Here is a 72,089-nt window from a genome sequence, read left to right on the forward strand (position 1 = left end):
ATTAATATACATTACACAGCCTTGATAACCACCCTTGGCTATTATTTTAATTTTACAAAAGACTGAGATGGTCATATAATTCATTGTCCACACTAGAGCCCTTTTGGAGTGCTAAGGCAGCTTTTATTAATTACTCAAGGACAAATGGTATATCCTAGGAAAACTAGCATGAATAGTCAACCTAGATGGGGAAGCAGGGTACAGTATTAGCTAACTTGGCCAAGATCACAAAGCTAATACATGGATGTATGATCTAAGATTTAAAGCCAGGTCTGTTGGTCTCAAAAGCCCATGCTTGGAACGGGTTTCTTGTATTCCTTCTAGAATTCTCCCTTGATAGTGTGCTTATGATTCCAACCATTCTAAGTTGGAAGCATTGGTCTCAAAATTTGTTGGCAGTATGGCTCTCCATGAAGGAAAAAGTCAGCCTATCTCTGTTCTTAGACAGGCTCTTCTAAGGAGGCAGAACAGATACAAAGGTTGACTACATACCCACCAGTTTTGGCAGAGGTCAGACACCAGCTTAGACTCCCTAGCTATACTTGGTTTATTTTCTCTGCAATGCTCTGGTTTATGAAGTTGCTTTCTCTGTTAGGGAATATATCATTGGAATATGTTTACAGACACATAAGAGAACCAGAAATGAAAACATTGTGCTACACTGTTTCCAGCTCCATTTCGATCTCTGGACAAATGGAACTCTGTCTACAATATAAGTGAGTGGGTTTTCTCTGTTCCTCCATCCATGTTTTTCTATTTGTCTGATTCTGGGATGACCTCTTTCTTAGAAATGCTTACATTGTACCCTTTAAGCAATAGAGGTAATGATGGCTGTAGAAAATCAGAACACAAGCAGGAGAAAGATGTGGAAGTTTTGCTTTATGAATGGTTTATTGAATGGTTACTATGTCCCAGATGCTGCTTTAATGGCTTTGTATCTATTAACTCATTTAATCCTAACAGTAAGACTATGAGATAGGTAGCACAATTTTCCTCATTTTACAGATGATGAAAACAGCTCAGAGAGGTTGGGTAACTTGTTTACAGTCACACAGCTCATTAGTGCCAGAGCCTGGTCTCAAACCTAGGTCTGTCTAACTATAAAGCACTCATCTTACGTTAAATAAAAAAGACTCACCTGTATTACCAAGGGCATTACTTGGAAATTATTTGTATTGTGCATTTCCTCATTGTCCTATTACATCTGTTGTCCTGAGATGCCCTGAAAAATATATGTTTAGCAAATTGAATGAAATAGGTGATCTTTGGTTTGTGTTTCCTGTAATAGGAGAAGTTCCTTAGTGGATGTTTGTGGAACTATTCTGGGCATTGATAAGCCCCTTTCTGTTCTGCTGGTTAAGGAGAATCTGGCTAGTTTCTCAGTAGAGCTGGCAATCTAATTTAAGATAGAAGATGAGCTCCCTTTCTTTCTGTGTCTACCCAGTTAAGTCCATATTTGACAGTTTTCAAGGTTGATAGCAGTGCCATCTTTCTCATTTATGTGCGTCTAGTCAAAAGGCAGATCATCTAACTTGTATGATTCAAGATGTTTGTGTGGGACTCATTCAACTATTACCAAGTGGCACAGAAACATGTGGGCTCACATTCGTTTTAAAATTTCTCCTGACTTGCCTCTCATGCTGCAGGGGATGGACGCCCAGGTGAAGCCAAACACCCGAGCAGCCTCTCTTTTCCTGTTTCAGAATAGTGCCTTATGGGACCCTCTGAAGTGTGAAGGAGTTGGGAAGAATGTCAGAAACTGGGGTTACTGTTTACATTGGACATATTTCAGAACTGCCTATGACTTTAACACGAGTGGTTTCATATCAAGTTTTATATTCTAATTGGTATTAAAAAAAATAAGCCTTTCCCTAAGGCTGAAAGTGCCAAGATCTTATCAGTTCTTTGTGTTAATTGTTGATAATGAGCGTAAGGCACACAATGGCAGACACAGACCACAATCATAGATTGTCCCCAGATAGAAAAGGGCTGGGTCTTCATTAGACTGTAAAATAGAAGATTAGATCTGCCGACAAGCAGCAGCTAGCAGGGCGTTTCCAAATTATGCTCTTAAACAGCACAAGGTGGGTCTCCAAAATATTGCCAAGTACCCCTCTGGAAAATAAATGAAATAATTTTCCTCATGTTCGATCTTTGTAGCAACCCAAGGGCGGGGGGTAAAGTAAAATTGAAATTGCATTTGTAGGCCTGGAAAAAATAAGGGAATGATTTTTCTCTCTCATAAAACCAACTTCTAAACCTGGAATTACATTTCTCCTAGACTGATATTTTACTTTATCTTTGATTATTATAAATTATTCTTTTTTCTTTCTTTCCTTTTTTTAAAGTCCTGGTTGAGAAAGTAGTTTGGCAAGCTGTTCCACTGGAGCTTAAATGGCGTTATTTATTGAAAAATACTCAAAAGGAAAAATTCAAAAGTGCCTCCCATGACAGTCAGCTGAGCCCCCCAAGATCACTGAATGTGACTGTGCAGAATTATGGGCAGAGGCAAGCCATCACCTCTGGCTTAAGATTCAACTTTCCATGTCTCTTAGTGCCAAATACATTTGCTTACTCAGATTTTTGCTTGAATCATATTCCTTTTTATGTTTTTTTGCTTTTTGGGTAATCCCAATGTGTGAGGTGGTTGGGAGCTTCAAGAGGAAGGGCCTGAGAAAGGCCACACATGGGGTGGTGTGTGTTGGGGGAAAGTGGCTGGGTCTTTAAGCCTTTCGGGTATGGAGAGAGAATCTTTTCACAGTGGAGATCTCAGGGGTTGACATTTTCACTGTATGAATACATGGGTATGTTTTCATTGATAAAGGAGAATCATTTCAGCAATGGAAAATTACTTTTAGAGTCAGTTAGGGTCCTGACTTGATGTGCTCTTATAAATACAGCAACTCCCCCCTAAAGGCTAGAGGAGTGATGGTTAATATGCATGTTTTTCTTGTTTTTCTGACGACTTCTCCTGCCATAATTTTCTGAAGCATTGTAGCTTAAACTAGAACTCTGGAGCAGGAAGTTCGGGGATTCATTTTATTATTCATACTGACAATACCAAGGAATTCATGGTAACAAGACTAATAAATAGATTACTAACAATAATAAAACAATCACTAACATTTAGGACTTTCTTTACAAAGTCCTTTCTTTACGAAGTCCCAAATTTTTCTTTAAAAATGCTTTACAAAGCATTTTCTCATTCATTCACTCATTTGAGATAATGACCATTCTTATCACAGTGCTGCTGACCCAAGAGAGGACTTTCAGTGCAGTTCAAAGAGGGGGTTTTCCCCAGCTCCTGGGGGTGGCGGTGAAGCAAGTCTCCAAGGGCATCAGCCTGGCCACCCCTGAGAGCAGCAGGGAAGACAGAGGAATCGAAGGGAGATAGCACTGCAGGAAGGAGCTTTGTGTCTCCCCCGTGTATATATTTTTAACTGAACTCTTGGGACATGGGAAGGTAGTTGTATGATCAAATGCTCTTTGAATGCTGTATTGTGTGTGAAACATAAAGCTGCTCCATAAAAGGTTTAAATTATGAAATGTCAAGTTTTTGGCATGTATCATATTTGTCAAATGAGGTTGTGTGAGTGGAGCTTTCCAGCAGGGCTTCTTCCCCTTGTCTAGCACTGGAAAAAAGGTTCCTAGACGGAAGCCCAAGCCGTCTGAAGCCAGACTGTGCTCAGTTTCCAAAGCTGTGGGAAACCATCCCAAAAAGAAACATTTGAAAAGAGAACTTACTGAATCCTAGAGAACATTCCAGGACATAGGGGAAGGGCTTACACTTTTGGACTGAGGAAGAGGGAGAGTGAATGATGATTAGTTGCAGCAAGTCCGGGTGGGGGACAAAACAGTCAAAACATTTATATGTCCGATAGATACAGCATCCGTTGATTAATTGCATTCTTCTTTCTACGCCCCGCCCCCATGCTGCTTGTTGAGTAAATGCATCTCCCAGGCAAAGCTTTGGTGGGGAATTAGGGAGAAGAATAATTCATTGTAGAGTTCCAAACTGAAAATAAAATCAGATAGTGATTTGGGGGACAAGCACCTGCTATCTGGCTTGTGTTTAATGAAGATAGGATTATAGTAAAGTGAGAAAAATCACAGACAGCCTGAAAAAACAGAGACTGAAGCCTGTGTTTCTTCATCTGCTATGAAAAAAATAAAATTCCAGTTACTCCTGGTTGAGTGGCTCTTGGAGTTGCATGGAGTAGAGATGAGTTCCCTGGGTTAACTCCACACCCAACTCAGCTATTCCAAATCCAAGAGTATTTGTCACTTTGTCCTCTACTCTCCACTGTAATGAAGAGGAAAGGAAGAAAAGAAGGCAACCACCAGTCTCGAGGTGACAAGCAAAGAAGAAAGTTATAATGAAAGCATCTCCTTTCTGTTTGCAGTTATTCGGTATGTTTGTTTATTGCTTGAACAATTATCAACAAGGACTAGTTGATTAGCCATAAGTATGGGACCATATTACATTTCTTGGACATTTAATAGCGAATGAGGTAGGGTCCAATCTAATAGAAGAGAGACAACATACTCAGTCAAAAACTAGGCATGGGGACAGATAAACACAAAAACCACAACAAAGGATACAGAGAAAGGTAGATGAAGGTTAGTGCTGGTGGGTTGGAACAAGGTCAACAATAATGAAGCAATGCTCCCTAGCAGACGAGCAACTTGAGATAAGTTTGAAAAGGAGTGGAGTAATTTGGCAAATACAAGGTCTCGTGCACAATCTAAAAATCGATTCCATATTCTCGTAGCCTTTTACGGGGTGTTCGCACTCAAAGTGGTCTGATGTATTTACTTTCAGGCGAAATTCAATTTAAAAGCAGGAATAATTGAAAACATCATTTTGAATGACGTGATTCTAAAAACGGAATTTTTAAAAAACATTGACAATCTTCCTGAGCTCTCATCATCCTCACCTCCTTTACTGTAAAAGTAACTTCTGAGGACTAAAATTTCTTTTGTTATCTGAGCCACTTTATAATTCATTTGACAATTATGCATATGCGCTGAACTAAGCCATGATTACCTTAAACTCTTAAGCCAATAAGCCATTCAGTGGAAACCGCCTGGCTCTGCCTTGTAAGTCATCCAATGGGCTTGTAGCAAGGTGGGGGCACACCCATCGAGAAACTGACCTGTGATGTGCTTACTGAACTTAGGCCCAGCCATTCAAGGCATGAGGGGACACATAAGAACTGCTGCCTTGCTCTAGTCCCAGGAAGGATTTTTGTTGCCCAAACCACTCTATTATTAGTGAGGAAAAAAACCCTGGGTGATGTTTTGTCTCAGTGGATCTTGGACATAAATTAAGTAGCTGCCTGCATTAAAAATTTTTCCCTCCTATTTCCTGACAAGCTTTGGGAAACTCTGGAAGTTCTAACCTAAATTCCCTTTTTTTCTAGAAAGATGAGAGCTGGTGTGCTCATGAATCTTGCAGTTATCCTCTTGCTTATGCTGGAAATGTTGGATTCAATCACAACCCCTTCTTCTTAGGTTCACCTTGGCGGGGTGGGTTCTGCTTGGACTCTTTCCTTGCTGGTTCTTAAATTCATCCTCCTTTCATCTGAGCTGACATTTGTCTTTTCTTATCTAGATTCTCATATTACCTTCAAGGTGGATTCTTTCCTCTTTATAATCCATTATCCACACTGCCCAAGTTTAAAATGCCTATCCGTTTAAAAGCCAAAAAGATTCCTTATCACCCTCAGAATAATTATCGAAGTCTTTAGCAAAGCAGGTAGTAAGATCCTTCATGTGTACCCTTTTCCTAACTCTCAGCTCTATAGTTTTCTCTCTTACAAAGCCAGATGGCACTGATGTGCTTGTCCCTGAAAGGGCAATGTTCTTAAGCTTCAGTGTCTTTAATCCAACTGTTTCCCATAAAATGCCTTTTCTTTGGTTCCCTTCCCATCTCATGTTTAATTACCCTTAATTGTCCCCTGCTAATCAACTCAGGTCTGCCTTCCTCTGGGATGCCCCCTGCACATGCCCATGACAAGCGGGTGCCCCTCCCTATGCCTTCCTTCTGTTAACGCAATGTTCTGTCTACCTTCCACTATGACATGTTCACACTGTAATGGTTCATCTCTTATCTGTGTCTTCTTAGGCACTGTAACTGGCTTACAAAGAGAACCTGGGTCTTGTTTGCTTCCTTACCCACAGTGCCCACCTAGCACTTGGCATAGCAAATGTATATGACAGGGATGAGTAGATCATTTGCAGGGCGAGGCTCTGTCAGTTCCCATGCAAGAGGGAGTTTCCCAATGTTTACACTTTCAGCTGGGTGAACCCAAGCTTCCTCTGGCGTTTGCTTTGGAGATGGGTCACAGGAGCAGTGACACACATAATCCCACCCTGGTTTGAAAGCCTGGAGCCAGTTTATGGTCCTACCTGTAGATGCTAATGACTTTCGAATTCCCATAGACCTCAAATATGTTCACTGAATATCACCAATTACTTGATGAGTGCTTTATAATTTTCAAAATAGCACCTTTCACAAGTGCATCCTCGTTTCAAACCTATGAAAAACAACTGAGCAGTTACGTTGATAATTTGTATTTTTAGAGATGTCAGTGGAGGCTCAGAAGAGTTATTTAACTTGCTTGAGGTCACACAGTTGGTAAATGTGGACATATAGCCACTCAGCTGTGGTTATGCATTTTTTTTCTGCCACTGTGTAATAAATTGTCACTAATTTAGCAGCTTAAAATGATATATGTTTATTTTCTCACCGTTTTTGTGGGTCAGGAGTCCATGTGGGTTTACCAGAGTCCTCTGCTCACAGTGTCACAAGGCTGAAATCAGTGTGTCATCTGGGGTTTGTTCCCTCTGAATCTCAGGGTCCAAATTCATTCATGTTGTTGACAGAATTCATTTCCAGACAATGTACTTCTTCCAGCGGGAGAATCTCTGTTGTCTTGTAATGGACACTTACCCAGTGTAATCTAATCATAGCAGTGACTATTCCCTCATATTCACAGGTCCTGCCAACACTCAAGGAAATGGATTATACAGGACATACCCACTGGGGGAACCTCGGGAGCCACCTTTGGACTCTGCCTATTCCATCATTACCTTAACACACTGAGGTTCCAAAGAACTGCCAGTATCGTGGTCATAGGATATGCCACTAAAAGGCTGTCATCTGCTCTGTGGTGTCAGTTTGGGTCATTTATGCTGAAAGAGGAATCCTATTGTGCATACTGTGGGCACTTCTTAAATTTTGGGTGAGCTGGAATTCATGACCTGTGAAATGGAGGTTGGCGGAGACCATTCTAAATCTTCTGTGTCTAAGAACAAACACGTCCACTGATGTTCCAGAGAGTTCCTAAAAACTGATGTCCAGGAACATCTGGGCTTTGGAGCCTTATCATCTCAGTTTACTTTGTGCCAACGTTAGTTGAGGACACACGGGCAGTCATAGCAAGGCCTGTGCCCGGAATGGAGACCATTGCTAGGTGATCAAGTAAGTGTGTTGGTCCCAAACTGGATCATGTCATCCAATAAGTGAGTGGGGTCCAGAGTCCTCTAGCATCTAACCTTCTAGTTCTTTGGTCCTGTGTTCTGGCTGGGAGCTCGCTGGGCCTGTACCCATTTGCCTCTGGACAATTTGTGCCTTTGCTTTTGAGTGTAAAAAGTATCTTATTGCTCGCTTCTCCAAAGTCACTTTTTAAGAGTTGTATTCTCTCAGTGTATGTTGCTGTTTTGTTCTGGCCTGGTGAGGGGGTGAAAGGAAAGAGCAGTAATGCTAGATCTTTGGGTGCTCACCTTGCTCTAGGCCTGCAGACCCCGAAATATGGAATAGAGAGCCGCTTCTCTTTGCAGTTCTACTAAACGCGTCTTTGCTTACAAAAAGCCAGAGCAGCTATTGTTTAATTTCTCTCATTAGGAAACTCACCAAATGTTTGGCCCTCACTTCTCTACTCCTTTGAGCCAGCTGGAAAACACTGCAAGTTGTAAGGAAACATTAACCCACGGAATTAGTCACACACACAAATCTGAGTACCAAGTCTCTCTTGACCCAGTTCTCCCTCTATTTGCTCCCTTTATGCTACCTTAATCAGGTTTTATTTACTTTCTTAGAGAAATGGAGTCTTTGGAGTACTTGCCTTTGAGACTTTCTTCTAAGTTTATACCTGCTAGGTCATGCCAACAGACACTGATACCATCATGCTGCACACATGAGCACTCAGTATCTGCAGGGTACTGTGTTCACCATCTCAGGCCTCGTAGTATGATGTAAATCACGTCGTGCCACTCTGGAAATCGGGTTGAGATACTTCTGACTTAGTATGTGCTATCTACCTGGGCAGTATCTATTAGGAAATGGCTTATGGAGAAAATCAGTAGTGATTGTAAATAAGATAAATAGAGAAAATCAATAGTGATTGTAAATAAGATAAATAGCCAACATTTATTGACTACTAACCACGCTAGTTGATCTGTCCAGCAGCAGTTTTCACCCATTACTTCATTTAAATCTCATACTCTCTATAAAGTAGGGACTATTGTTTCCCCAATATTATGCAAAAGTTGCTCTTTTTATTCCCTCCTGGAATGATCTTTCCCTATATGCTTTAGCACTTGAAAAGCTAAATAAATTTTTGGTCTGATCTCTGTAAAAATATTCTTATCTATTCATTATAAAAGGTCTTTGAAGGTTTTATTAGCTACAGTGTACACTATGAGCTGCAGAATCAGTCCTTGGCTGGTTGGAAGATCCTAATTAGTCCACTTCTAATCTCTATGTCCATCAGTTTGGTCCTTTCCAAACCTGTATAATGTCCAAAGGTGTTTTCATAACCACAGCTGTGGGGAGCTGGGAGGGATTCAGAATCTCTGGTCCAGCCTCTCTCTGAAGATCCTTCCAGAACTGTCCGAATAGCTGGTCGTCTGACCTCCACTGAAGTGAGAGTGTGGTAGTTAGTCTGTTTCTTTAGAAAGTCCTTCCTTGTCTTAATCTGAAGTTTCCTCTTCTGTATAGACATCGTAAATGTCATTATAATTCTTGGCCTGCACTTCTAATTTTCTATTATTACATTTTCTAAGGATAGACACCATTCCACCTGATCCTCACTATGCTAGCCAAGCAGTTTCAATTGCCTCAGTCCATCCTTACCACTAAGTAAACATCTCAAAGCTCAAGTTCCTCTGATGGCATGTCAGCGACAGCAACGTTCCTATGACGGAGGTCACGGTGCATCCACAAGCCTTCTTAAAAAATTTACAACAGAGGTTTTTTTATTAGTTCAATTTGGCCTTTTACATTAAGTTAGTGGGGTTTTTTTTAAAGCTAAGGGTGGAAACAAAGGTTGGAGTGTGTGTAGGGTGATGCGATCTGAGGGTGGTGGTGTGTGGTAGGGGATGGGGGAAGGGAGTATTGGTGTCCGGGAGGTGCAGCATCTGAATTGAAGTTTATGTATCTGTTCTGTGGCAAGGAATAAGCCCAAGGAATCCAGAACTTCTAACAGAACACGTGGCTGTTTCCCAGTCAGAGGGATTGACTCAGCAAATGAGGCCAGTGGGAGGCACCAATAGCCCCCCAGCTTCTAGCCCTTCCACAAGGCAGCCCTCACAGCTGGATCTGTGTTGTGCAATGATTTGGTGGATTCAGGGAGAAGAAAAGTGGTGAATTCCACCAGGAGTTTCCCGAAAGCCACATTCAGGCGTATGTAATAGCTGGGAGTGCCATACAGTCACTTTTAGAGTATTTGCGTTCAGTTTGCAAGCACTGGGTTGTCAACATATATTCCTTATTATTCTTGCCAACCCATCCTAACTGATGACGAACTCATATTTCACAAGCAGACAACGGAAGTGCAAATGTGTGTGTATGTGTGTGCGTGGGGGGGGGTGGAGTAGAGGATGAAGGGGCGAGGTGCACGCAAAATGATGGGAAATTATAAGGGCCCACCAAAAATCCAGAAAGAAGTTTAGTGGGAAGAAGAATGAGTTAGGAAATAGACCTGGAATTTAGGCCCAACTTTTCTATTGATCAGCTGAGAGATCTTTGGAAAACTGCTTTACCTCTCTGAGTCATAATTTCTTCATCTGGAAAATGTGAGGGCTGAATTGGAAGTCTGTAAGTTTCTTCTGGTTCTGACACATTAGGGGTATGTTTTATTCTGAATGGGCCACTGTGTTTGGGAAGTTAAGATAATTCCCTACTCCTCCCCCTTCTGCTAAGCCAAGGCATGGATAATAGAGCCTGAATCGAGGAATATGACGACTTCTCAACACTGGCAGACCTTCCCTGCTTCTCATTTCCCTTATTTTTTGTTATTTACTCTCCCTCCTCATTTTCCCTTCTACCTGCTTTGTTTTTTATATCTTCACTGTCCCAGACCAACTGATTTCTTAGCACTTCTTGTGCGATTGAGGTTATTGGGATAAAATTCATTAGAAAATTTGTAAATCTCTACATTTTGCCTTAACCGAAGTTTGTTTTATTTCTAATTGAGGCTGCTTCCCTTTCTGTGGGTATTCACAGAGGTATAAGTCATGGCGAAGCCCTTTGGCCTTACCTTTTTGAATGTGAAATTATTATATTAGGAGAAAAAAAAAAATAAAGCGCATCCAAGAGTAGCAGGGCTTCCAAAAGTGAAATCATCATCTCACCAAACAAAGCCAGTTGGGTGTGTTTGTATTCATAGCGCTTGTATCTGTTAGTTTCTTCAGTTCATGTGTGGGTGAAAGCTACACAGGCTTTTTACGACAGTTATTTATATATATTTTAAAATCCATCAAAATTTCACTGAACTAATAAACCCAAGGCAGACATATTGTAGATTTGTGAGGTAATGAGTAACACTCTGAAAACACTATCCTGTTTTACAGGCAGCCCATTGTGGTCAAAAGCTGTCCAGTGCTCATGTGTGAGGCTAGTGTTTTAGGGGGACCAAACCTTGCTTTGAGGAAGAACAGGCCAGCCCATTGGATGATTAATGTTCAGTCCCAGGAAGGAGAGAATTCCAGCTCCAAAGCATCATTTCATTATGTGATGGATTAAAAAAAAGGGAGGGTGGGGAGAAGATTCTTTTGTCTGATAAAACAATTGCCCTGCACATACCAGGATATGAAACCCTCAAGGAATCTCAGGAGTTAAATAAAGAAAATTATGGACCCCAGAGTATTAGTAATTCTATTTACTAGGCAAAAAGTATATGGTTCTTACTCATCTTTTAAGGTCCAATATATTCATATGAAAATCTTTAAGTGTAGCAAAGAGAAGACCCTGTAACATTCGCTAGTTGCCGGCTGTAGAACCTTAGAACCTGGGGGGAGATTTGCCTGGTACTACATCGTAATGCAATGACTTCAGAACTTCTTCGGATACTTTTACTATATTGTTATGTGTTTTTAGTTAATTGTTTAATATGCATGGATATTGCCCTTTTGGTAAGACTGCAAATTACTTGAGGGTAAATATATTTTATTCTTCTCATGTCTTCGTCTGTAGGTGGCTGTTCCCGGGCACTGACGGGTTTGATGCCAAGACGTTGGGTGCTGACGGGGTGAGCTTTCCAGACCTCTGAAGGTATGTGCAGATGAGGGCCAATAGCTATTCTGAAGACAATGGAAATTTCCTCAGAGTAAAGATCAGGGTAAATACGGAAGATGACTGGTTAGCCAGAGATGGGTAAGATTCCTCAAGGGAGGAACAACCTAAGACAGGCACAGTCACAGGGGGGCCATCAGGTGAGAAATTGGGGATCAACAGAGGTGAGGCTTAGAACCTCACCCCCCCTGTTCTGAGAGAAATCTTCTGCATCTGTGGATGTTTTATTGCCCATGTCTAGCTTGGATTAACACATAGTCTACAGGCACACACCTGATCATCTACATTTCCTCTCTTACAGCACTGAACTATGTTTTCTACCTTTATCTCGTATCTACCTACCACTTCAGCATTTTATTAAAAATAATAATAATAAAGAGAGAAATGTGGTATCCACATATAAATCAAGTATAAAAACCAAATGAGTATTCATATTTGAACTGTTTATAGTTCATAATGCATGAGCAAAACTGAAAGTTTCTGTGATGACTGCCCTTGTACTGCTCACCATGTAACTTATTCACTATGTAAGAATTTGTTCTCCATGTAAGAACTTGTTCGTTATGCTTCAGAAGATTGGAGACTGATGAAAATTGGGCTTGGGGTGGATTAATGATTGTGCATTGAGCATTGACCCCCCCCTATACAGAATTTTATTGTTGTTAACAACCATTTGATCAATAAATATGAGAGATGCCCTCACAACAACAACAACAACAACAACAACAAAAAAGTACACACTTCCAATTGTAAAATAAATAAGTAACCGGGATGTAATGTATAGCATAAGGAATATAGTCAAGATATTGTAACAACTTGGTATGGTGATAGCTGGTACCTAGAATTATCATGTATATAAATGTCGAATCACTGTGTTGTACACCTGAAACTAATGTAATGTAATACTGTTGTCAACTACCCTTCAATAAAAAATAATTATCCAGGAAAAAAAAAAAAAAAGGTCAGGGTAAATAATGACTTCCCCATAAGGCACCTGTATTCTAGTGGGCATTGGATATTTAAACAAAATAAAAACACAAGAGAAAAGAAGTGAGAAAAAAAGGAAAGAAGGGAGGAAGGAAGAAAGAAAAAGAAAGAAGGGAAAGAAGGGCTTTAATGACTAAAGAAGGCAACGCCTTAGGCTATTTCTACTCTTGTGCTTTCCTGAGAACCAGGGAGCATGTTTTCTTTTTAAAAAATATCTATCCCACTTCACTGCCTCGTGTCCCTACCATTTTCTAGTTGTGTACCTCCCACAGAAAATGATAAACAAATCTTGGAATTGAAAGTAGCAATTTCGCCTCCGTCCAGGAGGGGAGGAGCCTCTTGGGAAGTAGCAAGGGGTCCCCCTGAAGCCCACCGCTGCTGAGGACCTTGTCTGCCAGCACCTTGAATAGCATTTGAAATGCAACAATCTAAATACAGAACAGACACCAGGAACTCTTTTTTTTTTTTTTCTTTCTGAGAATAACAAGTATTTGGAACAGAATTCTAGGCCCAATTGTAATCAGCACAGCAGCAGTTAGACGTTGTACAAGGAAAAAGGAGCATATTGGAAAGGAATGGCCTCCATGGACCCCACTGACCTTCTCCTGTTCCCTGTGTTTCTTACATTCATGTGAGTAATGAGTGAATTTGAGACCACTATCCACCAGGGCACAGATCTTCCTGCTTTTTATGTTCTTCATGTGCTACTGCCATATGGTAGAGTAATTCTCTGAACATTTTAGCCCTGGCATGTTAACAGGCCATTCTGAGTGGGAAGGGAATGCTAGGCTTATGAAACAGCCATTAAAAGGGTCTTGCACTGTGCTTAAATACCACACACTCTTCCTACACTGATATAAGATATAATGGGATTATCTTGGTGCTTCTACTTTAAGAGCAAAGCTGGCCTAATCATTGAAGCCTGGTGCAGGGCTCTGCACATGTGTGCAGCACAGAACAGAGACCGTGCTCATTGCTAGTTTGAGGTGTAAGCTGTTCTCTGTAATTTCTCACCCAGTAAAGAGTAGAGCTGCCTAGATGTTCTTTCTAGGTAAGCTGGGTGGGACCCACAGGCTTCTGTGATTTAACAGCCCCAGAGCAAAGAGGTCAGTTTTCTAGAATGCCAGAGCCCCTGCAAAAGCCAATTTACACCTAGGGCAGAATCAGATGAGATGGAAATAATCAGCCTGTCTTATCACTGCAACCAAACTGCTTAGCTTCACGGTCAGAAATGATCATCTCTAGCATCTGAAGCCTCTTCCAGTGGGTTAGATTTATTGATATTTTCAGTCCTATTACTGTCTCAAAATGGCAGGGCACTGATCTTTTCAATAGCTCTGCAGATAATAAAAAATAGTGGAGGTGATATTTTGGCACACTGGTCAATTACCCCATGACATAGTTTTGCCCTGGTAGTTTTTATGCCATCATGTGAATGAAGGAAGGCCACTGGGGGTAGATATAATTTCTATCATTCAGGAAGTTGGTTTTGCCACTCTATTATCTAAATGCATTTAATTATTAAGGAGTTTTTTTTGTCTCATGACTTTGGCTAAGGTTTAGTGCAGAACAATCGAGCTAGAGTCAGATTCCATCCTCCTGAAACTTAGTGTCTCAGTATTTTTATGCTATTTTACAGAGGGATTAACCTCTCCACAGTTGGAATTTGCCTACTCTGCATAAAATAATCCTTTCAGGTTTTTTTTTTCATAATTTACTGAATTCTATCCCTGGATAGCTATGTGCTGACAATCCATGCTACTTGTGTTTTAAAAGGAGAGAGATCAGAATGGTTAAATGACTTGTCCAAAGTCATTGAATAAATCTACCTTGAGAAGATAAGAGAAACCAGGCTTTCCAAGTTTTCACTTTTGTCTAATGCTGAAATGATTGAATTTAGCAGGAAGAAGTGGGACCAGACAGAATGGCTACTGAGGAGATGCCAGCAGGGTAGCAGGCTGTGCTTCAGAACCAGAAAGTAGTAATACAGCTTAGTAGCAGGATCCCTCTAGGCTTTATACAAAAGCATAACCCAGAATTGTTCTCAGAAGCACTAGAAATCTAAAGTCAGAGGGCAAAGCTATGTTGGGAACTTGAACTCATCAGAGACAGGAGATAGAGATCGGCCACAGGTTGGCTCAGATTTCACCCACTGCTGTTCTTGCTGATGTCGTTAGTTTGTATCAACTCAGCCAATCTCACGGTGACCCAGACCGGGGCACTTTGAGAGTATTCCCAAAAGTCTTTGACCAAACCCTCTGGGGATTGACTTCCTCTGTGCTTCTGCATGCAGGTAGTCCTGGCTCACATAGGTCATTATAAAGCAGCCACAAAGGGAGAAGCTGCCCGAACCTGAAGGTTTTAATTGCACTTGGGTTGAGGAGGCTATTTTTTTGCTCCCAACATCTTGGCAGCACCAAGTATAGGAGGGCCAACAGCATCACTCTCATGTTCTTTCCAACTTCCCTGTCACAGGGGCCTCATTTTGTTGGAAGCTCCTTTACTTTGGCAAATGAATATGTGGGTGGCCTGAGAGATCATTTTGCATTCTTTACTTAGGTGAAATAGGTAAGTGCTATGTTGTGATATTATATTTAATAGTAACTGATGAATCTGATGTCTCTCTCTCACTCCCTGATTTCCTCTGACTTAAATATTTCCCATTCTCCTTAAATGAAGTGTAGGGTTCAGTTTATGGTCTTAAATCTGGTTCTCAAGGGAGGCAGATTTCTCTTTTCCATTTAATTCTTCCTGATCAGTGTTGGAACTGACATCCAATTAAAATTGCCTCTGCATTCATTTGAGGTGACTCGGTAAGTGATAGTGACCTGGGTTCAGCCGTGCAGGAAGGGAGGGGTCTGAAAGATATTTCAGACTGCTAAGGATAACAAGTCAAGCCAAGAAGATAATATTTTGTGTTTGTATTTATTTGTGTTCTCTTTACAGTAAACACAAGGTTTCTGGATGGGAGACAGACTGATCTATTCACTTATTAATATGCTAAAGGTAGCCATCACCTGCACATTCGGGTTGGTCTAGAGCCCAGGGGAGGAACCCTGAAATTCTGAATCTTGAAGCCCGTATAGGAGACATTGCATAGCTGTCTCCTTTCCTCCTGAGAGGACAGAAACCTTTGCTTTCTAACGTAACCTGAGTTCTCTGAGGAGAAAAGGGGCGGGTCCCTAGGTGTTACAACCCTGTGAAATGTGAACAAGTGCTTCCGGGGGAGATAAATCTGTAAATCTCTCCTGGGTGATTTATGTTTTTCTTTCAAGCCCTGTTTGCCATTTGCTCATCCCTTAACCCAGATGACTCAGAAAGCCCTCAACATGCAGTTACTTGAAAGTATGCACCTTGTTTTCTGACACTAGGAAGCTCAGCTAAGGAGTCAACTAATCAACAAATAGATTTAAAGAGGCAAGTGGAAATTCACAAGTCAGAGTCCCAGGAAATAAGATTAGGGGGCTCTGAGGCCAGGGGAAAGGCAAAAATTTCTTTCTGGCCTGTTGGGTGTGGATGGCCCTAGGCCAGGGGGATACTAGCAAGTTGGTGGCCTGTTGAGAAACACTGTCCCAGACTAGGCAGATAAGGAGAAAGTGAGATTACCTGGTAACAAGTTCCAGGCATGCAGAGGTAGCACAGTGTAATTCGTAGAAAGGCGATGGGATTAACCATTAAAAAAGAAGAGAAAGGGAAATGGGACTTATTATAATAGCTACATGGTAGGCACTGCATTCTACACATGTCCTCCTGTTTAATCACACGCTTACCATCCTGTTTTGCTGGTGGGAAAACTGAGGCCTTTAGTGATGAGCAACCTTCAAAAGATACAGTGAAAGAAGATGGTAGAGATAATATTCAGAACCAAGCCCGGCTGAATCCAAGCTCCCTGACTGTCACGTCATGTTCTTCCTCTTTGGGTCTGAGCCTGTGCTCTGTCGGGTGCTGTCTGTGTTGCCTGATACAAATCACATAATGTATTTGAGCTTTAGTTTTCTCATCTGTAAAATAGAAATAAGTCAAAATTATAAATTGGTTGGCTGCTTACAAATTAGGCAATGTATTTGCAAATGTTTTGTAATGTAATATGTAACACACATTCTAGTTGTTTTTTCATTGTTAATGTAATCCAGCAAAATATTGTCATGATTTTCACTTTTTGGATCTTACATTGTTCCTATTTTTCACCATTATATTTACTGCTCCACTGAGCATCTTGATTCGTACTGCTGTTTTCCTCCTTCTATTTATTTATTTTCTCACATGTGGACAAACTGAGATCCAGAGAGGGTAAGTGACTGGCTGAGATCCCACAGTAGCTTGGTGTTCCCACGTACTAAAACTATCCTGACCGTGAGTAGAGAAAATGAAAGTTCCTACGGTCAGTATTCTCACCTGACCCTGCGCTCACTGCACACATGTGGGCAATATGTTATTATTGACTCTATATAAAGAGCTCCGCCCAGTGCTCTGGGTGACATGGTGGCATGGCTGCAAGGCTGCAGGAGAGCAGAGGCTGGAGGGGTGGCAGCACTGAGGACAGAGAGGCCCGGAGGCAGAGGCCGGCTTGCTGCGTGCAGACTTGCTCTGAGGTGGGCAGAATTCTAGCGATCAACCTGCCACCGTGGGAATAAAGTTGGGTATAACCCTTTCACCCCAAGAACATTCCATTGTCATTTTTTGGTCTCACCGAATCAAGAGTGAACTTGTCCGGGGCTGAAACCCACTGGCAAGCACCATGGGATCAGACAGTTGTTCTTTTTAGGAGTAGAGCCTGAAAGAGGTTCCTCGATAAAATTCCATCTGTGAGCCTGTGGCTTCACTTCAGCTATTGCTCTGCAATTCTGAAGTCTGGGCAAATGGGTAAGATCAACTGTGCTTCAAAAATGGGGTAGATAGGTATTTAGAATCATTTTGGACTAAAGAAGGGAGACATTTCCTAAGGGGACTCCATCCGAATCAGGGGAAGGGAGATGCTGATCTTTGTCTTGCTGTCTTACTAGCCTTGGCGGTGGAGAAAAAAAATCAATTCTTAAGTGATGCAGTTGAATGGACCAGAAAGTCCCAAGGGAGATGGGAGTGGAGTGCGCAAGAAAGTGCTTTTCATAAATTAAAAAAGATAGAAAGAATATTTCATCCCATGGTGGGTTTTCCATTGAGCCCACTCCATAATTTGTTTCAGCTCACTTTTCTGGCACCCATTCTACTCTTCCTCCCCATCTCCAGGGGCCAGAAGGGATTACAGTTTCCAAAAATCACGTGCACTCTCCTTAGAGTCATCCCGAGAACCTAGCAAGAAAAAAAAAATCTGGAGTGGTTTTCTAACCGGCTTTAAAAGGCGATGAAAATTCTCTGAACACTCAACTTCTCTTCAGCTGTGCTCTGAACTTAGGAACCTGGGACATAGTCTTTCCTTGTTTGTAAAATCAGAGTTGGCAGGAGCGGATAGCAAGGGATGATGGTCTACTGCGCACCTTCTACGTGTAAAAACCCATGAGACAAAGGTTCGATCCTTTCACTGGGTGTGTGCATGTGCTTTAGGCTTTTAATATTTTTAATTCTCTTCTTAATTATAGTGTCATATATTATCGCCTAAGCTCCATATTCCAGCTAATTGTGAAAAAAGAAGAACCGTGCAGATCTATTTCTGATTTTGTCATGAAGCATTTAACAATGGCTGGAAATACAGTGGTGTTGATGGTAATAAAATCCACATTCCTTACCATGCCTCGTGGTGATCTGGGCTCTGCTCATGTCTCTGCTGTCACCTCCCATCACCGCCCTTCTTACCTGCTCTCACCTGCCTCTGGCCTCTCTGCCTGTTCTCACCCCCTCTGCTCTTCCCACTTTAGGGCTTTGCAATTCTCTCTCCATGTTTTTATTTTGCTAATTAAGAAGGTCATTGTTCATAGAGTCATCTCTAGAGCGCCTTCCCAGTTTTATTAACTGGGAAGGTCAACCTAACCCAGCTATTCTCTGTCCCATTACTCTGATCTATTTTCTTTCTAGGATTGGCCATGATGTGACCCTTATTTTATGCAACTGTTTACATGTTTATTATCTCTTTCTTCTACCAGAATATAAGCTCCATGAGAGTGGGGTCCCTTTCTCTGTTTATTTGCTGCTATGCCTATAGTACCTGCAACAGTGCCTGGCACACTGTAGGTACACAATAAATATGTGTTGAATAAATAAATAAAAAAGTGAGGAGGCGAAAAAAGATCAGGAGAGGTTGACGGAGAAACAATGTCCGGGCTATTTTCAGTGACATTATTTTAATGTATTGCACTGATGGAATGGTTCTCATTAGCCTAATTGACTGCTTTCTTTTTCTCTTGGTTGCTAAGATAGTTAAATTAATTCCATCCTTGCTTTTATTTGTACTGGTAGACTGAATCGACGCAGGATAAGGAGTGTTTCATTTTCCCTGGAAGCTCTAGACTGCTTTCTTTATAAATGTTGGTTTGCTTGTTTTACAGGTTTATTTTTATTAGATTTTATGTTTTTAAGTATACTCCTCAATCTATTCTGGATCTGTTTGTGCTGGCATCCAAAGTCAACATGTGTATGGGTCTGGACACACATGTTTGGGAAAAGTTGCTAAGGGGACGAAACTGTTCCCGTTTAACAGGCAGAATGTATGCAGAACCAGAGGAGGAGGAGAAGGTGAGCTCAAGAGGTGGCTGAAGGCAAGGTGACCTTCCCTGAGCCCTTTCCCCGTGACCCCCACATCTTCGGTAGAGGCTACTCTGCTCATGGAAGTTTTTGTGGAAATGGAGAAAGAAGCTAAATGTCTATCTCTGTTTCATTATTATGTGAAAGAGGCACCACGACATGCCTAGAGGAAGAGATGACTAGATGCATGAATCCCTGGGAATCTGCAAAGCTCTTCTGGATGCACTGGGATTTCCACAGGGCATCGAATGAGAGTCTCAAACCATTTATCTGCCGAGTAAGGGCCCTGAGTTACCCATCCACATAAGTGGAGGTCAACACTAAACAACCAAAGGAGGCGAAATCATTTGCTATTACCTCGAAGGCTCCGAGTACTGTACATGTACCTTCACAATCTCGGGAATGAGTTAAGAGGTGGCTGCTGAGGCTCTGTCAGGTTCAGTATGAGCACATGGGTATATTCTGTCCTAGCATGACTGAATACAAGCTAGGAGGAGGCACATGTCTGGTCTCACTAGCTTTCTGCTCTTATGCATTCTAACCCTGGGAAGTGTGTCTGTTCTTCACTCCTTTCCTGGAAAATTCAGGTCCGTTCTCTAGTATGGTGTGGTGGGCTGGGGTCCCTAACCCCAGCTGCAGGATCCAGCTCAGTTTCCTGTCTGTTTGGACGGTGAGCAGCCACCCCTTTTGTGAACACTTCCTACTTGACTGCTTTGGTTTTTGCTATCAAGTCACTTGGATCTTGTTACAGAGGGAATGGTGTCCCCCAGATTCGTATGTTGAAGCCTGGATCCCCAGTGTGACTGGAAATGGAGGTAGGAACTTCGTAGAGGGAATTGAGTTAAACGAGGTTGTAAGGGTGGAGCCCCAATCTGATAGAAATGGTGTTCTTTTAAGAAGACAGGACTCTGTAGCGCGCTTTCTGCAGCTCATGCATCAGAGAAAGGCCGTGCGAGGACATGGCCAGAAGGCGGCCGTCTACAAGGCTGCAAGAGAGCTCTCACCAGGAGCCAAGCCTGCCAGCACTTTGATCTGGGACTCTGGTTACCGGAACTGTGAGAAAATTAATTTCAGTTGTTTAAGGTGCTCAGTTTGAGGTATTTAGTTACGGCTTCCTGAGTTGAGTGATACAGGCCTTTCTTTACTAGTAGAGTCCTTTATTTTACTTGTTTTTCTCCAACACAGGCACCATTTCCTGATCCCACTTTTGGGTTTGTTCCTCCTCTTCCACTGTCCTTTCCCATTGGATAGCTCGCCTGACCCCAGTGTTGCCTCCTAGATTTTCACTGTTCCCCATGGTCCACAGACTTAAAGTGCACTTGGACGTGAAGTGCTTCTCACAGTAAGTATCTAGTGATGGGGAAGTCTGGGTTCTAATCAGGCACTGCCACATGATGCAACCCTGAATAAAGGAACACAAGAGGGGGAAGAATCTAAAAGTCATCGATCTAATCTAACCTGCTTAACACTTATTTCATCCCGTTCTAACCTAATTAGTCCAATTTAATGGGTAAGGAAACTGAGGCTCAGAGAAGGTTAAGGTCGCATGGTTAATTAGTGGCAGCGCTACGATTCAAACTCAGATGTGCCTTACTCACTGTCTCTGCGTTGTCTTCGGACCACCCTGCCTTTTCATTTAATCCCAAGCCACAGGACCTCTCTAGGTCTTACTTTCCCATCTTGAAAATGAGGAGGGTGGGACTAGAGGACATGCATATTCCCTTCTAATTCTAAAACTTGTAAATTTGAGATGTCAGCTCCTAACCTGTGATTGATCATTTCCTAATCACCACAGATCTTCTCCATGTTCAAGAGGAGAACCGGAAGCAAAACCACCCTGTGATTTAAAATTAGTGGAAGGACTGGGGGACCTGGGGTCAGGGGTGAGGCTTGGGACTTATTCGTGGTTGCGGCCGAGGTGTCCAGCAGGAGGCCGCTCTGTCCCGCTGTGTTTCTCACTCCACTGCAGTACCTGCCTCCCGACGCCCGTGAGGCCTGATACCCAACCGTGACTCCTGCACATGCCAGCTTCACGGCCTCTTAATAATCACAGCTCTGTGACCGGGCTTTGCTCGCAGGAACTTCTGCTTTGCTTATCTCTACATCTTAGGCGAATGCATGCGTCCAAACGTAGACTCTCACCCATATGTATAACCTTCATTGCTAAGGAGTCTGGGAGATTAGATTCCAGCTTACTGGCCACTGAAATACATAGAAGGAAGGTTGAACGGAGGCTGAGCAAACAAAACCATGGTATCTGACCCACACCCTTGACTTCTAGATGTCGCTTGACTTTCTATTGGTCCACCTGTGGCAGCCCATCTCGGACATCCAGGTCTGCTGTCGGACTCCTGCCCTGTTCCTATCCGATTTCCTATAAGGTTACATTAGCAAAGATGATGTTCTTTTCCCTGAAGGAGTAATGCATTCTCTGAGAGACGAATAGAACATTTAGGTATTTGGAAACATGTAGTAACTTTCTTTTGTCACCAAATAGCAGAAAACATATTTGGAATGTGACCATTCATAAGTATGCTTAGTCACTATTATAGCTGTATAAATATATTAGCTATATTAAACCTATAAAATATATATACATGTATTTGCTATGTTAAAATTTGTAAAAATCTGTGTTTTCCCTCTGGCGTGACTTGAGAGATAAAAGAGTTCTAAGGAAGCCTTTTACTTAGGAGGAGAGTTTGCAGGTAACTTTCCTTCTTGGGTCAAGAAATATGCTGTTCTGATGTGGGCATGTGGGATATGTTACAGCGCACAATTGCTCAGTCCTCCCTGGAAAAAGAAAAAAAAAAAAGTGCTGATTCTGCAATCGAGTGTGGCCTGAAAGAGCTTGTCCGTGTGGAAGACACAAGCCTAGTCTTTAACCACTTTTCCCTTTGCACAGCTTTATTCTCCAGTAGGCCGCAAGTAGAGCATGTTAATTCAAACTTCTCAAAACCATGAAACCACTGAATATCTCAATATCCGTGTGTGGACTCCCATTTGCCTACTCTGTGTTAACAGAGAAACATTTGGTTTTAAACAAGACTTCATTTAAGGGGAAAAAGTATATAGGGTTACATTTGAAAATGTAATTACTGAAAAGATAAACCATATGTCGTAGTCTTTGTTTTACCTCCTTTTCACTGAGGCCTGCTTGGAAGAGTTCACTTGGAGGTGTATAGAAATTCGAATTCTTCTGTAACCGAGTTGGATAAGCCAGCGTAGCTTACTCACCAGTTACGTGAGTTTACATTGTGATGTGGCTGCTGCCCAAGTATCATATAGTCCAGTGATACAGTTTTACTAAAAAAGAGCACAAAATACTGAGAGATACTGAGCCCGAGGGGACACCTGCCTCCCCAGTCTTCCACCTCACCAGGAAGGAGACTAGATAAAGGGAAGCGGTGATAAGGATATACAGACCCAGAGCTGGGAGTGGGGGACCTGGGGGGAATGGGTAAAGAATAGAAATTTTGTCTTCTGTTACCTTTGACTTTCAGTGGAGTGGATCGTGTCTATGTCACAGGACAACTAGAAACAAAGTGTAAACAGCTGGATTCGGGTCCCACAGATGCCAGCATCCATTATAAGTTAGAATCTTTCACAGAGGCTCATTCTGACATGTGCCAAACAGAATTAATAACCTTTCCTCAAAGGGGAAAAAAATGGCAAACCCAGACACCCATTTGTGCCTGTTGCAAAGTTACCTAAGCTAATTTGGATATGTGCAACTCAGGTTATTTTTGGTAGATAAATGACATAACCCAAAATGTTTGAGGCTGATGAGGGCTATACTATTTCCCTACAGCCTTGCTACAAGGCTATAATTAAAGGAAGTTTTTGATGAATTTCATCAAAGATGTGGACATTTTTAAACAGTTGTATAAGCAAGCAAACATAATACAGTCAGTTCTTGCATGCTCAGTGTGGTCTAGTTCTCTCTGCTTTTAGTTATTCTGGCCAACATCCTGCAAGAAAGTTTAGCACAAGGAAAACTAGACAGCATTTTTGAGGTAGGCTTCTGGTACCTGTTTAGTAGCAACCAGAAATCCTCTCAACCGGTAGCTGGATAGAGGCCTATTGTAAGGAAAATTTGTGAAAGACTTTTACATAGACCAAAAAGTCATTAGATGTTTTTAGTAGAAAACTGTATGTTGTTTACTGCATCTTCTTTTTGGGTATTTGATTCTATGGTGTTTCTGCCTTTTTATTGTCTTTGAACTATTTTGCATTTCTGTAGATCTAAGTTAACCTATAGAAAACTGGTGGCCATGCAAATAATTCTTGTCTATACACATGCAAGTAAATCCTGTCTCACGGAGGTTTGGCTGACTTTCCTTTCCTACAGTGGAAGAAGTTAGTTTTGTTCCTATTAAGAAAATTCATTTCAACATTACCAGTAAGTTTATATACCTGTCTGGTCTTTGAGGTATCTTTTGAACAAATTGTAACTTCTTTTCTGGTTTCCTCATTAATTAATGAGTCAAATACATTGTTGGTACATGTTCTTTTTTTATATCATACAGAATCATGATTTTAACTAAAATCATGTATCTCTACTATCATCCCTAAGGGCTCAGGTTTAGGGCCTGGCTAGATTCTTATACAGTGTTTACCTGACAATAAGGAGTGAATTCAAAATATTTCATCCAATTTCCAATCTATGTAACTTAAATATCTTTAATTTAACAAAATATTTCACCTGATCTATGTATCTCAAATACATTTAAATTTCACTAATAAGGATCCAATTGTAACATTTGTTATTCTAAATACCTATTCTGGGAATCTGAATCATAGTATGTTAATCATGAAAGTCTCAGGGGTTGATCAGGAAATGAATAATAGTGTTTGTAGTAGCTAAATGTGGCCTTTCTGAGATAAAAGTAATTGGTTTCACTAAAGTGCACATTTTCAGTCCCAGGAAGTAACTGTCCTTAGAACTCAATCCTAACTTAAATGGCATATTTACAATATCATAATGTCTGCTGATGTGTTCTAACAGAAGTCACAAACTTCATAATGCTGCCTTTAATGAGGTTTATATAATTTCATTCAGAAAACCCCTCCAATCTGAGTCTTACATTCTGCAGTGCATTAGTTCATGTAATCTTTTAACATGAAGTAATTTGGCATTTACATTTACATAGATGAAAAGTCAATGAAATTTCATTTGGGTTAACATAAGTCCTGACAACTTGAGTATCATAGAGCTATTCATAGAAATCTGCAGAAAAAAATTGCATATTAAACTATTATGTGTGTTTTGCAGAGGGAAAGAAGAATTATAAAAAGTAGGTATCAATTTACATAAAATAAGGGTGCTTTGCATTTTTATATCTATCACTTTTAACCATTTCAAAGTGAATTTGTGACCCAACACCAGTGGACTTAAAATAGCTAAACAGTAGAATTCCTTCTTCAATGGAGCATGTATAGTGTGAAGGGAGGTGGGAGAGGAAACATTTAAAGGACAGGACATTTGAATAATGGGGGAGTATTCATCTCAGAAAATGTTTTCTTACCCAAAGTCACAGAGACACCCATCTGAATACTAGGAGAGTTTCCTACTTAATGTCATAGGACAAAGTCCATTTGAATTTGAGAGAGACTTTATGTCTTAAAGACTCAACACTGTATGGAATTGTGTAGTAAAAAATCAGTAGCATGAATAATAGTTGCAAGAGCAGTAAATATATCGCAAATCTTAGTGCAGTTGAAGCCAAAATCCTGTACTTTAAGATGGAAACCTGTAACAGTTGTAGAAAATTGAGGACTGAGCACTGTATGAGGGAAGCAATCAGACCAGCTTGGTCCCATGAAAACTGTGCAGAATACATTTGGGTTGGAGATGGTATTAAAACAACAAGAAGAGGAAATGGGGCAAAAATATTTCTCTTGACAGCTTGGCTATGGGGCTCATTAATACTCTAGAGGAGGGATTTGATGAATTTCCGCCAGTACTACATTGTTCTTAGATCTGCAAGTGATTTGTAATTTGCGGCACACTTTTATGCTTGAGTTGTTAAAAGCATGTTATTCCAGGGGATAGTTTTAGTTTACGTAAATTTCAAAGAAGTAGTAAGTGTAAAGAAGTAAAATCTTAAGTTAAAATAAATCTCCTTAGATTGTGTTAAGAAGTATTTGAATGAGGGGAACCTCACAGGTAATTATAGTCCCTACCTTCATGTTCGTATTAAGTGTCCTTTATACAGGATGGTTAGAACCAGGTTATTTCATTGAATCAGTCAGCTCTTGTTCCCACCATGTGGTTTTTCACTTGCGTCCTTTTGCTACTCTCCCCCCCTTTGTTTGGTATCACATTCTCCACGTCAGCAGCCACACCCCACCCCAGCACCTCCTGCCCCCAAAGACCAGGTTAACTTCTGCTCATTCCTACACTTACCTTGCCTTTATACTTTTGCTGGAAGCCTTCACCAGCCCTTATGCATTTGCTACTCTGTGCATAACCTTATGACCCCATTGCCGCATTTTATTTAAAGTAAGTTTCTGATTCTTTGAGGGGCAGGAGTCACGTCTTATCCGTCTCTGTATCCTCTGCACCTTGCACTAGCACATAGTAGATACTGAAGACAGAGTGGAAGGTTGGAGTGTGACCTGTAATTTGGGGTTCATCTAATTCAACACCTTCATTCACGTAATGGAAAAGAGACCCAGCTTCCTTTTTTGGCCTCATGTTAGATAGGATAACCTTTACAAAACACTTTAAAATAGGCATATAAAATATCACCAACTTTATCTCCAGTGTACAGAGTATTAGCTGCATTTAGGGACTACATTTAAGTGGAAGGTTGAAACCCTAAGGTGAAGGGACACTGAGGTTGTCACCACCTGGGTTTCCTGAACAGTTTTTTACCTAAATGCCTGTTTGGAACATTTAATTCAGGTGGGGAGAGAATACAGGGCAAGGCCTCGGGCCCAGGTGAGTGGGGAATTGGGATGTTTGAATAGCTGTACCTTCGTGGAAGTGCAGACTAGGAAAACAATCCTCATAAAAAGGAAGTGATAAGGAAACTTTGGCTCTTGGCAGAAAACAAATTTCCTGAGAATGTACATCTCAGATTTGCCCTCCTGTAGGTTTAGGGTCCATTATGTATTAGCTGACTCATCTGCAAAATCCCAGGCCAAGGTAGTAATATGATGGCCCATCGGCATCTTGGGGTATCTGACGGAAACAACATAAATTCCCCCTGGAGGGGCAGATTTCAGCCCTGAAGCATAGGCTTGTTGGAGCTGAACACTAACATACTAATCAAAGTTATAACTCACAAAGAAACAAATATGCATGAGGCTGCATTTTTGGCTAAATAACATACAATGAATATTCTTAAAATGTTTAAAGAAAAATGAGCCCCAATTGGTTAAATAGGACTCAGCAAATTTGTGGCAAAAATCTGAACTATGTTATATCCAAAACTGGCTACATAATTTGCATGGTCCAGTGCAAAATGAAAATGTAGGGCTCCTCATTCAAAAGCAGAAAAAAAGTGTCATTAAAGATACTAAAGGAAAAAGCTCTTTCTTTAAAAACATTTTGTTACTTGTAAAATATAACAGGGATAAGAGTGATACATGAGTAACAGCATAAACTTACAAATTGCAATAATGGTGTCATGAGTTTAAGTAAAGAATAATGCTTTATTAATGTAAGATATTGATTAGTCATAACATTTCCTGACTCCATTTTCTGCAAATTCATTAGGTCATCAAAATTTATACTTTCAGAAATTTCATTTTCAATCAATGTAATTGAAAACAGTGTCAATCTTCTTGGCAAATAAAAGGTTGCAAATAATTCTTGGTAGTAGTCAACTGAAAAAGGATCTTTCTGTTGACGCAACTGTTACTGGAGCTGTTAATCATATTTCATACATTGTGATAAACATCGGGATCAATTTCTGATACATTATTTCTAAATATACATTTTGGTACATCTAGAGCTGACGATTCTTGCAGAGCAATTTTTTCTAAAAAGATTTAACTCTTCATACAAACCAGTTTCATGTAAGTCTGAATTTAATTGTAGATATAAATTTATACAATGGCATTTTGTTTTCTCTAACATTTCTTGTAACTTGTGAATGTTGTATAATAAATCCAAAGGGGCTTCATGGTTTATATACAGTTCAAAACACTTATTTATACATCTATCACAATATATTCATTCACAAGGAAAATTTAATTTTAAAATGTTCTCCTTTGTTAATAATTGGTGTATCTGAATCTTCATATAATAATGTTTTCTTCAATCAAATGTAACAACCTTTAAATTCACTTTCTAAGTTTGTGGAGATTTGCTTTGCAATATTGTAGATGTTTCCAAAACCAGAGATTCTAAGCTCTTTAAATAATTTAAAAATTTCATGATGTGTTTTGTTACAATGTCCATGTGTATGGTTTTATTTTGTAATAATTTACTGACAAAGTGTAGAGTTCAAGCACAGGCAGCCTCTCTTCTAGCACTCAGACTGGAAAGTTAATTTTGGTTCAGGTGTTACAGGGATGGGCTTTGGGGATGCACGGGCAAACCCTCCTTCTGCCAGTGGTCTTGTTGCTGCCCCTGCACAGAGCTCCACCCTCCCCCTGGACCACAGCCACTGCGGCCACTATTGAGGCTTCTGCTCCTTGTCCATTATGGGATTACCTAAGCCTGCCCACTGTGTGCTGACACCTGGGAATATCATCTCTGCTCTTGCCTTATTGTCTCATCAGACTTGCTGTACAAAGCACAAGTGCAAGGATAGATTCGCTAAGAATTTCAAGTCAGTGGTAACAAAGTGTTATGCCAAGTGCACGGTGCTTCTGAGAGCACGGCCCTGTACAACTGCCCTGTTACACGCCCCAGAAGCTGGGCCTGATCTTATAATTTCATGTCATTCTTCCAAACACCTTTTAAAGTAAATAGAGAAAATATATTCCCATTTTATATTGGAAAGTCAGTTATTTATGTATAAAATTTACTGGCCTAAATTCAAACAAAGTAATAGTAAGGAAAAGTGTAGAACCTAGACCATCTGACCTTAAGTTTGAGGTTGTTTTAGATTGCTTAGGCTGTGTTTCCATAGTGATGACAAAAAATACACATATTTCTTTAGCTAAAAGTTTTGGTATTTACCTAAGTTCTCCTTAGTTGCATGCTTATTCTATAACTGAGAGCTAAAGAAACTTAGACATAGTAGGGATTCAAATCAGCCTTAAAGGTAGCCCTAGAAATTCCTCTTTTATATGCTATGTATGTGATGAAGCTCAAAGGACAACTTACTGTTATCCATGATGAGCTCATTTTACAAAGAAAGTCTATAATATTAGGACAACGTTTCTATAATGAATGTGCATACCTGTGTAGTTGTGGATTTGCATATACACACCCTGTCAATATATAATCTCTTACTCAGATGAGATCATGCTTTTTTATATTTCAGTAGTAAAGAATATTTATTTCATATGGTTGTTGTGCACATATGGAATGATGCAGTATATGGGCTGGTAAATCTGTACAACATATTTATAAGGTTGGTCCACAACTAGTTCCTGGGGAGATTAATTCCTCAGTCCTTATACTGGATCACTCCCCAGTCTTTGAGATTTCATTCACTTTCTGAAACTAACTGAATCTGGAATTGAGACCAAGAGCAAGTTTATAGGAGACATTGTGGATTTTATTCTTCAAGATGATTAGAAAGAAAGGTACATTAGAAATGGCCTTTGACAAGCTGGATGATTGAAATGATACTCTAACAGCACTGTTGGAGGTTTTGCACATAGCTAAGTAAAGGCAGTTGGATGAAGGGTAACCTAAACTCATTCTCTCCAATGTCTCCTTTATCAGGAAAGAAAACATAAGGGCTACGTCTTCACTTTTAATATGATATGATAAACACAGGAAAAAGAACAGCATTCATGTTGTTTAATATTCCATGAGGATATTTGAGCAAGACAGTATTTTATTGTCTGAGAATACAACAATGTCTGTGTCATTTCCCAGTAATGAGATATGTCAAGAAATGATCATTGCTGGGGAAAGCAGTGTTTAAAGAACATGCTTTTGCTAATAAATCATAGAAGGTAACATAATATGGTGTGACTATGTTAAACAAATAATTATATCTGCAAGTGGAATCTAAACTACAAGGGAAACATACACTCTTCTGTTTTGCTTTGTACTCCATCCCACACTCACATGCTCACTGTGGGTAAGATTGCAGTATTTCCAGAATCTCTCGCCTGGCCTTAGCACATCTCCGTATCAGTAGGTGTTTCCAAGGGGTCAAAAGAAGTAGTCCATCTCCATGTCAGTAGGTAATTACAAGGGCGAGCAGGGCATATCTGGACTGGAGAGGTTGGGTGGGGTCTCTTCTACTGCAGCTGGGTCACGAGAGTGGACTGCTTGTAAGAAATAAATAGGTTTCTCCCACTTTATTTCTCCGTTTGACTATTTCGGTTTCAAAGGTATTTTGTCCTGGGATTTTCCCCCAGAAGTTACATTCACATAAGCACACAGCCACACACACGTGTGCACACATCCTACTCAGACATACCACATCATGCTTAAAGATCAGGGAGGTACTGCTTGATGGGCCAGAGAATGTGGACTTGGGGGAACACAGCTGATTTTCAGTCCCTCTGCCCTGTTGTCCTCCTCTGAGCCTCCCCGGATATGCCGCACTCCAGGGGTGGGATTTAGAAGACGTCTGTATGTCAGTCTGCTTACTCATCCCCAGAGTACAGTAGGATGTGATAAAATTGACTATGCAATTGAAATAAATATCCAAACACCCATCTCCCTTCTATCCCCTGAATGCCGTACCATGAACTTTCCCATTTAGAAGCTTCAGGCTTGTTATATCCATGCTCATACCAAGTTTTGCCACTTCCTTATATATTAAAAGTATGGGAAAACAGATAGTGTTTTCACACTGTAAGCCCAGAATAAGTGTGTATTAAGGAAATACACAGAGATATTTTTCTGAAAAGCTGATGAATTATTTCTTTCTACTCTATTTACTCTTTAGGCACTGGAGCAGATACTCAAAGAGGACTCTGAATAGATTCAGTGCCTCTTGATTTTGTCCTGAAGGTGAAATTCTCAGACACCAGATCATTCATCCTTGTGTGTTGGTGCCCTCAGAGTCCAGGTCTACCTGCTTTAAGGTCTGATTGAGCTGTCTGTGTAAGGGTGTATGTGTGTGTGTGTGTGTGTGTGTAGGTTGGTATGGGGGAGATAGAAAGCATTCTCAGCAGGTCTGACAGCATTTTCTAAATGTTATTACTGTTGGCAAAGTCTTATCTTAGGTGAGGTGGTAAATTAGTAAACTGCCATGGAGAAATATGATTTTGTAAAATTAGATGGGGGTATAAAGAAACACAATTAATTCCAGACCCTCAGGCAAGAATGATGAAGTAACTGGAGCCTTTGTTCTCTCAGATTATCAGATATACCATCTTTTCTTTTGAGTAATAGCAGGCACTCTCTGGCTGTCAGTTGAAATGCCAGGTATGCATTTGCAATGTGGACAAGGCCACCCCAGGATTAGATTTTGTTGTCTTTAGGGAAAAAAAAAAGAGTGATCACCCTCCAGGGGTCTGTTTTCTCCCATTAACCCTAAACTCCAGTGTCATAATTTCTCATGCTTAAAAAATGAGCACAGTTTGGTTACCAGCTCCAAATTAGCCAAACAAGGATCCACTTTGAAAGACCCAGAAAGTGCCTTCAAGATTAAAGTACACTTTAGGTCTGTGAAGTGTTTTATATTTTAAGGTAAGGTGCTGGGAAGACTTTAGAGAGATGGAGACTGAGAAAAGCTTTCTTCTATTTGCACAAAGTCTCAGGCTGAAGAAGGAAAGGGGGAAAAAAATAAAACATGGAAATATAGGTTCTGTGTTGTACAAACTCATGCCCACAAAATGTGGGCCCAAACCTTTCTACAGACCATGCAAACCCCTCCCTCCTTTAGTTATTGAATCTCCACTTTCTTTGCGTTTTCTGAGAAGGTAAGTTCCCAGGATTCTCAGCAATTACTCTGTGAAGTCTGAGCATTTTAGGCAGTACTTGTCTCATGGAGATGTCATAGGCCACATGGTTTTTCACTCTTCACCAAAGCAACATGAGTAAAACACTAATTTAATTAAGAGTTGTAAGGGATGGATCCTGTTTCATAGAGGTTAAACCTATTTCAATCTCTCATGCAGTGCTAAGGTTCCCTTTTTAGTAATTTGGTAGAAAATGTCCTCAGAGACATTTGTTAAGAAAAAAATGTAAGAAAATAGACTTCTATAACCTCACTGAAACAATTATTCTGTCCTTAGGCAGAAGCTTTCTGCCGAGAGGGGAGATTTACAGCTCTATTAATCTAATTCATAATGTATGTGGAAGCCACCAAGATGATATCTCCACAAATGGCCTCAACACAAGTCAGCCAACACTTCACTCATTTCACAAGTATTCCCCGAGTACTTACAATATGCCAGATATAGTTCTGAGCATGAAGGATGTGCTAGTAAGTCCTTTCATGGAGGAGACATGAAATAAATAAGTAAACAGTGATTAGAGGTAGCTATTTTAGTTTGAGGGATAAGGGAATGCCTTTCTAAGGAGGAGACTTTGACGGAATTCAAGAACAAGTTGGTCATGTGAAAACCTGGGAAAATGGCATTCCAGGCAGAGGGATTATCCACTTGGAGGTGCTGAGGGAGAAGTAAGCTTGGTGTGTTCGAGGCACAGAATGAAGGGCAGTGTGAGCAGCAGAGAGAGTGGATAACATGAGGTTGAGTGTGAGTCATGGGCCAGATAACATCACGCTTTGCAGGCCCTATTGGAATTTGGCTTTAATTTTAATCGCAGTGGGAAGCCCTTGGAAGATTACAGTCGGGGATTATGTGATTTTATGTCATAAATATGTCAATCTTGCTGCTCTGAATAAGAGATTATAACAGGGACAAGAAAGGAAAGTAGGGGGACCAGCTAAGAGTATTGAAGTGGTTCAGGTTATAAATACCGGGACCTTGGATTGCAGAAATAACAATAAGAAACACTAGGCAACAATAGCTGAAGTGCCAACAACATGCCAAGCACTGCTCTAAGCATTTGAAGTATAGAGCTCCCTGAATCCTCCTACCAATGGGCAGATGTTCCAGTTTATAGGTGAGGTTAACTGAGGCACAGGAAGCTTGAACGGCTTGTCAATAGCAGTTCAGTGGCACAGCTAGAATTCAAAAACAGACAGTCTGACTCCAGAATCTGGGCCCTCAGTTGCCCCTCAGACAAGGTGGAAGCACTAGATATGGAGAAACATGAATGGGGTGTTAGTTTCCTATCGCTGCTGTAACAAATCACAGCAAATGTAGTGGCTTGTAGGTCATGAGTTTATCTTTTTGTTCTGTAGGCCAGAAGTCTGAAATAAGTTTAACTGGGCTAAAACCAAGGTTTTGGTGGGTCTGTGTTCCTTGTGGAGATTCTTTGAGAGAATTCATTTTCTTGCATAGTCTTGCTTCTTAGAGCCTGGCCTTATACTTTGGCTCATGTCCCCATATCGCATTGGTTTTTCTCCCTTTGCTTCTGTTTTCACCTTCATTGTCTTTTCTCTCTCCCTCTGATCTAAATGTAACTCTGATCCTTCTGCCTCCGTCCTGCGGGGACCTTGTGATTACATTGGGTGTACCTGGATCATCTAGGATAATCTTCCCATGTCAACATCCTTAACTTAATCACAACTGGAAGGTTCTCTTTCTATGCAATGTAACATATTCATAGGTTCTGGATATTAGGATATGGAGATTTTGCGGGGGACATTATTCAGTCTATTACAGATAGGTTCAGGGTACATTTAAAAGTAGTGCAAACAAGACTTTGTTGACCAGTTGGATGGGGTGAATGAGGATTTATAAATCCAGAATATCTCCTAAGTTTTCTGGCTTGGGCAACTGGCTGGATCATGGTTCAATTTATCAGGACAAACAAAATACTATGGGAGAAGATGTTTGGTAGGGGTGAAATGAAGAATTCAGTTTCCATGGAAACTTTATGTTACCAAGTAGATCTCTCAGGTAGTTGGTTAAATGAGAGCCATCATGCATACAAATTTTGAGTGCAGTAGAGGAGACAAGTTCAGAAAAAGGAACTTAGAAATTGGCATTGTTTTTGTTACTTAAAACCATAGAATGGGTTGAGATAATTTGGGAAGAGAGTGTTCCTAGAAGACAGAAGAGAAGCAAAACTGACCCTTGGAGCACTTTTCCCTAACAAGTATTTAGAGGTCAAGTAGAAGAGCTGGAGTCAGCAAAGAAGGCTGGGAAGAAATGGCTTAGAGTGAGAGTGAAACCAGGAAAGTGCAGGGATAGATAATCCAAGAGAAAGTGTGATGGAAACTAAGTGCCCACCAAAATCCACCCTCTCCTCTTCCACAGCATTAGAGTAGTAGCTGGGCAAATGCCCACCCACTGTAAAAACTGTACTTCTAACCCTCTGTTGCACCACACTGTGGTCATGTGAATAAATGCCCCAAATGGAATGTGAGCAGAAAGACATGTGTCATTTCCAGGCTTTATCCTTGTAACATTTTACACACACTCTTTCATGCTCTTTCCTTATGTTTATAAGAACAATGCACTGTGGAATGGTAGAGAAACAAGATGGAAAGATGGGGAGCAGAGCAACCTATATTTGGATTATTATGTGAAAGAGATATGAAGGTCTTTATTCTTTAAAATACACTATTGTTTAGGCTTTTTGATCTTTAAGCCACTGTATTGTTTGCCTAGCTGAACTTAAGTTAATTCAGGCATCAGCTACTAAAAGTGGGGTTCTTCCTAACTAAAGCAATATATATATATAGCATTGGCTTGGTGGTCAGGCAGCAGGTGGCCCAGACATGCTGGAAATGCTATGCCTTTTGCAATGCTGTGGGAGAGTATTTGGAAATATTATGGCAAAGTAAAACTGTTGCCTGCAACAAATTGTATGGCTTGTCCACTGAGACTATAGGTTAAAGAGAAGCTGGAAAAAGCCAGAATGTCATTGTGTTGTTTCCAGTTCTTTGCTGTGTTAGCAAGGCATTTAAAAAAAATACATATATACGATTTCCGAAAAAAAGGGGTTAATTTGCAAACATAAAAGAAAGAAAATAGACCATGTTCAGAATAAAATACCAGGTAGTTCGCTGATACATGAAACCAACTGGAAGCAAAAATATCTCAAGTCTCTTAAGTTTTTAAGGGGACTCTGTTATCAAAGAAATGCCTGTTCAAACCTTAGCCAAATCACAAGACATCAAAATGGTACCAATAGGAAGTGGGGAATAAATGTTTTCTAGTCTCTAGGAGAATATAGTTCCCATCATCTATTTTAGATGTGGCTTTGAAGGATAAGGGACTAAGAAGAAACTTATCAGAGTTCATTGTCAGGGAGGATGAAGGACAGCGATCCAGTTTCTCTCAGAGCAGAACTCGTATTAATTAAGGACCACAGACCAGTGACCAGTGACTGGTGTGCATTTCTCATTTTTCCCTTTTAATTATTTTTAAACTTTGTATTTTGAAATAATTTTAGACTTACTAAAAAGCTACAAGAATGCAGAGTTCTCTTGGTGCCCTCACCCAGTTTCCCATAAAGTGAACATTTTCTATGATCACAGCACAATGATCAAACCTAAGAAATTAACACTGGCACAATTCCATTAATGAAACTAAAGACTTTATGTAGAATCTCGCCATTTTCCACTACAGTCTTTTTGTTCATGCATTCGTTTGAGGATTCGATCTGGAATCTATGTCATGTATCCCCTTTTTTCTCCTCATGATCTGTAACAGTCCCTCAGTCTTGTCTTTCAGGACCTTGACCTTTTGTGACCTTGACCTTCTGAAGTATACTGGTCAGAAATTTTGTCGAATTTTCTTCTGTTTGGGTTTGTCTAATGTTTTCCCATGAGCAAAGCAAGGTTATTCGTTGTTGACCAGAATGCCCCAGAAGATGTGTCTTTCTCTGTGCATTACGTCAAGGGGCATCTGAAATAAATATGTCTCACTATTGATGACATTGTGGTTATGGTGGTGTCTGGTGGGTTTCTCCACTGTAAAGCTATGTTTTCCTTTGTAATTAATAAATACCATGAAGAACTACTTCGAGATTTTGCAAAGAGCCTGCTTTTTCAGGGTGAAAACTGAACTTTCACCTACTCATTTTAGCACCAATTAATGGATCTGCTATTGATTTTTTTGTTGTTCAAAATATTTTGTCTTGATCCCTGAGACTGTGAATATTATGGGAGAACATGCACTGATTGTGTTTCTTTACAGGGCCTAAGGCATTATGCAGATGTCATTAAAGTTACTAATTAGTCGGTTTTCAGTTTTATCAAGAGGGAAATAAACTGGGTGGACCTAATCTAATTTACTAACCAAAGTAGAGTATTTGTATGCATTTTGTCTTTAGGCCTACACTATGTGGGCAAAGTGCTATCTTTCAAAGCCCTTTAAAAGTGTACTGTTTTCTCCAGCAAGTAGCAGAAGAGGAAGTCCAAAAGATTCTAAGCATGAGAAGGGCTTGGTATGCTGTTGGTAGCCTTTAGATGGAGGGGTCCACATAACAAGGACTGCAGCTGGCCTTTAGAAGCCAACATGAAAAGGAAACCTCAGTTCTACAACTATGAGGGATTGGATTCTTCCAATGACTATGTAAGTTTGCAAGCAGATTTTTCTCTAGTTTCCAGATGAGAACCCAGCCCAGTTGACACCTTGATTTCAGCCTTACAAGAGCCTGAGCATATGTCTATCTTTTTACTAATACTGTATCGTTTTAAGTATTGGATATGTCTCTTGCATTTCTAGGATAACCACCACTTGGTTATTATATATTATCTGTTTTTATATACTCCTGGTCTTGATTTGTGAATATTTTGTTGAAGATTTTTGTGTCTATGTTCGTGAGGAATATTGGTTTGTGGTAAGTTTATAGTAAACCTTGAAGTGGGATAAGGTGAGTCCTTAGACTTTGTTCTTTTCCAAATGGGCTTTTGCTGTTTTAGTTTCTTGTCCTTTCTCTACATATTCTAGAACCAGCTTGCCAACACTTAACAAAACTGCTGGGATTTTGACTGAAATTGCATTGAATCTGTAGATTGATTTGAGGATAAGTAATATTTTAGCAATGTTGCCTTTTCCAATTTATGAACAAGTTATGTCTCTCCATTTCTTTTGATCTTCTTTGATTTCTTTGGTCAATGCTTTCCTTTTTAGCAGACAGATCTTACACATCTTGAAAAGATTCAAACATAAGAATTCTGTTTTCTTGGGTGCTATTGTAAATGGTACTTTTTTTTTTTACACTTCAAATTTCCACAGTTGATTGTTAGTATATAGGAATACAACTGATAGTTCTATATTGATCTTATTTCCTACAACCTTGGTAAACTCACTCATTAGTTCTATTATCTTTTTTTGTAGATTGTTTTGGATTCTCTATATGGACAATTATGCTAGCATTTTCCTTAGAGTTCTTTTATCTGTAGCATCAGGGGTGATCTCTTCTTTCATTCTGATATAAGAAAATTATAATCACTGCTTTCTCTACATCTGACGAAAGTTGTTACATTGTAGTTTAATTTTTTTTCAGTTTGAAGTATTTTAAAGTTTCCTCCAGACATTCTATTTAAATCATGGGTTATTTAGAAATGAGCTCTTTGATTTCTAAATATTTAGTGAGTTTTTCAAATATGCTGTTATTGAAGTCTAGTTGAATCCCCTTATGATCTGAGAGCATACTTTCCTGATTTTTGTCTTTTAAGGTTGTTAACATTTGTTTTGTGGTCCAGAATATAGTTGGTCTTGCTGAATGTTCTGTGTGCATTTGAAGAAAACTATATATGTTACTGTAGTTTTAAGTTCTGAGTCTTACAGAGCTTCAAACTGAAAGTCCCTCTACAGTCTGTGTTGCTCAGCATGTTGGTACAGAGTCATAAAGACAAAAATGTATAGCTCTTTGGTTAAGGCTATAGTTAATGGAAGAAACAAGCACAGTTAGTGAAGGAACGCTGTAATTTAGGGAAAAGGAAGGATCCTCCTTTCACAACAGTCTTCTCTAATAGCTGAGTGTGACTTTGTTAGGTTTTGCCTACTTTGTACCCAGATTCTAGCTCTGGTTATTCCCACAACCAGGTGTACTCTACCTTAACTTGATACAGAGTCTTTGCATCAGGCCTTAGGATCAATTCTGACCTAACACAATGCCAGGACTTAAGCAGTTTTATCCATCACTTATTCTGAGCACCAGATTTTCTGTATCACTGTTGCCAGGAGCTTCCAGGAATGCTCAGTTCTACGTTAGAAGTCCCTTTGCTGAGAGTTCATGATACAGTAAACTATGACAGGCCCCCCAAGTGAATCCTTGATAATGAAACATCTATTACAGAGGGTGGACTTTGCACCCAGGAATTGCAGTGGGTTGAGTCAAGTAATTAACTTGGCAAAGCCATCGCTGCTCTAAAAACTAGCAACATCTCTGGACAGTAGACCGCATTTTAGAGTGATGCATCTGGGAAACTGCAAGCACAGAAATACATCTGTTTCCATTGTTATAAAAAGATAAACAGGACCAGATTCAAGACACTGTGGGAAAAAAGTTCTTGCCTGTCTGCTTATTGTTTACTGCAGAAGAAATATCAGGGATGTGTTGAATAGTGAGGACAAACTGGTGGACAGTGCAGTCATCTCAAAAATTTCCTGGGAAGAATAAAATGAGCCTACATCAACATGACTACATCACGTGCTCAACTAACTATGTATATAGTTATTCATTTATTTGTCGTGTTTGCTCACATTATATCAAATTCAAGAACATCAAGAAGCTCCTATTTATTTTTGCATTCTGGCTTTTTGGCCGTTTTGTATAAAAATGTAGCAGTTGTCCTTTTTGATGTTAGTCTGGTTATGGATATTTTTAGGAAATGCTAGCTTTCCAGTGAAAAACAATATTAGGCCGATTAACATTAGATTTATCTAATATTTTCTTGGAACATCTGACATTTGCAACCCACACAACATAATGGGAGTAATTTGCTACTTGTTATTTGAAGAAGTATTTGCTTTTATTTGCCTGAAAATGACTGGTCTGTTTTTTTAGACTGAATTAACTGGAAATTTTGGCACATTGATGAGGTCAGAAGTTGCCAAGCCATCTAGAGAAGTAACATTATCTTTTCCTTCTGGGGTAGATTTAGGAGGTTCCGGCCTTCACATGATCTTTCAAATCTTTCTATCTGGGAGCCATCAGATAAATGGAGATACTGGATCGCATTGGACCTTTTAGGGAGAGAGAGTGAGGCTACCTTTCTGTTAACTCTGCTGGCTGCATATTGGCCAAGTCCAAACTGGAGACCTATTAGTCGTATCTGACTGCACATTGTATCTGTGGCCTTCAAGGTGATGTATGGACATCTGATAGGCTATCTGTTTTCCCTGACAATTTCCAGCATTCATTTTCCACCCAGCATCAAATAATCAAGTATCCATGGGTTGGGGGGCAGTGCCAGTTATTCAAGTGATGGATTTGTGTTAAACCATAGGATCAGTGGGACCTAATGGGTCAGCCAGTGGAAGCACGCCTCAGTGAGAGACAGAGCTCCTGGCTGTCAACAAATGCAAGTGCTCTTCCCCTGGCCTGAACAGTGGGGCTCTGGGCAAATGCCTCATAAGACCCAGGGACAGCTAGAACTGGGGGGTTGCATGTGCTTGAAGGCGTTCATGATAATTCATCCCCCTTCAAAGCTCTGTTCAATATTTGCCACCCCCTGCTTCTCCTGGCCACAGATTCAGAAGAGATGAAAGCCAGTGAGTTTTTCCCCAGCAGGGTAAATCAATGAGGGCTCAACTTTAAAAAAACACAACCTCTCTTATGCTTTGCAGCACAACAGCTGGGCATTCCGCACCAAATGGAGATGGCAAACAATGCAGAAAATATGATGGAGGTCACCCTAGGTGAGTAGAGCCTCTTTTTAATGCATGGAAAGGATCATATGCAAGATTGCACTAGAGGGGAAACACTTCTCAAATAAACCTAAATTATCTGTCCTATGGCACTGAACCTTTTTTATATACATCCATATGTTTACTTATTTGTGGGGAATGCTAAAACCGCACAGTTCCTGTTTGCTCTGTTTCTTAGGGATGAAGTTATTCTGTGGTCAGAGACACCTAAGACCATTAGGCACGCACACTACAGATCTGAAGAAGGTCTATTTACCCGAGCTTCCAGGAAAAATATTGACAAGGCAGTAAAAATACTTTCCTTGATTACTCAACGTTGTATTTAAACCTAAAATTACAGGAACTTTTTCTCTTTTAGCCATCTATTTTTAGCTTCTCTCTTTTTCCACCTTTTTTGGGTTTTTCTGGCTCACCTTTTAAAACATGGTCTATTTATATTGACGCCACCAATCGAGGAATAGCAAAAAAGCCTTTAAAGTGTTGTCACTGTTTCCCTCTGACTAGTTTTCAAACTACTTGGGGACAAATGAATGCCAGCTTCTGGGGACAAAGGAGATGAAGGAGAGTTTGTTACAGGGCTGAAAGAAATGTCAGAAAGTCCTTCAGCGCTGACTTTCAGGAAAGCCACCATGTTAACTGCTTCTTATTTCCCTACCTTTGACCAAAGGTCAGAAATCATTACAGATAAGTCGGGGGAGTTGAGTCTGATGTTATGAGTATCATACAGAGGGACTTCACTTGACTCAATGATGGTTCTGGAAACAAGAGATCAAGACCATTCTGTCTTCCCTGACTACTTGCTAAATACCCCCACCTACTTATCTTCACTTGTTCCTATGTTTCATTTTTATTCAGTGCACTATCTAGAACTGGACTATCTATTTATTTGATTATTTGATTATCCTTTGTGATTTTCCCCAGGTTATGAGCTACAGGAAGGCAGGGGGCTTTTACCCTGCATACCTGACATGTAGAGCAGGGCTGGGCCCATCTCTTCTCAATAAAAGATGCTTTGATTGTTAAGTCAAAGTTTTTTCAGGTGAGTTGCATTTTTTTTATTGGTCTATTTATTAATTCAATAGTCAATGCTTATTTCTCTCTAATTTCTAGTTGACAGATACTCCTCTTCCCTCCCCAAATCCAGAAGGTCAGATAGCACTTGTCACAGTTGGAGAAAGTTGCTTAAAGAAATGAGGCTGAGTCCCTCTGAGTCCTTCTGAAATATCCAGATATTTTCAAATGAATAAATGAATGATTCCTGTGTGACAAGCTTTTGCTGAGTCTTCCCAAGGGTTAAGATCTGCTTTTTAGCACTTCTGTCTGGAGCCTCCTAGGTTGCTTCTGCTGTTTTAGCTCGCCAGTTTATATTTCATATTTCATTATGTTTGCCTACTTTAAATCCTGCCATAAAAATGCATATACTTCTGGCTAAGCAGCCATCCAGAACATACAGAGGACTCTGACTAAGATAAAAGAACGATTGGATCACCTGGTGATCAAACGTAGCTGCTCACTCCTGGAATGACTAACTGTGGCTCAGGAGAGAAAGATGGTTAGTTGGGTTTGGAGAAACGTTGCTACTTGGCCTTGGAAATCCCAAGGAAAGGCTTTCATAAAATGAGGAAATTCTTCCTTAGCCATTGGAGATGTAGTCACAGTATGGATTACTTGCCTGACTCTTGTATGCCCCAAAACCCAAATTCTCAAGTTTGGAAAACACCTGAGAGGCTGGCCCATCTTGGACCGTATTGGACCTTTTCCCCTTACTGATAGCTGGCTATGCTCGGAGAACACCAAACCTTGGCAACACGATTAGGAAAGTAAATCGCCTGCTGCACGAATTAAATGCAAGCATATAATTCATTGCAGTGATAGGCAGATGTCTGTGTCGTCATCATTATTGGGGATATCTGTCAAGCTACTCTTAGGCATAGTCAGCATGATAAAGAATTGACGATTCTTGAATAATAATGAGGAACGCTTTCTGAGCATTTACTATGTACCACACACTGTTCAAAGTATTCCACAGCCTTTTCTTACTTACGTTTCCCAATAGCATCTGAGGTGTACACCCTTATTATCATCCTCTCTTGAAACAGAGGAAACAAAGATTCAGAGAAGTGAATTTGCCCCTGGGCACCAGGACTTGAAACCAAAGGGCCTTCAGAGACCACCCCAGGGCATTGCCAGTCCTGACAGTGGTGAACAGTTGTTTGTGCAGTCTGTGAAGTATCTTACCAAAATGAGTCATTCTCATTCAGCTTCTAAGATTTGGTCTCTTTTCTATTTTCAAATCCACAAATACTAAAATTTCCAGGGGAAACCTCAGAGGTCCCATTTCTGGCTCAGGAGAGGGTTAACACATCCCACCCAGCAGTCTCCCAGTCCTCGGCTTCATTCATTTTCCAAAATGTGGCATGTTCTGTTTATTAGTCTGCTCCACATTGTTAAAGGAACTCACACATCAACAGTTAGCTGAACCCCGGTCATGCAGTGTTGCAATGACCGTGACCTTGACCTCATTTCCCCTTCAAACTCTTGGTCTTGATCAATTCCCAGAACCCAAAGTTATGCAGAAGAGGCCTCAGGCTAAAACAAAGGAGAGTGTCCCAGTGGCCTGCTTCCACAAGGATCCAAGTGCTCCCTTCCACTATGTCTCTTGACATTCGTACACCAGACATTAACAAAAAAAGGTTTTCTGGGAGAAAAGAATGGGGTTTTGAGTAGCCACACTTGTTTGACATGCAGATAAAAGCTGCATGCATCTGATGACTTGAGGAATGCTGGGATGAGACGTTACTGTGCCTCTGCCTGATTCCCTCAGAGCCTCCCATCTTCCGGATCACTGGTTTCTGCTCTGAGGCTCAAATGCACTTGTCTCCTGGAGAGGCAACACAGGAGGCTGCTATCAATCTTTAACATCCTTTTGTGGTTAGTTAATCTTAGACTGATTGGACCAGAGAGCCTGTAAGGTTTTATTCACTGGGAGAGAGAAGGGGAGAAGGGAAAGTTACATTTGGTTCAGACGGACTAAGCTGATGGAAAAGACCTGGCAGAATTGGCTACTGGAGACTTGAGACCGTCAGTGACCCCGAGGATGGTGCCACGCCTACCCTCGGTTTGGACCCCTCCTGGCAAGCTTCCTCTTTGCTCCCGGGCCCAGCCTTCCTCAGGGCTAAGCCTTTTGAGTTATGACTTTCAACACGTGCCAGTAGGAAGCAGGGCCTGAAGCTTTATTAGGCTTAAAGAGACGGTAGATGAAAGGGGTGTTCTCTGACGCTGGAAATGCTTATGATGTAGCAGATAGCCAGCACTTATTCTTGTGGAGTGGACAGATGATCATAATGGAATAATTAATGGATAAGACTGAGCTCCATCCATCTTTCAACAGTTCTGTCCTAATTTACACAAATAGCCCTGTGTCTAAATTTATTTATTTTGTTCCCAGTTCTTCTTTCAAAGGGGAAAATTTTATGACCTAGCTGAGGGAATGGACATAAGGAAGTTACTCTTCGATCCACAGGAAAGGCCGGTGGACCTTCAAAGTATTCTGTCATTCCAAAAAGCGAGCTAAATGGGAGCTCTTCATGACAAATGCATGGCTGGCCTTGCTGCATCTGCAGCTCCAAGTGTGGGGGCTTTCCTGACCTACTGTGTTCGGGGAGTTTGGTTTGGTATGCCTCCCGTGCGGTGTGCCTGACACATAGATTCTTGACACCAGTCATCTGGATGAATCATTATGTAAACAGATAAGCCCCTCATTTTGTGACCTTTGTCTTTGCAGCTGACCTTGAATTTAATGACTTATAACGGGTGGGAGAAATGAATGTCAGAGTGCTGTGGGTTGTTAGTAAAGATGTCCAACATTTCTCTGCAATTTTTTCACACAAATGGCATTCTTCCCTCCAAAAGGTAGATTCTCGGTCCCCACCTTTTGAATTAGGATGGCCTTATGACTTGGACCCACAGAGTGAAGCGGAAGTGATTTCCTGGGTCTGCTGAGGCCGGACCTTGGAGGGATATGCAACTTTTGTTCCTGTCCTTTTGGTATCTAGATGTCACCAGAAGGAGAGCTTGGGTTAGACTACGGAGTGAGGAGGCCCCATATGGCAAGAGAAGCCCAGCCAGACCCCAGCCATCCAGCTGCCCCAGGTGCCAAATATGTTAGGGTGGTTGCCCTGGCTGAGCTCCTAGCCGAATGCAGTCACACAGGAGAGCCCAGCTGACACCACATGGAGAAGGACTGTCTACCTGAATCCAGCCAACACACAGGATCATGAGAAATAATAAGTCGTTGCTGCATCAAACCCTAAGTTTTGTAGTAGTTTATTACGCAGCAAGAAATAACTGAAACACGTAGGAAGGCAGCCTAACCAAGCTCAGAAGCACCTGCATCCCTGCAGAGGGAGGACACTTTAGTGGCACCCCTTGTCATGTGTACACCTTGTCCCTGTTGCAATCTGTCTCTCCCTGAAGGTCAGATGGCTGCAAGTAACACTGGGGTTGGGATGACTTCAAAAGCCTCACCACCTGGGGTTTGGATAAATGGATTCCTGGAGTGAGAAGAGCCCAGAGAAGACATGACCAGAGGGTTAGCAGTAACTTACAGTAGTAGAGCCTGACCATATGTTTAACTATATTAGCATCTTGATTTAAACAAACCAGCCACAGGCACCCTTAAGTAGAATAAGAAATAATGAGTCTCTTAGTATGCTTTATGTTTGCAAAGGCTTTGACCTGCCCAGCTTCGTATGATGCTCATCTCAACGGACCCTCTGAGAAATAAATCCTTTTTTATAAATTCAATTTTATCAAGATAGAATTTGTATAAATAAATTCTCACATTTTAAGTATATGAGTCAGACACTTTTCACACATATAGATACCCATGTAACTTCCATCTGAATCAGGATATAGAACATTTTTAGTTTCCCAGAAAGATCTCTCTTGCCTTTTTTTCTTTTGTATTTTTTAAAAATTTCAGCTTTATTGAGGTATAATTGACATCTGAAATTGTAAGATATTTAAAGTGTACATTGTGGTGATTTGACTATAAAAGGTTTCTCCCCATCTAACTAACACCTCCATCACCTCACAGTTTTATCTTTTTTTTAAAAGAGAACATTTAAATTCCACTCTCTTAGCAAATTTCCATCATACAATACAATGCTATCAACTAGAATAACCATGTTTTACATTAGTTCCTCAGACTTTATCCATATTTAGCTGAAAGTTTATGCCCTTTTACCCTCACCCCTTTTTCATCCAGCACCCTCCACCACGCAACCAGGTCAACCACTGATTGAGTCTCTATCACTATGAGACAACTTTGCCTCGTCTCGAATTTTGTAAAATGATGATGCGCTGTGCCTTATTTTCTTGCAATTTCATTCAGCATAATGCATGTGAGATTTATCCATGTTGTCTCATCAGTCCACATTTCCCTTGACAAAGGGCTTCTTTTCCCCATTTTACAGAGGGGAAAATGCAAACTCAAACAGGTGGGTGATTTTTCTGAAGGTCTCTGCTCACAAGTTGCCTAGCAGGGACTGCCAGCCACATCCGTCTGAAGCATCCTAGATTACGTACTTATCATGATGCTGCTCTTGGTACTGAACAGAAAGGACAGGAACACTCACTCTCATATGGTGACATATGAACCATATAATGAAAACATGCTAAGCCCATGGGAAGAGCATAATCCGATCAGCCACGAGAGTGTGACTCTGGCCCAGGATGAGCATCTGATAATAGCTGAGCCAATCAGCATTCTTCTTCTGGATTTTTCAACCGTGAATAAGAAAGAGGGCAAAACGTTTTCTGTTAAAAGCTTTTGGGCCCCCTAGGACTGGCCAGGGGCCATGTTTCCTGCACTGTGGAAGAACTCTGAACAAAAAGAGAAAGAATTCGAAGTGCAGAGAAAACCAAAGATAAGGGACACAGAAAGAAAGTCCTGGCTGTTTTGAAACTGTTTCCACTTGTTTTTGAGGGCTACTAACATTCTTGTCCTTCCAATGAATTGGTTATTTAACTCTTCCTTTGATAATTTGAGATATTTTAGTATCAACCAATAAATTTCCTCTAAGTTAATTTGAGTTAAAATTTCTGTCACTTGCAATCAAAGAACCCTGAATAGCACATGGCATTTTAAAGGATTTAATTGGAATTAGTCATTTGCATAATGTTGCCACATCTTGTAAAAAAAAAAACATAGTTCTCTCAGTAGCTGTAGTAAAATATATTGCATCTGTATTGTGCCAGGAAGAATGACAGCACTGTATTTACCTGTTCAAACAATCTTTGTTTCCATTTGGCATATACAGAGGTTGAAATATTAACAGTGCATCCCAGGAGAAAAACCTAGCTCTGTAAGGCCTATGGGTGATAAAATATATTATATAAATACTCTGTGTTCAAGATCAGCACATTCTGTACACTTTTTTTTTTCCTGTGGGGAGTTACTCATTTTTATGGAAAATGACCTGGCCCTCTATAATAAATGTGAGTAAAACTGCTGAGGTATACTTTCTCTAATTCGCATGTCACATGCAGGTAGTGAATCATGTCTTGTGTTTTTAGGGTCCCATTTTCCAAAGTAGAATCCTTCCTTGTGGGGAAGACTAGAGGTAGTTAATTTCCCTTCAAGTAGAACATATGCCAACAGCAAAATTAAGTCCTTCTTATCTCATGTGAAGAAATGCCTCTTTTTTTGAGGACTAGTCCCGAAGAATGCTATTGGTGCCCCTGAAGAGAATTCTGTGAGCAACAGAAATGAACCCTTCAATGAGTTTCTCTTTGCTTCCATCTTACTCTGACTCTTCTTCCTGATGTTTAGTCTATCCTTTGTTTAGCTGCTTTTTCTTTTTCTTCTGTATTTTTCCCCCCTTTCTCTTCTGTCCCATTTCCCTAAGGCTTACTGAGGGTGAAGCCAAGTCTCATTCCTCCTCACTATGCTCTTTGCAAACCAGAGGGAATGACCTCACTGCCCGTCCCTGGGCAGGGGGAGCGTTCAGTAGTTTCCAGCGTGGACTCCCATGCTCCAGCGTGTCCAGATGCTCAGAGGGTAAGTGTATGAGAAACAGAGGGTAACTGAATCACAGATTTTGATTGTGTTCAAAATGTTAGCTCGTACACACATGTAGCAATTCTTGATTGCTTAAGAGGTCCCTGGTGTGTTTTTTGGCAAGTGAAGACCTTTACATGCGCCTGGCTCTGGTCCAGGTGACCTGAATGGCTCTGGGATTACCTAACTACTCATCTGCCTACATTTTCTTCCAATTCCTTAGAAAGAAAATTGAAAACAAGGGAAGAGAAATAAATGGGGTGTTGACCCTGATGACCGGAAGATTTTCTTGTAGATGAATTCCAAGATAAACTTTAAGATGGAAAAGAAAAGATACTCCTAAATGGAAGACTTGCAGAAAATAAGATCCAACACTGGCTTTTAAAAAAGTAATAATACATACCACACACACACACACACACACACACACAATGGACTCGACCCCTTGGAAATATGTGTGTGTGTATTCATGAGTATATGTCTAATTTCATTTTGTGAACTTCATAGTGATCTTCAATGACTTGCAAATCTGCTTAGAATGAGAGACAAAGGAAAAATAATCTTTAGAGGCTGCTTTAATTGTGATAAACTGACCTGATTTAGGAAGCACCTGTGAATTAAAAAGAATGAAAGAAAGAACTGACTGGAAAACTTACAAATCACTTTTTTTTTTGTTTTACAGTTTTTAAAGATGTAAACAATCATGCTTAGTATTAAGTATGTATAGGCAAGATGAAAACCTGCAGTTCCAAACAGAGGAAAGAGGGAAGAACAGAACGTAACGTGAAGACTCTAGGAGGTCACAGGGATCTGCATGCTAGGGGTCCCAGTGTCGTCTTGCTCTCCCACAGGAACCAGGTCTGCTTTCAGACTTCTGGAGGTCTCCCATGAACGTGCACATCCCCAAAAGTTCTTCCTTCTCCCCATTTCCCTAAAATTATGCATCAGGTAATGAAGCCTATAAATCAAACTAAATAGAATAGGAACAAGAGCAGTAATAGAAGTTGGTGGTGTAAGAAAAGGGAGCGGCAGGGCGGACAGGGCTCTGAAGCCGAGCAGGAGCCTGTTGGGTTTTCTCCTCTGGTTTGGACTTAGTGTCCCAGTCACTGGAGGTCAGGGAGCCATCATAGAACAGGATAGAATATTTCAGGTATGGAGTGTGCATGGAATATTTGAAAGAAAAGAGGAGGATGAAGGGGTGAGGTGCTTGAGTCACCTACAACTTCATGTAAACTAATTTAATTGGTATTTTCCCAAATACTTAGCTGATTGACACTGAAGAAATAGAGGATTTTAGGGGGGCTGGTTCCAAGTGTAAAACATAATTTTGATCATGAAGCCCTTCACAGTTGGTATGATGAAAGGTCCAGATAATAGCTTGGAGCTTCTGCAGACCAGGGAAAAGAAGACACCATCGAGTTATAGAAAAAGTAGCAGAGGAGGGAAAAAATAAAAAGTGAAGCAGGAGAAAAGTTCAATGAAGATGCTGAAGACCCAACAAGATCTGCTCAGATTGCCGGCTCTCTTCTAGCATTCCTATTGGAGTTACTATACAATGATTCTGCTTCATGTGACTTCCCTTAAAAAATGTTTCCTCTGAGACTGAACATTCGGTGGGGGCTGAGCCATGTGCTCTGTGCTTTTTGTATTCTGCTATCATCTCTCTCAACCCCGTGTCAAGGAGCAAAAAGAGTGGGAAAAGCTGTAATACACCAATGGTACATTTTAGAGAAACCACCGTTATTCTTTTAACCTCTTTTCTTCAATGTTCATTGGCTGTTAGAGATGTTAAAAAGAGACAAAGAGGTTACACAGTAATTCTCTAATCCTCTGAGACTACAAAATTTTTTAATGTCCATACAGCCAAGAACACCCTCAGCTCCTTAGGTGAAACAGTTCCTCAGGGCCGCTCTGCCCTCCCACTTGCTTTCGGAGCACTACTCGGTGAACCCTTGCATTGATCAGAATCTTGTGCTCAGGACACAGCGAGGCACCCGCAGGACTGAGGACAAAGCCTGCCAAAGGGAGATGTTTGGCAAGGGATGCGTGGGAACACCATTCTCTCTGTACATGCTATTTAACGAAACATGATTCTGGTCTAGACTGTGGTGGGAATAAAGGCCTAGTTCAATGTGATAAGGTTCTGGAAACATCCCTTCTGACCGGTGTTGAAAAGTAAGTTGAATACTCAGAAAAGAACTGAAGCACCAGATCCGGACACATGAAGAACACTGGAAGCTGCCCTCCGACCTGACGGTTACATAAGCCTTTCCCCTCAGCCACCGAGAATTTTACGGAGAAGCCAACTTTCCTGGTGGTGGGGCGACAGACTGGAGGGCACCAAGCAAAGTTTATGGGAGCCATAGAGAAAAAAATGGTGCTGGAGTTTTTCTTTTTCCCTTTCTCCTCCCCACGTCCCCTTTCTGTTTAGCTTAGCTCGTTCTGTTCTGAATTCTAGCATAGAAAAGCCCTTGATTAGCAAATGTAATATTCACGTAAGATTGCGCCATTCAGCCTCACGTTGGGGAGTATACAGGGCCTCAGTGTTCCTTAATAAATTACCTCTCCGTGTAGCAATTAACCCCCTTCTGCGAAGGTGCAGTGTTTCCTTGGATCCACGCCAGTGCTAACAGCTATGGCTTAGCATTCTTTTTAATGGGCTGCAATTACTGCTGAGAGCAGGGAAACATAAAATATTAACACTTAAGCATCTTTTACACTTCTTTGAACGTTAGATTATGTTGAAAATATAACTGACTTTTCATTCTTAAACCCGATATTTGCTTAGAATTCCACAGGACTCATGAAAAAGTTTCGGTAAGTGGTTTCTGTTGATTTATTAACTCCCGTGAAAGCTTAATGGCAACCCCTTGCCACCAAATATTGAATATGTTTTATGCACGCTTTAAAAAGTCTTGTTTACCAATTCAACAGCTTTCCCACATTTTACAGAAGATAAATGATTTAGGGCACAGCTTGATGTGAGTCCCATTTTTCTCCTCTGCCATCTGTTGGGGATGGAGAGGCTAGAAGAGTCAAGCTCTCCCACTATTATGTACAGGTAAAAGTGAATGGGTCTGTCCATTAAAAATATATTCGCTATCATCTCGGCTCCAGGTACTTTGCTTTTTTTGGTGTTACCTGTTGATGTGAAGATATAATGAGATAAATGATATAGAAATGTTGGAAATGTGTGTATTACTTATTATTCTGTATTCTCTATGTAGTATACATAAGAAGAATGCAATATATATGTATGTATCTACTCTATACTATCCGTATATATGTGTAGATATAAAATATGTGTATGCTATATACACTATATACATGGTGTGTGTTTATATATATGTAGTGTGTGGCTACAAATTTATGTACATATATCATACATATATATGGTATGTGCATACTATATAGAGAATAAAGAATAATAAGAATGTACATGAATCTAAATATAACATACATATGTTATATGGCTTTATATATAGTCATTTTGGTGCTTACTTCATAAAATTATGGAGTAAAAGAGTTAATAGAACTGTAACTAATTTCAAGAGGTTATATGAATCCATCTATGATTTCAGATGATTAAAACTCTAAATCAATTAAGGGTGATCTATCTTCTTACCTCTAGAGTTGCCTACCATAGAGACTTTTAATTATAGAAGAAATTTAGGCACTTTGAACTTTGGCAACATTTTCTATTACACCAAATAAATAATCTTAATAAATAAGCACATAATAATTTCTCATAAACTATAACTCTTTAATATCTGTTTCTATTGTTACCCTTTCTTTTTGTATCTATTTCTCCAATAGGATTTTCAACATTAAATATATATAGATTGACTGACACTGAACTTTTACTCTGATCCTTCGAGGCATTATTTTGCGTACAAATATTGCTTCTGAAGTTTCTTCCAATGTTTAGTTCATCTGACAGCTAAGACAGTTTTCCTTGCGACTAGCTGAATTATTTTATCATTTAGCATAAGTCCATTTCCTCTTCATTGCTGTTTAATACAACTGAAAATAGAAATGAAAACCATGCTGACCTCCTCCCTTTGTAAACATGAGATTCAAGCATTGCTTAAAATACATCTTTTTTTCTTGTTTGCAATTGTGGTGCTCTTAGAATTTCCACAATAAAATGGAATGATTCTAGCCTTCTAACTATGGATCGTGGTCCATGTCCTCTGCTGCTAGTTTGGTTCATTTATATATTGTTTATGGCTTTTGCACTGTAACGGCAGAGTGGAGTAATTTTGACAGAGATTGTATGACCCACAAAGTTGAAAATAGTCATCATGCAGCCTTTACAGAAAAATATGCCAACCCTTGCACCTAGATGGACATTTAACACTAGTATTTAATGTTGCTAGGAGGACAAATCTTCCCATACGGTATTGTTAGCTGTAATAGTAAGTGCATCCAATCAGGAGACAATTTCAATGTGCATTTCAGTATTCCGTATCAGACATGTTTACATTTAATTGCTTGTTTCCAAGATAATTCTCTGTAGACCTGGAATCTGCCAAAATGTCCTTAAATTCAGAGTTCGTTTGTCTTTTCTTTGGGTTACAGAAAAATGAAGTTTACACAAAGGTTAAACACATGGCTTTGAGGAGGTGATACGTCATGACTCAAAACAAGCTGCTAATGGCTGCTAGGACTGCAGAGAGGCATGTATAACCTTGGGTATGTCACCAGAACTCTCTAAGCCTTATTTTTTTTATTTATAAAATGGAGATACTAAGAATATCCATGTGATATGTTTAATGAGAAGATTAAATAATAATGGTATAATGTATTCATGGGTTATGGCCAGAGAACATATATATGCCCCATATATAGTATGTTTTTTATAATGAAAGTAAATATATGATAAAAATAATTATAAAACTGTAGTAGTTGCCTTAGTTCTTCATTTTATAAGTTACGTATAGCTTTTAATCTTGTCCCTAATTCATTGACTCTGACTGCTTCTTTGACTCATAATAAAGCTCAGCAGGTTCATTCTGAACCATAATGATATCATGTGTGGCAAAGCAGAACTCCTAGGTTATTTATGTTTCTTAATTAGCTTCCCTCATTCAGTCTGTCTGTCTCCAAGCATCATTAAAATGTCATGTGTTTCTCTAACCCATCGAACAGTTCTCAGTCCTCCAGCACCCCTAGAATCTCAAACTGATGAAATGATTCAGGAAGAGACAAATCACAGAGGTGCCCAATGGTGATATCTATACAGAAGAGATTGTTAAAAATGTTCACATTCATGGGGACACGTGGGGATGCCTATGTACTGGTTCATGTGCTGACAGAGCCACACTGCTTGAACACTGTGAGACAGATGCTTGCTCACCAGCAGTTTGTGGTGTTCTTACTACCCTGGCCATTTTTCTCTTACACATAGTTGCCATACTATTTGGAGTTTTACCATTAGAGAGCCATTAGTTGAGAATTCTCTTTCCACTCTCTATGAAACAGGCAAATAACTCATTTTTGTAGCAAAACTTTTTCCCCAGTGAAAAATAATTTCTCCTTCCTCTGAAGTCTGCCTTTGGCTTGCCACTCTTTCATAACCTACACCATATATCACCTTATAATGATTGCATATTAATCTGAATCACTTCTCCATCCCCTCTCCAGACGTGTCACGATACCTGAGTGCAGACTACGGATACCTTAACTGTGTATGCTCCAGATGTGTGCTGGCACACAGGCATTTCTCGGACTGTTACCAAAATGGAAGCTATTTCTTTGCTTTCCATGAGACACTATGTCTTAAAAATTATGCTTGATAAGAATTCCACTGTCAGTAAATAAAAGCTATACTCTATTGGTCCAATAATCCCTTCTGGTATGGACTGAATGATTTTGGCTTCCTCCTAAAATCCATATGTTGAAACCTTAATTCACAATGTGATGGTATTTGAAGGTGGAGCTTTTGGGAGGTAATTGGGGTTAGATGAGGTCATGCAGGGTGGGGTCCTTCACTGCTCATCCCCATTGAGTAGTGAATGTCTGTTGCTTATTGTATATGTAAATGTCCATGGGTATTTCTTCCCTCACATTTACCTTGGCAGGTACCCTTGGTTGGCAACCTCTGCACCCATTCCCAACCCCCTTCTCCCTTTACTGCTTCAACTTATAAAACCTGTCAAAAACACTGCTTGCCTTTGCAGTCTTCTTTGCCGCTGTGTGTAGCCCTGCGGTGGATCGGGGCAGTAGAATATAAGAGGAGTCTGCTGAGACTGCTGAAAAGTTTTCCATCTTCTAACAAAAGGGATAGATGTCACTGGTCCAGACTTTACCCTCCTTGCTGACCTGAATATGGACCAGACGCTTGGGGTTCGGGCTGGTAGCACCTTCTTAGGATTGTGCTCTTCTGTGAATGGGCAGAAAGAGACTGGGTCCTTGACCCTGACAAGCTACTGAACCTGTCAGCGGCCAGTTATCCTAAAGGTCATGTGTCAGACCTTGAGCCTCCCTCAATTTGTTTCAGCCGTTTAAGAATATTTAATGAGGCTAGTAACCAAATGTAGTCCTACCTGTTGAGCAGATGATAAAAACATCAGCAAAAGTCTTTAGAAGCACTGTGTAAGAGAGATAATTAAAAATCATACTGTAATATAACGAGTATATTTAAAAGTAACTATAATTGCAGAACATCTAAGAACAAAGATTCAGTTTGGAGCCCCAGCCCCACCAGCTCCTAGTTCACATAAGCAGGTGATTTCACCTTTCCCAGGCACAGTTTCTGTTTCTGTAAATTGGGCAGGATTATGCAATTAAAAGATTATAAGAATTCAGTGATAAAAATGCATAGAGAAGCACTAACTTGGCACATAGTAAAATGCTCAGTAAAGATGAGATATTTTTGCTATTTATAATTTATAGTTATAGACTTGCTAAAGAATTTAACTCATGGGATCTGTTATGCTTCATTGAGGTTCTGCTTTACAAATTCACATGAGTTCAAACCTTTGGATGCCACACTGTCCTGCTTCAATTTGACATCATTAAATAAACTCAATTCTACTTACTGCTTCTTTCAAAAGAGACAGGAAAGGTTATCACACAAATATTGGGAGATGCTCCTGGTTGGTTTATCATGCTATTATTAGTGTACTTCTATCAGAATCACAATCTGTGGCAATTCAATTGGTTCTAAACCACAGTTAGGGTTCGGTTTATTAGGATTAAATATATCAACTGCCAAAGCTGGTTTGAATCACCCCATCCATTCACCGAATGCTCTAGTTATTTTTCTTGACCACTCAACGTTTAAAGATTTTTATTTGTTCAGTTTCAGATTAAGAAAAAAAGCCTTAATCCCCCTTTCTCCTCAGTTTGGAAGGGCCTTCTTGGATACCATAGCTAAAGCAGAAGACACAAACTGGAAGAAAGGTATGATTTATATAAGAATGAAAATAAAAATCACACCCCACTTAGAGGAAGAGACTGGGACTGAGTCAAAATAGTCAGAGATGAAAGCTTAGTAACTTTGCACATTTTAAGCATTGCCTGGAAGTCTGACTGATGGGATGTTCTGGAAGAAGGCTTAAGCAAATAAGTACACTACGAGGAACACTGAAGTTGTTTCATGCTGTGGCTGTTTTAATCTTTGGGCATGAACTAATAATTATTTTCATAGGGTGTAGGAGTAGAAGTAACCAGGGGATTTCTGAGGTCCATAATGGACTTCTGTGGTGTGTGCTCAGAATTGAATGTTGTACCACAAGATTATAGGGTTCTCCATCTCCTCTAACCATGCAATTTCTAATGCACTCTGGCTTCGATATGTCATCTTAGTGGGAGTCTGTGGAGGGGACTTTATCTTGCTGTATCCTTTGTAATAAGAAAAATGTTATGAGCTGTTGACTTTGGGATTGACTGTATCGATGGCTCTCAGGGAGTTGTACACAGGATGCCTTTATAGCTTAAAGTCTATCTCTCTCAGGTAACTGCATATGTATGGGATTAATTAGCTAAAGCAGATGAAAAACCCCAGAGTCTGTTACTGAGAAGAAATTATAAAGCATCCAGGAAAGATCAAAAATAGCAAACTTCATTCAGTCACATTCTTCCTGCGCCAATCATGTATTTTCAGATGTTTTTTATTAGTAACAAAAGTCAAGCTATCTGAGTCTGTCCTCTCTGATATAGGGAACTCTTTGAGGGCAGCCTTCTTGAAATTTAAATTACTGTGAGTTTACTTAGCTCTCAGCACCTTGTGCCAGGATCTTATCTAAATTGTCTCTGTTGAAGAATGAAGAAGGAGAAAATGCTCAAGGTACCGGGAAGACTCCTTCATACCCCATTATGCTACTCTTTTATTTCAAACATGGAGTCTAGGTTTTTTCCTAAACCTATATGTGACATAAACACCATCTAATTTCTCTTGATCTCTCCACTGAAGCTGTAGGATATTAAAAATAATAATGTCATCTTGAGGTTTACTGGCTTCAGAAAGGAAGTTTTTCGGCAGCTTATATATCTGGTGGGCATTTGATCAGGAGAAGATCCCCTAGGTAAATTCGGTCCTTTTCCATCATAATTGCTCTACACACTGAAGCTAGATTAATCCTCCTAAAGCATTATTTTTGTTGTGTCAGTAATGAGCCTTGGTTTCTCCCAAGTGTGGAGTAATTCCTTATACAATCCGCCAGCCCTGACTTTCAAGCTTCATCTGTGGTTCCTTCGCTACTTGAACTTGATTACTAAGGCCCACAAACACTTGGTTACTAACAGTTTTTTGGACATACTGGATGATTCCCCATTCGTGTTCCTTTGCTGTCCCCTTGCTTTGGAGTGCCTCTGCCCTCTGCCTGTATGTCAGTCTAGTTTATCATGATCTAAATTAAAAGCCCCTTCCTACAAGGGGCCTTTTGTGGTCACTGCAGGTCTTCTAAACTTTTAAAGTATTCCTTTGTACCATTATTAAGTCATTCTTTGCTTATTCACCTTTATTAAGCTACTTGAAGTCCTACCTTCATTATTTCAAGGTGCATTCATTGACTGCCCTTTCTGTGTCAATAACTGTTCTAGGCATGAAGGATACAAGTGAACAAAACAGATGTGGGCCTTATATTCATGAATTTTATTAAATTGTGAATGTAAGGACATCTAGTTTACCTTTATATTACACATACAACATTGCCTTAAACATGGAAAACAATTACTAGTTTATACTAAGTAAATCAACAGTTTCCAACTCTGTAAGAAAGATTCAATGCCCTCATTTATCCAATATTTTACCATGTGCCTCTTACTATCCTGAAAGAAAAGCAACAAATAGTATCTATCCACAGTCATACTTTAAAAAATATTAAAATATCTCCACATAAATGCAATACCCTCAAAAAGGACAAATAAAAGAAAAGCAATTTACAACAACATATTATGCATTTTGTTAGTAAATGCTTGGACATGACTACTTAGAGGATGCAGAGAAGCAGTCAGACGGTAAGTTTGGATTCTCAACAAGTGAAAAAGAGAAGAAACCATTCCCCATACAAAAGGCAGGAAGATGAACTAGCAGAGGTATGGGTGACATTAAAATAACTACTGGTGTTCAGATAGGTCACAGCAACCTAGACTCATTTGTGTCTAATAAGGGAAAGAGAGAAATAGCCTTAATTGAAGTTGGGGTAACATGCCAAAGAAAATGGTAGACCAACCAAGTGGAGAAATGAGCAAGTGTGACACTCCTGCAAATGAGCTGTATCTTGCTTGTAAGGGGAGGGTCACAATAATTCACATGGAATGACCTGGGGCTGAGTAGTGACAGACCAGTACAGAAAACATATCTTCTATTTTAAATTCTTGCCACGTGTTGGGGAATACTTTCAGTTTCTGGTATTTATTAAGACTTTAAAGGCCAAATATTTTGGCAGGTGGTAGGGAGCAGAGGGTGGATTAAGAAAAAAAAGAAAGAGAAATGCATACAGGAGGCTGTACAAAACTGTTTTACGATATGTTTCTGGGAGAGGTATAAGGGGAAACTTAAAATGAATAGGCAACTCACTTGTGCTTCTGGGCACCACTGAAGAACCAGTACTGGAGGAGCCTCCCTGCTGTAAACAACACAGATCTGTACAAAAACACAGGAAACAAATGTGTTCTGATGCTGGACAGGAGCCAGCTCAGGACTGGGATTCCCAGGAGATGGGAAACAAGTAAGGTGTGTCGTATGACAGCTCTGGTTCTCAGCCTGAAGCTGTGCTCTGGACCACAGCCCCAGGCAGGAGCCTACACAGAGCACAGCCAGCCTGATGACCTAGAGAGGCTGAGAAGAGAGCCCAGGGAGGCTGAGAGAGCTAGAATGCGCAGAGAGAAGGAAGAAATGCAGAGAAAGCTCCAGAGATTTGCACAGAGGTGCCCTTGAATCTAGGCTGGAACTCCATGAGGCTGGTAGAAAACTCCTGGAGAGGGAATGAGTACTCAATAGCTATAAGGTGAGCAATGACTGGAATCTGCATGGGCCTGAGTAGGGGTTGGATTTGGTCTTATCAGGTGGACAGACTTCACTGAACATCTGGAGCATTCAGTAGGGACCCCAGAAAAGCCATGCCGTAGGAGTTGGGCCCAACTAGTCATGCAAGGTTTGACCTAATAAAGCTTACTAACAAAACTCAAAAGAATAAGCTGATCCACAAGGAATTTAGCCGCTGCTGGGACAAAAGTTCAACACTATTCAAAGGAAGACAACAAAATGGAGAAAATCAACACACCATTCACACTACTCAGAATCTAATCAATGTGTGCTCAACATAAAAAGCAGATTCTCACTTATCCCTGGGACAATCTAAAAGGTTTAACAGATGGGTAAAAAAGACCCAGGAAAAAAGAAGGGGCTAATAGACAATATTTGAAGAAATAATGTTTAAAAATGTCTTCAATTTGATGAAAATTATAAAGACACATGACCAAGAAGCCTAATGAACTCCAAATAGGAGCAACACAAAGAAAACTTCAAAGGGGTGCATTATAATAAAATTACCAAAAACTGGGAAGAAAGAATAATCTCAAAATTGCCTATTTTAAAAAAGATGGATTATCTACCAGGAGACATAACAATTACCATTGACTTCATAAGAAACAATGTGAGCCAGAAGACAAGGAATAGCATTTAAAAAATATTGAACAAACAAAAATCTCCAGAACTGTGTTAATCAAGAATCCTAAAGCAGCAAAAACATCCTTGAAAAATGAACAATAAGTAACAACATTTCACACAAACAGAAGCTGAGAGAATTTGTTTCACAAGGTATTATAAGAAATGTTAAAGGATGTTCTCAAGTCTGAAGGAGAAAGATATCCTTAGAAACTGGGATTTACAATATAGAATTAAGAGCACTGGATATCGTAAATATGAAGCAAATATTAAAGACTTTTTTCTCATTTTCCCATTTCTCCAAATATGAGTGACTGTATAAAGCAAACTAAGTAACAATGTAGTGTGGCATTTATGATTTATGTAGAAGTGAAAAATAAATTACAATAATATTACAAAGGATCGGAGTAGAAAATGGAAAAATACTGCTTTAAACTTCTTGTGTCACAAAGTGAGTATAACATTATTTGAAAGTAAACCATAAGTTGAAGATGCACATTTTATATAAAACTTAAATTATGATCCCCAATTTTCTAAGAAAACAAATAAATATTTTAAAAATAAAATACTGCCTTTTGCAGGAAAAAAAGGCAAACAAAATAAATATGCATTTCTTCATAGCACAGCTTTCTTACCATTGAGCTACTACATATAGTATATATGAGTAATAATGGGTAATTTAAAAATAATCCCTAAGACAAATACAATTATGTTTTTTTCATGTAACTCCACTAATGTGATACTTGGTTTTAAATTTGTTAAAACAGTTAATATCATCTTTGTTGTATGTTTTTAAGCTTATTTACAGAGACCATTGCAATATATTCACAGAAACTGTATTTTGCAGTAACTGCGTTTGCACTGAAGCTTTTATCAATTAAATATGAAGTTGGCAATGCTCTAGTAATTAATTTAGTTTATTTCCAAAGAAGTAGGTTTGCAATTTATAACTTTGTAACTAGAGTGATTAAATTCTTTGGCCCATGTCCTTTCTTCCTTAGGCAAATTCTCTCTGCAAATGTTGGCGGACATGCCCTTTTTCCACTTCAAATAAATGAATTCCACCTAAGGACTAATGAAAATTCATTCAGTTGTTTATTCTCATCTTTTGGTAGTAGCCATATAAGAGTAATATATTTCCAAATCAATATTATTACATTTAACCTTATTCAATAGCTGGAAAGAAGAACAATGAAAATGCACAGTGACAAAGATTATTTTAGAAGAAATCTGTTTCTCGATATTTCCTATGAAGATTCCTTGCACTTCAATGGGATTAATCTCAGCTCTTCATCTCAAGGATTACCTCATTTAACTTTATCAGGAACTAGGAACAATAAGTACATTTTTCAATGTTTTAATTTTGATATTGCATTTGTGACTAATTTTTTTTGATTGAATGAAATACTTCTACAACAATATCAAATAGTGAGCAAATGTTTATAAGCAGTTCTTTTGAGAATCATGTCCAATGTAGGAAAAGAGTACTTATTAAGTTGGATAAATTTCTTAGTATCTTCATCATTCCACAGATTTCTAAGTAACCTGTCATTCAAACATTAGTCTCAATTTTATTAAGACTGATAAATATATTTACTGATTTGTGAAATGTTTCACCAAGATTCTTGTCTAGCAATTGTCTATGAAAAATAGAATGAACTAAGATGTGGTGATACCTTAAGTTCTTTATAAAGCCTTGTTGACAAATCATAGCTGGTCTCAATATCTATGGTATAGACAATGATATTGGAAATGACATTTTCTCCTGTTTAACATTTTGTTAAGAATTTCAATTATTTAAACATTTTTATTTATTTTTATTGATGTACAAACAATGAAATGCAAATTTTAGGGTACAGCTCGATGAATTTTGACATGTGTATATACTCATGTACCCATCACCCATATGAAGATATCAAACAATCTCACTAATTTTTTTCCCTGTCATCTATTTCACTCTTCCTCAACCCCCCAGCCCATATGACAATCACCAGTCTGTTCTCTGTGTCTGTGAGTCTATTTCTGTTTTGTTTGTTTTGTTTCTCAGAGTCCACCTAGAAGTGAAGTCATATGATATTTATCTTTGTCTGATTTATTTCCTTTATTATCATATGCTCTGGGTCCATCCATGCTGTTGCAAATGGCAAGAGTTCAAGGATTCAACTACTTACATCCTTCTCTATCCTCTATCAGAAATTCTGAAAATGATAGTTTCTTACAACTTTTTCTTTCCTTACAAATCTTCCATATATGAGCAGTAAATCCTTATTACCATATAGGACATTTTCGTACACTTGTCATAAAAATTTGCCTGTTGCTGTTCATTACATGACTAATTTTTCAACACTGTCATCTCATCGATTCTTCTTGAAATAGTAACATTACTTAATGAACAAGTAAAAAAATAAGACTTTTTTATATTCCTTTCCATCACCATTCTGGTAAATTGTTGTACAGCTAGTAAGACTGGCTTCTCTCCAATACTGTGTAGCTTACCACACTGTGATCATTTGTACTACTAAGATTTCTTCTTTTTTGATTAAAAGGCTATTTATAAACATTCCAGGCAGAAGATTTTTTGGAAATGAGGTATATTTTTGACCACTTTCTTAGGGTGTTTCTTTGTAAAATGTTTCTTTAGTCTTAATGACTTTGTTACTTCATACAGAAAAAAATGCATAGGGATTGAAGGCACATTGGTGACTTTTATGGGCAAAGCTATAAAACCAGATTTTAAATAGTCAGTTGGATATTGTTATCACTTTCCTTTATATTTGATATTTTGAAATAAGATCTAAAGAAACATATTCATGCATATGTTCAATCATCATGAATGGAATAACTACTAATACAGACTAGTGCAAGTGGTTTGTATTAGAAATGCAAATCCTATGACCTGAGCTTCTTTTAGTGGTAGCATTTTCCAAAATGTTGAGAAAATCTTTGTAAATTGACAAAATATAGTCTCTCGACTTATGCAGTTGTTGCATTTTTAGAAAACTTTATGTATCTATAGAAACTCTTAAATTATTTCATTTGTATGTATAAAGGAACTAGGATCAAGGTTCAAGTAATTGTACCATACATTTTTTTCCTAATCTGCAGAACATGGTCAATTATTTGTAGTTTAACACTTCCCCGAACATTGCAAAACATCTAATATACCTGGCCCCTTCTCACTAAATGCTAGACACTTCCCAAACCTTGTTTCAACTAAGATACCATGGTAGATTTTGGAAATGTTCCTTAGAAACGTTCTACTGAAGGTACCGTGGCTGATCCTTCACAGCTACATGCATAAGCCATACATTTCAAACACTGCCCATAAATGCTAGGCAGGGGCAGTGAGTGGGAGCTGAAATCCCAGCCTGTGCTCAGTCTTGCCTAGAGGAAGAGGTAGACAGCTTTTTCTTCCTTAAAAAATACCTTCCTTTTGCCAAGTAATAGTCCAAAGATATTACCTTTTCCTTATTTGTACAAAGGTATCATAAAAGCAAATTGTATATGAAATGGTCAAACAGAATACTCCCACATCTAGCTAAAATATATATGAATAAGAAGAAAGTAAGCAAGAAACATAAGCAATTCTTGAACTGCAAAAATGATTTGCTTAGCATGTTTTCTTTATTTCAACATTATCATAATTGTGGATAAATGTGTATGATAGCTTCTGACTGATCATTTTAGAGGTCTGGAGGTTAGAGCATGAATGAAATTGTATTTAACCATCTTTGCCATGGACTCAGATCTTCAACTTTAAGTCATTTGTACTATATCATCACTGGTTTTCTAGTGAAAACTCAGTGCTAATCATCCACTAGTTGTTAACAGTTTTGTAATAGGTTGGGGGTAGGCACACTGATTGATCATAGCCAAATATATAAATAGATCATATTCTGAAATCATTCTCTATTGAGAACACGAGGTATGTTTTATTTTTTACTTTTATATTCATGCCAATTGCACTTCCTGTGGAATCCTATTTGGCAGCCAGAATTGAGAAGCTCTGAGCTAGAGCAATGGGACTGAAGCTCTAGCCTGGAACAGGCATTAGTATATGTTTGGTGTCTCTTCTAAATGGCAATTTTGGTGGCTGAAAATGCTGGAAAGGGTTTTGGTCCAACTCAAGACAAGAGAGGCATCACAACTTAAGGACACTTGGCTGGAAATATCTAGGTGATAAAAAGTATTTTTAAAGATTGCTTTCTTAGTCATTATTGCCACTGAAAAATAATAGTAGCAAGCCACAAGAACAGTTTTATTTGGCTGAAATCCCCACCCAAGCCCAACTCTGACGCTACTGGACATTCTTGGTAGCTTGGCCACAAAATATCTTCTATTATGGGAAGGCCATGTTCTCGAATGGACATGAATTCCTCTCATTGGTGTCTAGGTCCAATCAGCACACAAAGCTGTTGGAGCCAATAGTGGGCTCCACTTCCTACCGGGCTTAGTTCCTCTGTCCCAGCCCTTCCAGGGCCGCATTCCCACCTGTGGATGGTAGGGACCTCTTTCTCTGAAGAGCCTGCTCACTGCCTCTGCTCCAGACCTCTGTGGTCACCATGTCTCTTAGCCAGAAAATGCACTGGTGGTAGGGAAATGGGCTGTGGTCTTAAGCTGCAATTAGGGAAGGTGAAGGGGTTCTCTTCTTGAACAGTGTCCTTGCTTTTTGAAACATTGAATCCGAACTTCTGGAACTATTACATGTTGCTAGTCAGGGAGAAGCATCGTGAAGTACTTAAGAGGGTGTAGGTTCTAGACTCCGATTGACTTGAATTTGAATCTTAACTCTGCCACTACCCATGTGCATGAATGTTTCCTAAGTCCTGACTCTCACAGAACCTCAAACATCCTTATGACAAGTTAGAACCAGATGGGACTCCAGGCTACCAGTGGTGCAAATAGAATGACAACAAGTTACATAAGAAGAAATGTTCTGTGGTTTTGCCAATTTGTCAGGGACTAACAGCTCAAATTCAGGCCATTCTAATTTTCATAAATAGAGACCAGAAAAAAAGACGACTATAGAACAGAGCTTTTAAAGTGGAATTAGCATACTTTTGTGGTTCTTTAGTGGACTTAAATTTATTTTTATTTTTTTAATTATAAAATGTACATCACACTGGTTCAACAGTCCCCCTTCTGCTCCCCCTGCCCCTGCCCACTCTCCTCTCCCTTGGTAACCACTAGTCACTTCTCAGTGTCTCTGTGTCTAATGCTGTTTTGTTCCTTCTGTTTCTTTGTTTTTATATTCCACAAATAAGCGAAATCACTTGTCTTTGTCTTTCTCCACCTGGCTTATTTCACTGAGCATAATAGCCTCTAGATCCACCCATGGTGTTGCAAACGGCAGGATTTCTTTTATTTTTATGGCTGAATAATATTCCATTGTGTATATGTACCACATCTTCTTCATCCATTTACCTATTGATGGGCACTTAGGGTGCTTCCATATCTTGGCTTTTGCAAACAGTGAGGCAATAAACATAAGGTTGCATATATCTTTTTGAATCGGGGATTTTGTTTTCTTTGGGTAAATTCCGAGGAGTGGAATTACTAGGTCAAATGGTATTTCTATTTTTAATAGAATAGACTGCACCAATTTGCAGTCCCACCAACAGTGTAGGAGGGTTCCCCTTTCTCCACGTCCTCACCAGCATTGGTTGTGTCGTGTCTTGTCTTTTGGATAGTGACAATTCTAACTGGTGTGAGGTGACATCTCATTGTGGTTTTAATTTGGTGCTCCTCTCTTCTCTTTCTTTGACTGGGCCGGACATGGGAGATGTCTCTTTTCCTTTGTCTGAGAATGCTTGCCCAAATACAAAGGCTTGATCAACAGGGTTTCAGGACAAGGAACACAGTGCGATGAGTCTCCTTGTTAGAATAAAGTCTGTGGTGTTGCTGAATGTCGGGCACAGCAAATCACCTGATGTGCATCATTGGTCACAGGATGCCTGGCAGTCAGTTCTCAGCCTGGGGATAGACTGATTGGACAGAGGTGGGCCTGGGCCCTCTCCTTCCTGCTGCTCCCACACTTTTGTGTGGTTTGGGGCTACTTTTATGAGACAGAGAGATTTTCTTTCAGGAAAATATGGTGAACTGAAAAGTCCTTTGTGTTTTCTATAACCTGGGGAGAGGGGTTTCAAATCTCCTTAAGTCTGGATGGCAAGGGTGGCTGAGAGCTAACAAAAGAAGCCATTTTAAGCTTGATGAGCTGAGAGAAGGGAGATTATTTGAAGCTCTGGAAAAATCCCAGAAGGTTGGCTTTTCTCCCTTTTAATATAAACGTGTGACTAGACTCTATGTGCTCCTGGTGGGTACAGCCTTGAAGGCTGCTACTGTTAGCAGCTAAGTGCCACGCTCACCCTCTTGAGACCTAGCCAGTGATGTGGCCTCATGTGGGACAGGTTTATGCATGGTGCTAGAATATAACCTTTAGAATCACCTAATTAAACATATCGTAATGTCAGCTCATGGTGCAAACGTTTTTTTCTCTTAGAAAAATATAATACTTATTCTGGAATGGGACAAGAATTTTTGTTTTTTTTGCATTTAGTATCAGCATGTTATGAAGTTTTCACATTTTCGTTAACAATTCTAACGTGTTTTCCCAAAGTTCTAGGTTAATTTTCAAAGTGTGGAAGGAACTCTTGGGCTTCCCACGTCCTGCCACCAGCTCCCTGCTTCTTTGCTCTGGAGAGCGATCTTGCAATTCCAACACTTGGAGGGAGGGGTGTGCTCTTTGAACCGCAACTGGGACCCTGGGGATATTTGATTACTTTTGCGTGGGGGCATTAACACGCCAGACATCAGTTTTTGTCTCTTGGTGGAGGCATTCTCTACATTAAAGAATAAAGCTTCAGCCCTTTTCAAAGAATTTTTGCAAGTGCCAATTATGGGCACCCGAGAGAATTAGCTCTATTTCTTTAAAAAATTCCCTCAAGGTTCTTCTGAAGGTGGTTGTGGTTCTCTAAGAAGCCATAAATTCTGCCTGGGGGAATGTTACCAATGCTCTCCCACCCTCATTATCTAGCAAGTGTCCAGCGGGGCGGGTGGGGCCGCTGCAGCGAAGGCTCGGGTTAGGTAATGCCCCCCTGTTAGACTGCAGATGTGTGAACTGGTTTAAAACTTTTATTAGGGCTTTTATTAGACTCCGATGCTGTTGCAGCCTCTTTACGGTTGCCAACTTAGCCAGTTGCTCACAAGTTATAACAAATTAGGAATACCTAATGCCTAAGCTATTCTTACACTTTGGGAGCAAAATCCCAAACAAATCACAATCTTCCTTGTGAGTCCCGTCTCCCTCTTGGAAACTGCACTTAGAGGCAGAATGGTGCTTGAGTCAGGGTTTCGTTATGGCTTTGTAGTAACAGTGTGGTTCAATTCTCTCAAGCATATAAAACCCAGGATCCTTTATCATTTTCTGCCTGGCCACAGAATGCCCTCTTGTGCATCTTTGATGGCTTTCCAAAATCATTTTTTCTTCTTCTTTTTATTGCAGCTATTCCTTAAGTGACCCTAATACTTCTGCGAGTGCCAGGTTGGCATTGTTGCAGGCTGACATTGGCTCTTGATCCTCAGAATAAGTAGGATGAAGCAGGTGATCCCATCCGCCCTCTGCTTGGGGAAGCGCTGAGGAAGGAGACCCCTCTCTTACCCCTCTCTTAGCCTGGTCCTTGGTTTCAAAGTTTTTATTATGTGCTAGTGAGACAAGCTTACCAGGCTGTCTGGCTCCTTCATCTGAGAAAGACATTCATCTCCACCTATTTAGACCGACTTTCGTAGGAGTGAATAAGCACAAGGTTTCTTTACTCAGTATTAATGGTGTGAGTTGAAATGGGTCCATTCATCAGTCCTCAGACTTTTTCCCTCGAAGTTTCAATGCAGGCACCAAAATGAATTGGCTGTTTCCTAATAGCTGCGCTGAAACGTTACGTCCTTTGAGCACGTGACACGAGAGGACAGTAAAACATTTGAGGAAACAAAAATGATCTGTTGAATTACTATACTGCAATTTTATATTTAAGCTTATTAAAAATATCTTAATGCAATATGCAAGGCTTATGTACAAAGACTGCCTGCCTTGTCCACAGCCAACGGTCAAAGATAGTAACTCACTTTAGTGGATCTCACAGTTTTGTCCATTTTTTTTTTGTCAGTTTTTGCCTGACTTCCTGACACAGTGGTTACTTCCTGTGGTAATGGTTACAAATCAGAGAATAGCTTAAGTATTCTCTAAAGAATTATGCAGATGTTAAATCTTTTGCATCCTTAATAGATATTTTATAGATAAAATGGAGTCCCCTCACCCCACCCTTCCCCACACGAAAGAAATAGCTCACCAGAAGAACCTGGGTTTACATTCTGACTAGATGTCATCTTAGATATTCAGCCTTGGACAAATGGTTCAGCCTCTCCAGGACTCTCTTTCCCCAACTGTGAGAACAGGCAATGTTAACTAAAGGTAAAACTGTTGTGCTGATTAAGTAAATGGTACATAAAGTGTCTGGCACAGACTAGGTGCTCAGCCAAAAAGAGCTGCCTTTCATTTCCCAAGGTCTCAGGAGGGTTGTTACAGGCGTATCTAGGACTAGAACCCAGGATTATCAGGCCCTCAATCCAGCATTTTTCTGTTATTCCATGATGCTGCTTTCTGAGACTTTTTGGAAAACTGCCTGGTCACAAAGCTGCTGCTTCTTGCTAGGGAGTGTTGGGGCAATGGTGGAAATGAAAGGCCCGGATATATTACAAACCCCAACCACTGCTGTGACTGAACCTGCGACCATTAAGTACACAGGATCATTTGTGGTCATCAGAAGGACCTTCTGGCGTTGTCAGGATCCCTAAGTGGCAGTCCCTCCGAGGTTACAGAGCTACACCACACATAAGGATACAGCCATGACGTTGTGTCACCTGTGACAAAGAATCCTTTCTAGATGCTTCCAGTCTGGGGCTTACCTTTCCCAAAGAGATGTTGTGTAGACTTGCATTTGAATGCAGTCCTTATACTCATTGAAATTGATGGCAACTGGAATAAACTGAATTTTCCTGGGAAGTGATACTGAAATCATTCACTCACTTATTCATTTCTTCCTCAGAAATGTTTTGACCTCTATTGTAAGCTGAGCACCTCGCCAAAGCATGAGGGAAGATAGAAATGTAAGGCACAGCCCTCTAAATACCTTACAAATTTGGGGATTGCTAACATACTGGAAAACTTAACAAACCACAGCAAATGTTTATTCATTCACTCATTTCTATATAATTTATTTAGAGGGACTGCTGACCATGTACAAAGCATTACAGAAGGTAAGAAAAAGGAAACAAAGAGGGATAAGGGGAAAGGAAAGACAAGACAGAAGAATAAGATTTGTTTCTAAGCAGCATACAGTTAGACAAATGACATCAGAATGTTTAAAATAATACATCTTAACATACAGTGTTTAAGTGTATTAGGTAAACTATGCAAATTATGGTGAGAAGTTAAAGGAAAAATCTTGCCTTTGGCAAACCCTCTCTAATTCAATGCATCCTAACCCCAGGTACCGTCCGTCTTGTCTCTTCTACCCTGGAGTTGCTTTATTTTCTTTTCCTCTCCTAGTTCCACTATCCTTGATCCTCTGTCCTGGTGCAATGTGTGAGGGGCATCTTCTCCCAAGGAATGGAATGATGCTTGGAAGATGGCTGGGCTCAACCAAATAAAGAGAAGAGGGCTTGCTATAACAAATGGTTATATTGTACTCCTGAAATTAATACAATGTTATATGTCAATTATATTTCAATTTTAAAAAAAGAGAGGTGGGCATAATTGACTATGGAAACGCATGTGCCAAAGTCAGGAGAAAGGCAGGATCGTGGTAAAGGGACGGAAAGAAAGCAGTACAGTTAGCACAGGGGACCCTTAGAGGGACGTGAGCCAGGAGCATATGAAGGATTTCTGTCTTTATGCTAAAACCTCAGGAGATCATGTCAAATTGTCACAGAATATCAGAGTCTTGAGCTGGAAGGGACATTGGGTTTATCTAATAATCCAAACCTTGACTTTATTCCTGTCACTGCATCTCTAATGAGTGAACTTTTGGCCTCTACTGGAGCAAACAGCGTTAGAGATGGAGGACTCAGCAACTCCGAGGCTACGCATTCTCCTTTTTTTATTGTTCTCTCTTTATTTCCATATGAGCCATTTTAAAGTGAATGATTCAGTGGCAGGTAGGGCCCTCATGGTGCTCTGCGAGTGCCACCATCTCCTTCCAAAACATTTCCATGGCTCCGAAATAAAACCCTCGACCTGTAAGCAGCTTCTCTCCATTCCCCCTTCTCCACGGCCCCTGGCAGCAGTCAGTCTGAGCTCGTGTCTATGGACGTGAGAGGGTCTGGATATTTTGGTAACCAGAATCATGCAATAGACGGCCTTCTGTATCTGCCTTCTTTCATTCACTAGCTCGTCTGTGTTGTGGAACAATCCCTACATCCCTTTCTGTCACCGTAGAATATCTCATACTCACTCCACTTTTGAACATAGTGGCAATATATTTCCTACATGAATTTTAAATACAACTCCTTGTATTTCCACTCCCTGGCCTAGTTTTCTTACACATTCAAGACCAAGCCAAAGGAGAGCATTTGTACAGAAAGGGGTGAGAGTCTAGCCATCTCTATTTCAGAGATGTGTACGCCTTGAGTCCCTACTGGCCATCATGACAAGGAATGAAGTGGTTTTTAAGTTATAATCACAGTTTTGGATAATATTTTAGTTTCAATATTTGGTACCTTTTAAGCTTCCAAACTTACAGGAGTCTTTTTTTTAAATTGAGATATAGTTGGCATACATTATATTAGTTTCAGGTGTAAACATAATTATTTGATATGTGCTTATACAGTGAAGTGATCACCATAAGTCTAGTTAACATCCATCATTCCATGTAGTCACAAATTTTTTTCTTGTGGTGAGGACTTTTAATACCTATTCTCTTAGCAACTTTCAATTTACAGTAGAGTTGTTATTAACTATAGTCACAATGATGCACATTATGTTCTCAGGACTTAATTGTTTTATAATTGAATGTTTATACTTTTGACCATCCTTATCCATTTTTCCCACCCCCCCAACACCCCTTCTCTGGCAGCCATTAATCTGTTCTGCCTATGAGTTCAATTTTTTTTAGATTCCACATATAAGTGAGATCATATGGTATTTGTCTTGGTCTTATTTCACTTAGCATAATGCCCTCAAGTACCATTCATGTTGTCACACATGGCAGGATTTCCTTATGTTTTATGGCTGAATGTATATGTACATGTATTTCTGTCTATATATCTATCATCTATCATCTATCTATCTATCTATCATCTATCTATCTGTCTATCTATCTATCTATCTACCTATCATCTATCTATCATCTATCATCTATTATCTCTATCATCTATCTATCTATCATCTATCTATCATCTATCTATATCATCTATCTATCTATCATCTATCTATCTATCTATCTATCTATCTATCATCTATCATCTATTTATATCTATCTCTCATCTATCTATCTATCATCTATCATCTATCTGTCTATCATCTATCTATCTATCTATCATCTATTTATCTATATCTATCTATCATGTATCATCTATTTATCTGTATCTATCTATCATCTATCTATCTATATCTATATTTATCCATTCATCCATTGATGGACACAGGCTGTTTTCATGTCTTGGCTCTTGTAAATACCGCTGCTGGAACAAACATGGGGTTACAGACACCTTTTTGAATGAGTATTTTCATTTTCCTCAGCTATATACCCAGAAGTGGAATTGACGAGTCATATGGTAGTTTTATTTTTAATTTTTTGAGGAACCTACATACTATTTTGCATAGTGACTACACCACCTTACATTCCCAGCAATAGTGCACAATGCTTCCTTGCTCCCACATCCTCAGCAACACTTGTTATTTCTTGTCTTAGTTAGAGTCTAATACCTTACATCAAATATTCCTAAAGTGAATGTTCTTACTGAAGTATCTTTAAAAATATATACATTTTTATGGAAACTAAATTCCTTATACTCGCTGCTTTGGCGAGGCAGTGACATGAGCTTTTCTACCTCTAGTACTTCTTTAAGTCAGTGGTTACCAAAGGCTACTTCATGGAGTGCTTTATGGAAGAAAAGAGCAAACTACTTACATTTTGGATACAAGGAAGAACATCTTTACTTGTTTAGTTCTGGTTTTCATTTTTCTCAGATTGTTGACTCATAGAATTTCTTTCTTTTTTGAATGTGGATTTTTCAAATCTACTTATTTTATTCCCTACACTTGATAATTCGGTTTAGTTGAACTGTAAGAACTTGGTGCAAAAAAACGTTAATTTTGCTTCCTCAAAGGAAACTAACATTGGCTAATCCCTCCGTACCTACTGAGGAAGGGCATGCCCTTCTGACTGTGGCTCCGTGGGCGATCAGTGTGAAGTCAAGGGGACATGATTATAAGGATGTGCCATCCAAACACTTCCTCTGTCACAGTGAGAATTTCATATTCACGAAGATGATTTACTGGCTCGGTATAACCACTGAATCTGTTGCCTAAAATTGTCCAGGGAGTGATCCTAACCTTTAGTGTCTAGTTAGCTTCTATCTCTGCACAGGATCCTTCTATCCAAACACTAAAAGCCAAAGAATCCTTTCGTATCCTTGTTTGTATCAAGCCACAGTGGCCACTCCCAGGTAGGCTGCACGACCTGGGAAACCCTCGATGGGATCTACCACAGTTTCGCAGGACTGTCAGTAGACTCACTCCAGTTTTGTTAAGTTTTTGTATGAAAAGAGCCTCCTTTTGTCTAACTCCTGCAATGAGACTCCTCAAGTTTTTATAAGAGGATATGGCCTAGGAATTTACCTGTTATTTAAAGTTTTGTTCAAGTTCCAAAGATGAGAGCAATGAGTTGTAAGTAGGAACATTCTAAAAACATTTATAAGATTTATCACAAGATAGCAAAGCTAGTCCTGAGATCCATATGCCATTAGCTAATGCCAATCTACAGAACAGAAGATAGAAATTTTTGTGGGATTCCTCTGGAGCTAATTCATAAACAAGGGAATATTTGCAATTCACTCTCTCTACCAAGATAAGTCAGAGGGTGTCCCAAGAGCAACACATGGCATCACGGGCCAGATATAGCTGTAGCACAGGAGTGGAACACAGTGGTAGATCACTCAAGAGCCCTTGATGGGGGTTCTTTAGAGTTCTGGGACTTTTGAGAACAGAGGTACTGATGCCTGCCTTCGGCCTTGGGAATCCTGAAGTCAGAGGTGGGCTCAAGTTGCTGTGATCACAAGAGGGTGGGCAGGCACAGGCCATTGCAAGAGGCACAGATATAATATTTTAAACTTAATCTATGCTATTAACACTGTCTGCATCACTTCATTAGGTCAGCCTCAGCGCTATTGCCATTTCAGGCTGAATAATTCTTTGTTATGAGAGATTGTCTTGTGAATTGTAAGATGTTTAGCAGCATCCCTGGTCTCCTCTCACTAGATACCAGTAATACCCTCCAGTTGAAACAACCAAAATTTTTTCCAGACATGGCCAAATGTTGGGAACTTGAGGGGTAAGCTTGACCCTGGTTGAGAACCAGTGGTCTAGACAATCAACAAAACAAATCAAGCCCTCATTTGTAGTGTTGACTAATTTTTGTAGTGTAAATACTCCCACCTTGTCTGATTTCAAGCTACCAGTGTGACAGAACTAAATACAAAGTGGGAAGAGAAGTTGCATTAGTACATAGTGTTTCTGTCCTATAGCTACTGTAGACGTAAATAATCTTAAAAGCCTAGTTACAGAAAATGTAGTAAAATAATTAGGAAGTATTGAGTTCTGAAAATGTATTATCTTTATTTTTAATGTAATTTGTTTATTTGTGGGTTTAGGCACTTACATTTTTAATAATGACTATGTTTGTATTAACTAGTTAACTAAATTAAGTGCCTGCCAGCCTTTTCTTTAGACTTCTTTGAGACTAAATCCAAAGGTCCTTCCATTTCAGCTATATTTGGTCTAAGTCAATGTGTTTGCTGTCAATGTTCACTTGTCTTTTCGACCTTCTTTCTCTAATACGATTTTGCTAGTTTAGTCAATACACTATCCAATTTGCTGTGATAATCTTCCTGCATCACTTCATTTTCTTAGAACCCTGTGGTAATTGTCTCAGAGAAGCACTAGTGATGAAGTAACACACTAATGTCATGTTTGTATGGGTTACCTTTAGCAAATGAGCCAGCTACCTAGGAGAACTTGAAGCACTTGGTACCCAGACGGAAATGGTTTATGGAGGGGAGGCCTGGGAAGGTTCCACAGGTCATGCTGCAGGCCCCTGAGTCCTGGTGTGACCTTGGTGTAGGAGAAGGAGATACCATAAGTTGATGCCAAGATAAGGAGGTTACTTAAGTTTAACTTTATCTACTCCTCAGATGGATGTACATGGTTATGGGTATGTAAATTTTTAAAACATAAAACTTATTTAAAGAGTTTTGTTTAGACATAGAAAAAATGAGCACAGAACATTAGCTCACTCGCAGTGCAAAAAGGCAATGTTGTCAGCGAGAGACTGGTTGTTCCATCTAGATTTTCCTACCTTCAAATATAATGAAAGAAAAACAGACCAACTAATTTACGTTTATTT

The sequence above is a fragment of the Manis pentadactyla genome, chromosome 19, assembly GCF_030020395.1.
Source record: "Manis pentadactyla isolate mManPen7 chromosome 19, mManPen7.hap1, whole genome shotgun sequence".
NCBI lineage: Eukaryota > Metazoa > Chordata > Mammalia > Pholidota > Manidae > Manis > Manis pentadactyla.